The 55,551-nt window shown below is 45.8% G+C and overlaps 1 protein-coding gene across 2 annotated transcripts; it reads left to right on the forward strand.

Moving 5' to 3' along the window:
* Positions 1–14,000: 14,000 nt before the first annotated feature.
* Positions 14,001–53,990, forward strand: SLC6A8 (solute carrier family 6 member 8). 2 transcript variants are annotated; one of them, XM_063119389.1, is made up of 13 exons: positions 14,001–14,620; positions 22,619–22,750; positions 24,302–24,554; positions 24,740–24,872; positions 29,486–29,620; positions 30,653–30,756; positions 33,637–33,761; positions 36,484–36,596; positions 36,748–36,885; positions 41,987–42,089; positions 44,433–44,533; positions 47,465–47,635; positions 48,359–53,990. In XM_063119389.1, exons 1-13 carry the CDS (start codon positions 14,329–14,331, stop codon positions 48,500–48,502), a joined length of 1,944 nt encoding a protein of 647 aa, XP_062975459.1. In that variant the 5' UTR covers positions 14,001–14,328; the 3' UTR covers positions 48,503–53,990. The 2 variants fall into 2 exon arrangements, with proteins under 2 accessions (XP_062975459.1, XP_062975460.1); XM_063119390.1 differs by having other exon boundaries at positions 14,541–14,620; positions 22,699–22,750.
* Positions 53,991–55,551: the final 1,561 nt, after the last annotated feature.

Raw genomic sequence — 55,551 nt, forward strand, 5'->3', positions numbered from 1 at the left:
TCATCCTCGGGAGAACAGAGGGATGACCTTAAGGCCGTTCATTCAACTAACATGAAATTCCATGTGGTTACAGCAGAGGGCCCACATCCATTCCACACAGCACTTAGCTACAATATATGCTGCTGCCTGTGTCCCAACAGGACCCTCCTGAATAGTTAAGAGATCATCCTAAAACAGATCACCCTGCCAAGAAGAGTTGCCACTATATACCCTCACCAGATAGTTTTGGAAATATTTGGAAGGCAGTTTTTGTAGACTCGGGGAAACTGGAGTTAGAATTTTGCACGACCAAATACATCCAGGCGTAATTGGAGAACAATTCGTTATAGCTTCCGAATAACACAGAACTCTCATTTATGTATTTATTCAATGTATTTGTGATACTTATATACTGCTAAATATAATAAAATCCCTAAGCTGTTTCCTAAAATCTTGAACACAGTTCTTCATCTCTGAAAGCAATGATGAACAAGTTCCTTCTGTTCATATACTAAAACACGATGGCAGAATTCCTCTAGTAGCTTCACTTCAGGCTTGCTAAGGAAAGCTGGGAGTTGCATGACTTTTTTCTGTCTAAACATGCATAGGATTGAGTCCTTAATGACACCTGCTCTCCCCACTTTTGTTTCATAGTGCAGTGTTCGCCCAATTCACCCCCAACCCACATATACACATCCCCAAGACACTATCAATGCTGCTTCATTATTGAGAAAAGATCACTTCAGAACTGTTAAATTTTGCCCTCTAAAAATATGGGAAGGGTGAATTGTAAATCTTTCCCGTCCATATAGAGAAGTTTCAATCCTTCTCCAAGGCCTTCCAGATTGCTCTGGTTCTTTAAACTATCAGGTATTGCAGAAAGCTTTGTGTTTAAAACACTATGAGGAGTCAAATGGAAAAAGGAGAGAGTTTGCATTAAATTATGCTGAAGGCTGAAACTTGATCAGGAATGCATTAAGCCAGACAACAGACCTACCGAATTTAAACCCCATGCAGGGTGGCAAAGCCCTGAGTGATCAAGTGACACATCGAAGGTCATGCAAGAAATATATGCCGGAGACAGCCATATTTACCCTTCCTACCTACCTCCATCATCCCTTCCATTTATTCCTTTTCCTAAAAAGCCCTGGAGTATTTTGTCTTGCTCTGTACAGTAATCAGCAGGTCTGTGTGGGTCATTGCCAAATTTCCACGCCAAACCCAGATGGTCTATGGACCAACACCAAACCCCAGGAGGCTTTGTGTGAATTGCAACGGAAATTTCACCTCCTTCTGGGACAGCATGGAAATTACACACACTGCCCCCCCCCCCTGAACCTCTGCAACTGAATTGCTCATCCCATTTGCTTTCCAGTAGAAGGAATGCGACTCACCATCTGGTGACTTTTCCTCCATCTGGGATAGGTGGTAAGTAATGTGTCAGCTGAAAAACTCGTGTCTTCACACACAGACACGCACACATGCATACTATTCCACAGAGGCCATGACATTTCCCTTTATATAAAGGGAAAAGACAAGATAGAAGAGGATCTGAGGTCCTGAAGATGCTGAAGGCAGAAAGAGAGACTCTTGACTGAGATAAAAGTTGGAGGGCAAGAGAGATCTTCTGGCCCTCATGAGGGAAGAAGTGGGAATCTTATTGGGCCTCTCTCTTACAAGGAGCAGCCCTTCTTGACTTATTATGTGATATATTTTATTTATAGGATGCCCTCTATGCGTGTGGAATTTTAAATGGCCACACAAGAGGTCCCTGCCTCATGGAGCTCACAGTCTAATGCTGATAATAGAGGAGAGAACAGAAGAAGGAGATGGAGAAGCAAGAATAAAAAGAGTCCTCAGTGTGTGTGTGTGTGTGTGTGTGTGTGTGTGGAGAGAGAGAGAGAGAGAGAGAGAGAGAGAGAGAGAGAGAGAGAGAGAGAGAGAGATCCTTCCCTGCCCCGCCCCCACACAGATGCATGGACACAGATGATGATGATGATGATGATGATGATGATGATGATGATACAGTATCTACATACATGGCAGTTTACAAAGAAAAGTTTTTATAGCGTTTAAATGTTTATTGGATCTATTATTATTATTATCATCATCATCATCATCATCATCATGGTCATATGTATAGTCTTTTTTCCCCTTTTGCAATTAACCCAAAACAGCTTACATGGTCGTCGGCCTCTCCATTTTATCCTCACAACAGCCCTGTGAGGTAGATTGGGCTGAGCGTCAATGACCGGCCCAATGTTGCCCGGTGAGCTTCATGGCCAAGTGGAGGCTTGAACCTGGATTCCCAGTCCAACATTCTCACACTACTGTATCACATTGGTTCTCAACCAAAAAGGATGAAAAGGCATGCAAGTGTTTGAAATCCCAAATTATAGCACCTGGGTGGGGCAGATTTGTGGATACCACCAGGAGGATGAGCTCTGTGTTTGAGAGGGTCTTGGGTAAAGTATTCTGGTGGACCTCCTTTTATGTTTGATGGACCGCCTAAGGCTTGCCTGGCAGTGGCAGTGGTAGCAGCAGCAGCAGTCTAAGGATGGCTGGGTGCCATTTTAATTTCCCACAATGCCCCAGAGCACTCCTGAGCAGTGGAGAAATTAAAATGGAGGCTCACAGACCCAGGTGCCCAACGTGAAGAGCCCATGGCAGGTGTCAGTGCTAGGGCAAAGGCAGTTGCCCTAAGATGTCAGGTATTGGGCCTGCATAAAACCCTCTAGGTCAGGAGGTGGAGCCCAGAATGGGGCCAGAGAAGCATCTTGGGGAAGAAGCTACAGTTATTTGATGGATTTGGGAACAGAGGGTTGAGGTGCCCAGCCCGGGGATAGAGACCAGGTGGGGGGGTTGGGGTGGGGCTGAGGGCAGAGCCTAACCCAGACTCTGAGCTTCACATCCCACGTACCTGTTTCCCTCGAATTATCCCCTACAGCACTAAGCTGTCGCCATTGTTGTTGCTACCGGGCAGCTAGATCCTTTGCATACTGGGAAATGGGTTTAAGGAGGGAAATGTTAAAAAAATCATAAAAAATCAATGGATGACCCAATCCGATTCAAATTTGGTATGCTTAAAGCTCTCCTTAATATCTATTACTGTGCCAATTTTGATGTCTTTATCTTTAAAGCTTACACAGATGTAAGCATTTGTTTAATTTTTCTCAAATCCTGCTCCTGTGCCCCAGTGGCTGCTCGGAAAACAACAAATTATATCCTCGAAAACTAGTAGCAAAATATTGCACTTCTTTTGGTTAAGAAGCGCAATTAAAGCAGGATGCATGGGAGTACTTCACAATAAAAGCAGATTATAAGCTGGAAAACTTCGGAGTCCCTTGCACGCTATTCGCAGTGATTGCACAGTATAACGCTGGTGTGATAAAGCAGCAAGACTGTTCAACTAAGGTGTACAGTTTTAAACAAATAGGTGAAAGGCAAGGAAGATTTCTCACTGCTTTTTTGGCAATCAAAAGCAAAACAAACAAGCACCCAGGCTATTTCTGTTTCCTGGTCAATTGGCAACCATATATGAAAGGAGCCTATCCTGTTCTCCAGTGGGTGGGAAGTGAGCGGGTGTTCCTCTTTAGGGAAAGACTCACACATACATACATCCCATGAGGGAGAAGATTCCCTAACCTAGGAATAGTGAGGGACAGATCCTGCCTAGTTGGCATCCTTTCCTGGCAACATGTGCCTGAGCTTGGATTCCTTTTTTTAAAGTGATCTCTCCCAGGCAGGGTTAAGAGGCAAATCCTGTTTATTTCAGGAGGTTGGTGGCTTACGCAGCAAGCTGAGGAAGCAAAGTGATTAGAGATGTAAATTATCTCATACTGAAGGCCAAGCAGTGCTGGGCATGGGACCAGAGGAACCAACAAAGCCTGTGTGTCTGCTGTTGTGTTTCTCAGAAAACTCTTGCTTTCGATGGGAGGCAAATGATGAGGCCTGCTAGGTAATCTGCAAAGCTTTTATTAAGTAACATACATCTCTTCTACCTGAAGAGAGTCTAATCTTTTGGAAACTTCCCCCTAGGCAAAACTATGCAAACTAAGCAAGACAATTGTCCGCTCAAGAAGAATAAGAACCCTCTTCCCAAACGCCCCGTAATTTCAGAGAGCCTGGTGTGGAGGCAGGTTCTGGTGCAATCCTAGTTGGACCAACTTTCTCACGCCTTCCTTTCACTCCATGAGTTTTAGCTTCCGGCGGACCCTAGCATCAGCTAGCTTGTCAGGACGCTCTTCTCCAGAAAGCTGACTTCCCACTGAGTGTGTAGGATTTGGCCTTGAGGAAATAAGCTCTGGAGAGGGCTGACTCCCAGCTGGGGTATCGCCCGTGAGAGCTTCCTCCCCCACTGGTACAGGTTGGCTGATGTCTAGCGTCGCCTCCTCTATTTCCGAATCTGATTCTAATTAATTACCTGAAACACCTTCTCCCAAAACAGGGGCAGTAGGGTTAGACATTACATCTCCTTCCCACAACACACAGACAGACACCCCTATAATGGCTCCCACCTTGTGAGCAGACACAATCATACAAATGGACACAAAAGACAGTGCTCAAGATTATTTCATGAGGATTACCTTTCTCTGAATACTAACTAGAATGGCAATGTAGTTCACAACTTTTGAAGGTAGTGTGCAAGACACACACACAAAAAGTATACAAGTAGCCAATAAATGAGTATGTAATAAAATACTATAAAATGCTATAAAAACAGATAGCATTATTTCATTTATTTATTTATTTTATTTCTATACCACCCAATAGCTGAAGCTCTCTGGACAGTTTATTAATTTATTAAAACATTTCTATCCCGCCCGCCCTATATCACAGGGATCTCAGGGTGGCATACAGATAAAATCATACATATTAAATAGAATAAATATACAGTTCTAAAATAAATTATACATTTTCACATTTTCTAACAGACACCCCTTGAAAACAGGTGTGGGTTTTGAGCTGGCCATTGTGTCCAGAACATCAGTACCAAATTTAATCCTGATAAGTCAGCACTCAAAAGTTGTACGTTCCAAAAACACACACAAATGGATCAATGATTGGGCTATTTAAACCAAAGGCCTCACTTCACTCCATATCAAGTAGAGAACAGGGCAACCAGAATGATCAGGGGACGTGGACCAGGGGTGCAGAACCTCTTTCAGCCCAAGGGACAAATTCAATTTAGGATACGCTCTCGTGGGGCCACATTCCAGTGGTGGGCACGGCCAAAAAGGAAAAATGCCAGCATATCATAGGCGTGTGCAACACATTTCATTTGGGTGTGCACCTAGGGAATTCTTTTTTTTAAAGGTGAACATTTATTGAATACTAAGTCATATAGGTCATTATTTTTATTCATTTATTTATTAAACACTGTAGACACGGATGCCCTGACCTCAAGAGGGCCATTGCAGTTGGGAGGAGAAATGAAGAGACACTCCTCAAGCCCCAGCACTGGTGGGGTGTTGTGGTGACACTGGCTGGAGAAGAGGCTTACAAAGTGATATTAGCCTTCGGTGATATTAGCACAACTCCCAGCAGAGCGATTCCTTTTTGCTCCTGCTCTCTTGGAGGCAGCGGTTCTTTGGTGTGGCAGTGGAGCAGCAATAGGGCAGCCTGAGGATCGTTCTTGCCCCCTCTGGATACCTACTCAAAGGCCCCCTCAATTCGGCGCATATTGCTGGAGACATTAGGGTGTGCCTGGGCACACCCTTTATGCATGCCTATGCAGCATATTATAGTTTAAAGCTCTTACTGCCAGTAACTAAGCCTTTGGAGAAGCATTTCAATCTTTTAAAATGAAGGGGAAATGGTCCAAAAGCTGGGACACCACCCAACAGTTGATGGTTGGGGGAAAGGGGATGTGGCCATTGGGGGAACTTTGGAAGGCCGAATTGAGACCACTGGAGGAAAGGATCTACCCCCCAGGCCTATAATTCTGAACCCCTGATCTACACCTACAAGGAAACACTTTAACAGTCTTCCCCAACAGCCTTCCAGATGCGTTGGGCTTCAACTCCCATTGGCCATTGGCTAGCTGGAAATGACCGGAGTTGCAACACTTCTGGGGAGCACCAGGTAGGGGAAAGCTGACCTAAAACATTTGGTGCTTTTTTGTTTGGGAGGAAAACCTATCACTAAATACGACACATGGTAGTTGATTATAAAATTATGAATGATGTGGAGAGAGAGAGAGAGATTTGTCTCCCCCTATCCTCCTAATCCTTGGACACATGTTTACCACATGAAGTTGAATGGCAAGTAGATTCAGAAAAAGTACTCCTTTATGCACATCATGTATTTACGCAATTCACTTCTGTGAAATGCAGTCATGTCCACTAGCTTAGGTAGCACTTTTCACACATGCGCACACACACACACACACGGAAATAGAATCATAGAATAGCAGAGTTGGAAGGGGCCTATAAGGCCATTGAGTCCAACTCACCGCTCAATGCAGGAATCCGCCCTAAAGCATCTTGTGTGTGGGATAAATCTATCAATAATCGTGATTGTGTGTGTGGTGAGGAGCACACACACACATACATAGCATACACAATACCATTGCACTTTTTGCTAGAGAGGGCAGGAAGGAGACTCGGGAATCCTGACTCTCACTTTGACGGCTCTTTCATGGTTGCCAACTTTTGGATTTCAAATATTCAGGTACCTGGAAGGGCTGAGGGAGAAGATGCTGAAGGTAGACCCAGGACTCCAGATCAGGGTCAGAGAGTGAAGCCTGGCAGACTCTAGCGGGAGCAGAGATTATTATTATTATTATTATTATTATTATTATTATTATTATTATATTTTATTTCTTACAACATTAGTACAACAATACAACATAAATCAAATACACAAAATTAATTAAAAGAGCATATAAAACCAATACAACATCAAAATAACAATCAACGCATCTTAAAAATTCTTGATTTAAAATCCGTGTAGGTAGGCCTGCTGGAAAAGGCTAGTCTTTAATAGCCAAAGGATTCAGTTTGTTCCTGTGGCTGGCATTACCAGATACAGTGGGCTGAGCCCATGTTTAGATTCAAGTGTAGAGTGAAGGAGATGTGCAAGGAAATGAATGTGGGAGCTAACCCCAAAGCTGCTGCTCCCCAAAACTGCTGTGGCCACATTGCTATCACCGCTCAGTCTGTCTACTTACTCTGCAGCTACCAAGGAATCACATGTGAAGTCTCTCATGCAGCAGCCTGGGAAAGTCTGTCTCGTGGGTGTGGGTGTGCATGTTACAAAGCCCAAGCATAAACAGCAAGGAGCCTTGTGGCATCATAAAAGCCAAGAGATTTATTGTGGCATCAAAGGTCTCATGGACCAGAGCCTACCTCATCCCATGCAATTCAAGCATGCGCATTGCACTCTACATGGAAATGCTGCTACTGGCACTTGAAAAAAACAGAGATGCAAAATAAATCCAACTTTACGTGCCAAATTTGCGTCACTAGCCCCAAATTCTGTTTTTTACACTACACAAATCAGGCAACTGGTCCAGAGGCCACAAAACTCAACTAAATAAAATGTATTCATTTTTTGCTTGTTCAGTTTGATTTGATTTGGTTGTTTGATGTGTTGGTGATCCTTCTTCTTTCAACCCAATAAAACTTCTCTCCTTTCAGAATTGGAAATAGAACCCAGGAGGCAGGAGAGACCAAGTCCGGCAATCAAGTCATTTTGGAGGAAGGAAGGAAGGACGAGGCAATGAGACAAATTCGGAAAGTGGGTCTTGGTCCCGTCACAGGGCTCACTTTGAGCCAAAGAACCTATTTTCAGTGCCAGAGCTTGCACTTGGAATGTAGAGAAGAGAGCACTTCTGAGCATATGTAGAGTGCCTTTGTTACTTACAAGCAGTCACAGCCCATCTGTGATGAGGAGTAAGAGGTTTCAGGATAGACATTTAAGAAATCTTACGCCCCAAAGTCTTTCATTTCAGGAGTTAACATGGGGTCTCCAACACGGTGCCCATGGGCACCAATGTGCCCACATGTACCTCCTTCATTGCCCACCAGACTCCCTGCACCTCTTAATTTTGTTTTATTTCTCAAGATTGTTTTTTAAATTAGACTTTTTTAACTGGGAGGCTGGCATGCTGGAAAGCAAAGCACTTCCCTCCAGCCCCACCTTTACATGGTTTTTTAAAAATGGCTTTGTGTTTTAGAGCTCAGATCCCACCTCTGCCTTGTACTTAGGTTCTCAAGCAAGTTACTTTTCAATTAATCTCACCAATTTGCCTTATGGGAAATTAATTGTTTTGTGACCATTTTATGAATCTGCAAGCTGACCCATGTCAGCCATTTTGTGAGAGTGCCCTTGACACTTTCTCAAAATTCCAAATGTGTCCATCAATCCAAAAATATTGGGGTCCCTTGAGCTGCTCCCCAAATGTGACTGGGGCAAGAGCCCAGTGTCCTCCACTTGATTGCGGGGGAGTTTGGTACAGGAATGTTATATGGCTTTGGCGTAACTGGGCAGCTTGGGTAACAGCTGATCAGCGATAAGGCATGTAGGACTGGCTGAAGGATATGTGTGAGATCTCATGTGAGAACTAAACCACTGCAGATGCAAGAGGCCGCTGAAGAGCAAGCAGGTGACAAGGGAAGGAGAGGTAGGCTTGTTTTCGGCTAGGACTCCTTCCCGAGAAAGTAACTCATTTCCTTATTCCCTTTTTACTGCAATACAATATAATACAAATCCACACTTCACTAAACCACAGCAAAAAGATCTACGTTAAAGTCTAAATTGTAGTTATTACTCATGAATTCAATAAAAGGGGGGCTGTGCCTTTTGAAAAGTCTCTTGTCAATCAAACTAATTGTGTATGACTAATAGCCATCACAAACGAAATGCCTCTTGTCTTCTCCTTTCCATTTCTCAAAGGCACCAATTCGGTTAACTTCACCACTGCCGCTTCCCTCCACAATATGTGTTATTATACAAAATGTACTATGCCACAATATGTTTCTTACAGCACAGTCCTCTGCATGCTTACGCAGATGTTTCTGTCAGCACACACTAAACACATTTGCTAGGGAGAAAGCCCCATTGAACACAGTGGAACTTAGCTGGGGAATCAACGTGCAGAGCAGGAGTGAGCAACAATTGGCCCTCCAGACATTTTAGCCTACAACTTCCATCAGCCCCAGCCAGCAGAGCCAATAGTGATGGGTGATGGGAGTTGCAGCTCAAAACACCTGGCAGGCCACAGATTACCCACCCATGATGCAGAGGCTAGTGCCACCCATATATTTAAGATGACAGCCAAAATCTTTAAGGTGCCCATGATTGTGATCCTTTTCATGCACAAAAAATATTATTATTATTATTATTATTATTATTATTATTATTATTATTATTTCTTTCTCACTCATAGCATTTTTTCTAGACGACCCTGATGGGCTTTGCCAAGTCATGCTGTCTTTTACAGATTCAGGAATTTCTTGACCATTGAGCATGTTTTAATTATGACTGCTTTCTGGATATTGGTGTGGATGTATTTTGGTAAGCCCAGTTTCTGAAGGTTTTCTGTATAGCTTTTTTATGTGATGCTGTTGACTGATGTGACTAATGGAATAATTGTGACCTTTTCCTCTTGCCATAGTTATTTGACTTCTATGGCCAGTGGTTTTTCTCTCTTTTCGTTTTCCTTTTCAACAACATTTTTTAATTCAGTATTGCTATGTCAATGAGGTATGTGTGTTTTTCTTTTTTGTCTATGACCATTATGTCTGGTCGGTCGCAAGGTATTGTTTTGTCAGTATGAATTGTTCTGTCCTGTCGTGTTCTTGCCTGTTCCCTCTGACATTCACACCTGCTGGCAAGCTTACACAGACACTCATATCAGTGAGACTTCTTTTATTGAGGAAATCACATGGTAGACAAGCTTAATGGTTACAGAGTCTCCAAAACACACTTAAAGCTGAATGATGGTTAGGAAGCATTAGGCCCTTTTTTCTGAAACAATCCTTAAGGCAAACACTCGGAGGGGTGTGTGAATAGGGTACGCTTTGAGTTTCTCCAGACGCCACATACGCTGGCTCCTCAAAGGGACATAGCCAATTTTTTAAATCAAAGTCCCAGGAAAGGTTGCTCTGAGCCACCAGAGCCGGGCAGAGAGATCTGTCACGTATTTGTCAGTCTCAGCCTACCACTACTGAGCTGATCCCGTTACCATGACTCAGGAAAGGTTAAGCCTCAGGCCCAGGAGTCCCATCCTTCTGATAAGGACTGGGAACTCCTTGCCACCTGAGTCTGGGCACAAACACAGAATCCACAGCATATGCAAGTCGAAGTCCATAAAAAGCCTCACTACTTTTCATGGCACAGTTCTTAGATATCCAAAGTCCAAATAGCAAAGCGTCCATGTGCAGAGTGCTTTCAAAGTCCCAAGTGGAGATGGAATCCAAAGCAGGAGGGAGGTCAGGCGTTGCGTCGAGAGATGAAACCTAGCAAAGCTTTTTCAGCTTTGCACCAGCCTTTAAGGCCTATTCAAAGTCACTTGACAGACAGGTCCTCTGACCTGTAAACCATGCCCTTGTGGCCAAGAGGGCGGGATGTTACAACCCACTTCAAAGAGTGTCCCCCACCTTTTCCAAAACACTCTGAAGTTCCCAGAGAACCAGCTACTCCCATGAGAACTGCTTACAGAGATAAGCTTGCAGGGAACATCTGACATTCTCAAAGCATTTCTTAATGAATCTAACTACTAGGTACAAGGCCTATACCTGACATGTCCCAGTATATTTTATGATCTGCATTTTCCAAGATTGTTTCGGGTGAGTATGTATAGTATGGTGTACGTTGTTTGATAAGATTGGATTTGATGGCCAGTTGTTGGTGAATTATTTTTGCAGCTGTATTTTGCCTATCCGTATAGTACATTCCTGCCAGAATTTTACATCCACCTGTTACATGGTTTATTGTTTATTGAAATTGGTGGCATTTCCTGCATAGGTCTGTTGTTACCTTGTTATCTTTTATGATGTATTTTTGGTAGTTCTTAGTTGCTATAACTTGATCCTATTAGGAATCCTTCTTTTTCTGGAAATAGCTCACTCTTTCTGAGCCATTCGTACGATTGTTCTTTGTTCATTTGTGGGTTCTGTATTATATTGTAGCGCTTCCCATGGAGTGCTATTTGTGCCCATTTTCTTTTTTCTCTGCGAGTAAGAGTGGTTGTGTTTGATCTATGTTTTGTAGTGCTAGGTTGAGTGAGGTGTAGTTTTCATCTGCTTTTACTAAGACTTTATGAATGGGGGGTGTTTTTAGTATGATTTTATCTGTTTACATTTATATACCACCCCATGGCCGAAGCTCTCTGGGCAGTTTACAAAGATTAAAATATAGAACATTAAAAACCGATATACAATTTTAAAAAAAACATAAAAAGCATAAAAACAGACAATATCCATTTAAAACAACTGTTCTGGGGTCAGATAAAAATGCCTGGGAGAAGAGAAATGCCCTGAGTTTACCACTGACTGTTTTTAAGCATTGCTGACACATACGATTCTCTAGAGCAGGAATGTGGAATGTGGCACCCTCCAGATGTTGTTCGACTACAACTCCCATCATCCCTCACCATTTGGCTTATGGGAATTGCAGTCCAACCACATCTGGAGGGCCACCCATTCCCTATCAGAGCAGGGGTGGGCAGAAAAGTAGATGCTTTGGACTTCAACTCCCAGCAGCCCCTGCCAGCCTAGCCAATGTTCAGGGATGCTGGGAGTTGAAGTCCATAACATCTGGAGACACATTCTACCCATTCTGGCTCCAGAGCATGGGATATGGGGAGGGAGGGAGAGTTGAGATGAGATGAGGCTGTTTGTGTAGTCTAGAGATTTACAAGTATTTATATTAGTTGACAGTCCTTAGAATAAATCCAACATTTCCTTATTGCCACCCAAGTTATCCCTGTGTGTATGTGTGTGTGGTTTTTTGTGGGAGAAAGTGAGAGCAAGAGAACAATGTTGCAAAGGGTGGATGACTATGTGTTTGAAGTCACGGGGTATGTGGGTAGTGAAATAAGAGAGAAAAGAGGGCCTCTGAATATGGACTAGCTGTAACCAGCATGTACTTCTGGGATTGTGGCTGCAAACCTAAACCTGTTTTCCCTGGGAGTAAACTTCATTGAACTCAATGGGGATTATTTCTCAGTGGCTATGTATAGGATGTACAGATTTATTGTGGCATAAACCATAATAATGTGTCATATGTTTTGGGAGGTGTTTGCTGTAACAGACTAATATGCTGGGGGTGTTAAATCTTATTTAAAGGGAATCAAGTCCAGTTTAATCCAAGGGGGCTAAATAAGTTGGTTGAGCATTAAGCTGCAAGAGACAAAGCTTCTAGATGTATTATTTATTTATTTTGAAAACGTATGTCCCACTTTTCCCCCCCACCAGGTGAACTCAAAGCAACTAACAAAATTAACATCTTGAAAACATGATCAACAATGAGCCAATCTAGTTTTTTAAACCATATAAACGTATAAAAAGCATAACAAAACAGCATGTAAGAGAACCGTATAAGGGAACACATATCAAACAAAATTCATTCAGCTGAAGGCAATGGAGGCTGGTGGCCTGATGTTAGTGGGATGCACCTTGGATAGCTCTATTATTATTATTATTTATTAAATTTATAGAGTTCAGACTGATTTGGATTCACCCACTCATATCAGAGCCACCAGCCTCCACTGGCTGAAGGCCTTCATGATCAGCCATGTTTTAGTCAGGCACCTGAAGGAACACAATGCCTGTGTGTCACTACCAAAAAGGCCCTGTTCCTAGAAGCCACCTGCCTTCCCACCAACAGCTGAGGAATCCAGAGATGTTGACTGGAGCATGTGGGAAGAAAGCGGCTTCCAGATCCCACACCCATGTAGGGCTGTGTAGGCAAAATCACCAACACCACCCCCTGAACTGAGCCTGGAAAAATACTAGCAGCAACCAACACAGCTCAAACAAAATAGAGGTAATATATCCCAAGCGCCTTGCGCCAGTCTGGCTGTGGCATTTGGCACCAGTTGGCTGTTTTTCCAGATACTTTTCAAGGGCAGGCACCATTCACCCTGCCCCCCCCCCTCACCTAAGGTTATCTCCACCTTCCCCAACCTGGTTACCCCTCCCCCAGATGGGAGTTGTAGGGGGAGTCCTGGAAAGGAGGGCGATTTCTTTGGAGATATATTTATTTACAGCTGGACCCCACTCTCTGAGCCTATCCCTGTGCCCCTGGAGCGGAGGGCAAAGTCTCTCACAGACGTAGTCCGCGGAGAAGAAGCGCTCGCTGCTCTGCAGGGCCACGGCTTTGCAGCCGAACGCCTGCTCTGGATTGTGGAGTCGAGCCATGCCCCATACAATCTGTATCTCTACATGGGCATTGCTATCTATCAATCGCCCTACCTAGCTTTCTGCATTCCGGGAGTAGATTAAACTGCAAAGCCTCTCTCTATCGATATATGTCCAAACATACCTTTCCCGGGAGCGAGATAAAAATATTCCCAATCAATCAATGCAAACTGCATAATGTACGGGAGGAGGCAGGGAACAGGTGCAGCGGGGTGGGGAGGGTGGGGGGCAGAGATAGCAGCGTCCCCTCCCGGCTGGGATTGCACCGCCGCCCCCCGTCCCCCCCAGCATCCTTCCCCTCTTTTCCCCCGCCCCTCCTTGCGGCTGGCGGTGCTGGAGCGTGGAGGAGGAAGAGGAGGCGGCGGCGGCAGGAGGCGCAAGCGGCGGATCGGTGCGGCGGCGGCGACGGAGGGAGGGAAAGGGAGGGGCGGAGGGAGGGGCGGCCGGGCGGCTGACGTCACGCGGGCTCTCTCCTCGAAGGGGCGGCGCTGGAGCGGCGACACCAGCAGCGGCCGCGGCGGCAGCAGAAGCGCAAGGGGAGCCGAGCGGGACAGACGCGCCGCAGCCGCGAAGGGATCGCCGTCCGCCCTCCGCCGCGACGCCTCGCTGAGCCTCCGGGCGGGGTCCAGTGGGGGCGCGCCCCCCCCTCGGCTGCCTTCGCCGACCTTCGCCCTCCAGCAGCCCCCTTCCCCGCGCCCAGTGACCACATGAGGTTTTTCAGGTTGACCTTCAAGTGCTTCGTGGATTGTTTCTGAGTCCCCGCGACCCCCCCGCCGCCGCCCGCGACTCGAGCCCCTGCCCCAGCGAGCCCCCCCCCACTCCCGCCCACAGAGCCCCTCGTCCACCTCCTCCCGCTCGCCCCTTGCCAGGGGGGCTCTCCCCGCAGCTAGCGCGCCCCGCTCTTCTTCCTCCTCCTCCTTCCAGCATCGGCCCGATCCGCCTGGAGGGGGGCGGCCGGGACTCGGGGATCCCCCCCGGCGCCATGGCCAAGGGGGCTTCGTCGGAGAGCAGCGCTTGCGGCGGCATTTACAGCGTCTCCGTGGAACAGCAAGACAAAAAGACGGGGCGCCCCGCCGTCGCCATGTGCCAGCAGGGAGCCCCCACCGCGGGCAAAGGGGAGGACGTCGACCCCTCCGGACCTGCCCTGGCCTTGCCAGCCCCCGAGAGGGAGACCTGGACCCGGCAGATGGATTTTATCATGTCCTGCGTGGGCTTCGCCGTGGGGCTCGGGAACGTGTGGCGATTCCCCTACCTGTGCTACAAGAACGGGGGAGGTGAGCAGTCTGCGGGCACGTGGTCGGGGAGGCAGTGGGGAGGGGGCACGAGGGAGAGGGGTCAGGTGAGGATCGGGTGCCTGCCTTATCCATAGAGGTATGGGATGGATTGACTCTCAGGTGTGCCTGAGCAGGCGAGATGTGTAGGGGAATCTGGACAGGGTAACCCTTTGCTAGAGAGAAAGAGAGAGAGATCCGGGTTGGGGAGCATTGCTCTTTCTTGTAGGAGAATTCCAAGGTCCAGCCTGCTCCTGCCCAGCAGGAGGGAGCCCAGCAGGGCATTCAGCCTTGAAACAAGAGATTGCAGCATCTCCTCGAACATCCTAAACCAAAGCCTAGTCAGATTCCATTCAAGGACTCACCCGTGGCAACAGCATGAAAAAGATAACTTCAGGCTCATTGGAAGGAAAAGGATAGGGCTTGTTACCTACAAGGAGGAGGAGACAGAGTGGGATTAGGGCATGTCAACGTTTAGACCCGGCACCTGTTTCAAAAGCCAGGGAACAACCCTGGCAATATGTGTAAAGAGCATGCCTCTGTGCATGTACAGAGTGCCAACCAGGCCCACATGTATTTGGGATCAAGAAGATGCAGACCATGGAGTGCAGCAATATTTGGGCAATATTTGAGCTCCAGGACCTCCCATTTTGAAAATAAAACATGAAAAGTGAGTCCTAACATTGCTCAGGGAATCTTGCCAGATTGAAATCCTGAAGGCAACAGATGGAATCCAGAGGTGGAGTGCCAGGAAGACGTGTTTGTGCATGTGTGCGCGTGCACAGGATATTGTAAAAAGGGTTCTGAGGTAGAGAAGATGTGTAATAAAAATCTCAGCCGCCTCTTTCAGCAAGGGGCTATAAAGAAGTCAACCTGCTCAGTCAGATCCCCAGAAGATGCAAGGAATGGGATCTGTCTATCCAGACTGAAATAATGAATGTGGGCAGGTGGAAGATAGAGCTGTGATCAGATGCAGAAGGAAGAATCCTGCCTCAGCTGGAAAAGCTCAGGGGCAGGGGAGGATACAGCTTGGCACTGTGCTGTCCTGTGCGTGTCACACCACCCTACACATCTCCTGCTAGGCAGCGAGCAAAGTGCAGCCTCCACCTTGCAGAAGGAAGTGCTGGTTGCATGCTGCAGCAGGAACATCCCCCTCCATGCAAAAAGAAGAAAAGGAATTGTGGCTAAGCCATAAGTCTGTCTTCCCCAAACCAGTGGGCTCCAGATGTGTTAGACTACAACTCCCAGCATCCCCAGTCCAACACATCTGGAGCCAGCCAGCCCAGCCCCGTTTTGGGGAAGGCTGCCATAAGTAGTGTAAACAGGTGAGGCCTTTGCCCAGCTGATGATGGGTGAGAATGCCGCAAGAGGGCAGCACCAAGAATTCAGTAGATGCCCCAGCTCAGCCTGGCCATGGGACACTCCCATACAAACAGCTGTAGCAGCCTTCATTGTCTGACACACCCATCTGTGCCACTCAGCACCTCTTCGCCAAGAGAGACTCAGGATTCGTTTGTCTGTCCTTGTACCCTCAACAGTCATACTGGTATTTGGGCCTGTTGCTGGATGGACCTGGGCCAGCCTAAGATATTTTTCTGCCTGAGGAAAAAAGTAGAATCTAGCATGTACACATACACACACTTTCAATGATAAAAATGAGACACAATCCACTGGGATGTTTTGCACTAACCCCATTGACGAGCAGGAGCTGTGCAAGAGCTCAGCCGTCCTCAGTGACAACTGAACTTTCGTGCAGCTTCCATCCATTTCAGTTAGGTTTGTTGTGTGGGAGAACAGCCTTGTAAATTGAGACTCCGGGGTCACACCCTGTCGCCTTTAAGGGCCTACAAAAACTAACATCTCACCTTGCCTCGCAAGGCTGCTTCAGCCTGTGACTTTGTCTGATGCTAGACATCGTGAGGGAAATATTGAGTGGTTCTCTTGTAACACTGATGGGGGGGCAGAATTGGCAAATAGGAGGGGGCCCTTTGCCCTTCTTCTGCCTGCCTTAACCCATTATTACTTAAATTTGTTTTGCCACCCCCTCAAATAATTGAAAGGGAGCCTGGGTGGGGTGAGGGGATGGCCCCTGAGGGGACATTTTTAGCAGAGAATCAGCAGGCACCAGAGTAAGTACTTTCTCCAGTCCTCCCCTGTAAGTGCCCCCTTCTCACACGTTTACTGAGATAATGTTTGTTGTTTTTTGTGAGAGAGAGTATGAGGTGATGGGGAGAAGCTATTATTCATTTATTACACCTGCATTTTCTCCATGGGACTGAAGGTGGTATAAATGGTGTGAGTGTGTGCGTTTCCCCATTTTATCCTCACAACAACCTTGTGAGGTAGGTTAGGCTGAGAGAGAGTGACTGGCTCAAGGTCACTGAGTGGGCCCTGCGGCTAAGTGAGGATTTGAACCTGGGTCTCCCCAGCCCTCATCTCTAAGCGCCACACCCCACTGGTTCTCCAAAATAGAGGCATCAGTTGTTTCTGAGTTTCCCCTGAGGCTTAAATATACCCTTGAGCCCTGAAAATAGCGTTTAGGCACTCTGTGGCTTAATAAGTCATAAAATGTATATATGAAGCAAACGTCCCCTGGCATGAGCCAAGGATGTAGTTGACGCAATGACTGCTGCCAGAATCGACAGAGACCCTGAACAGACAAGAGCGCTCAGGCAGACCTGCTTCCACTCATTACATCCCAACAGAGCGCCTGACTGTCATGCTTGGTACAAATCGTTTTGTGATTGGCCCTTTTCTAACTGACGGAACAGGGGAGGGGACGCAGGGAAGGGAGTCAATGGGAAGTGAGGAATAATTCATTTCCATTCAGGTGTGTTTTTATTATTATTATTTATTACATTTATATACCGCCCCATAGCCGAAGCTCTCTGGGCAGTTTACAAAAGTTAAAAACAGTGAACATTAAAAAGTAATATACAAAATTTAAAAGCATAAAATACAAACATGAACAAACAATATCCATTTAATATTGGCACAACATGGTGCTTGAGCTCATTGCCAAAGTACATGGGGAAGGACAAACCTGCCTGGGAGCGGGGGAAAAGGGAAGCAGCCATCGCCAGGGCTTAAACTGAGCTCCAAGATTTGTCCCCCAAATCAGGCCTTACTGCTGAAACATAGGAAGAAGTAGTGATGACCAGAATATACTCTGCGCGTTCTCAGAGGCACTGCCCACGTGAACCTAAGAATTACCACAAACTATCCCCTCACAGCTTAACTTCCAAACCAGAGGGGATAGTTACTCCAGCTAGCATGAATCCTCTTTGCTTAGTAATGAAGCACCGGGACTCAGCCTACTCTGGAGTCACCTTGTGTGTGGTGGGGGTGCGTGGATCCCACTCTGCTTCGTGCTGTCCCCATTTCTCCATTCTTCATCCAGTGCCAACTGACTGCATAGCATGATGCCAAATTTGCCATCCCTTTCTCCCCTAGGATGAGTAGCTTTCGCCTTACTGCTTTTTGAAGGGGAGGCAAGAACAGTCAGATCTCAGCCTGCTAGGGGAGGGGATTTCTTGATCACAGCTAGGACGATGTGACGCGCATCAAGTCTCGCACACACATACACACACGCTGGCTGGCTGGCTCCCTGGTAAAATGACCGGGCCCAGCTGACACTCCTGCATACATTTACCCTTGCCAAGTGCCCTCTGTGGTATTTATACAGAGTTAATGTAGTACTGGACTTGGACTGGGCAGATCAGGGATCAAATCCCCACTCAAACATGTGAAACTTACTTGATGACCTTCGACTAATCTCTATTTTTAGCCCAATCTACTTCGCAGGGTTGTTGTGAAAATTAAATGAGGTAGGTTGGGATAACCATGTATGCCATCCTGAGCTCTTTGGAGGAAGGGAAAAATATAATAAATGCAGTTGTTTTGGAAACATACAAATGTGTTGGCTTCGCTAGCATTGCATAGGGCACATCCTTGCACTGACAGACTTGGCTACAAACCACATTATCAGTTACTACTCCTTCCAGGGGTGTTGCCCTAGCATTTTTCTCCTGGCATTTATTGAGGACTAGAAACTTAAATAAAGCCTACATTTTTTTTATTAAGAACGTTGTGTATGAAGATGAGGAAGTTACATTTTGACAGACTTCAACAGAAAATCAAAACGTCCGGCTGCATCCCCAGAGCCAGTCTCCACCAGATATTTTTGCATGGGTTGAATGTAGACAGCATCTCCGATCAGAAGAGGTACAAAAACTGGTTAACAAAACTGGAAAACAAAAAGGATACAGCCCCCAGCTATTTTATCTAGGCACCTTCTGAGTGGGATGAATTTTTCCCCCTTTCCATTGGAAAGATCTGGGATCTGTCCTTCCTCGTTGTTTTGACACTGCTTGTATATCTTGTTATGTTAATAAAGTCTCATTGAATGGACTCAGTTTGAGCTAACACTCAAGGGTATTGCCAAAAAACCTTGAATTTGGCAAGCGGCCTAAAGTCCATGTGTGCTTATATGAGAACGGCACATGGCTGATGCCATTAGACGGCAAGATTCTGATCTTATTCGGCTACCGTCCTAGGCTCTGGGAAAAGAATTTAGTTCTCTAGGCCAACAAAGAAGAGGGACATGGCAAAAACAGCTCTTCACATGGCTAACACGTCTCTCTTGAGACTCGCGGCTCTGGCAGAACAAGAGTTTAAACTGCTCTAATAACATTTTTAAGGCTTATAGGAGCTCAAGAGGGTGAGAGAAATGATCTGGGCAATCAAAAGCACTGGATGGCCACAGGGGTTAGGAAGGAAGCTGTAACTGCAGTGAGGGGAACAAAAAGCTTGGCAAAGGAGCCATTTGAACTGAAGGGCATTGTCAGCGTGGGTTGGGGGTAGGTGAGGGTTGAAATAGGACAATGACACTGGCCTGGAATTACTTTTCTCCCAACTTAATGGCACCTTCTAGGGAAAGTGGCTTGTGGGGTGGAAGGTTGGCTTGTGCCAGGCTGGGATAATCCACTGCCACCCCTCGAAGCAAAGAGTGACATAAGGAACCTTCCGTGTTTTAATCTGCAGAAGCTTCATTTGTATAGAAGCTGCTGAACTGCATAGTAGGCCCAGGCAACAGCTTCGGGGGCGTGACTTGAAAAGCCCAAGAACATCACTGACTAGTCTGTCATGGCTTGCAGGTGGATGTGTGAGCTGCCTCCACTGACAAGTATTGTGTCAGAGGTAATGTGATAGGAAAGTTCTGGTTGCGTCTTTGTATCTGTGTTAACTCATTCACATGTGCAAACTATCACTTAATTTCTCAGTCATCAAGCAACAGACTTGCGGGTGTGAGCTGACGCCAAGAGCCAGAATAGGACAGAGCTGCTTTTCTGTCACAGGGTCTGATGACGTCATTAAAGGGAATGGGTGACTCAGTCTCTTTGACTCGGGGAGCCCAAAGACAAATCCCCCCTCCAATCAGACAACTTGGTCCCTAGGTGAAGCTATGCTCAGGGCAGGAAGGCGTAAGATGTCACTGGCTTCCCTGCATAATAGAGTTCTGTTCTGTCTGTGGGGTTTCATTTGTCTAGTCATGGTGCCCTCTCTCGCTCTCTTGCTCTCCCTCCCTCCCTTTGCTGGCCATGAATCCCTTCTCTAATTTACAAAGAGGTCTATGGAATCTTTTCTTCATGTGGCAGCCCAAATTCTCAAGTTGTTTCCATGGAAATTGTCATTGTTCACTGAAAAATCGATGGAATCAGAAGTAAATTTCTATTTCCTTCCTGAATCCCTTCCTTTTAACGACACTGATCTGATATAGCATATGAAGATAACCTGTGAGACATATTTATATTACAAATGTATATATGTTTCATAACTATTTTATTGTTGTGGCTTTCCCCCAATTAATCCTGGGAACTGTAGTCTCGAAAAGATGCTGAAGATTCCATTAGAGAGCCCTAGGTCTCCCACAGAAATACAATTCCCAGAGTTCTTTGCACGGAGGGAATGACTGTTTAAACAATTTGTACTACCATCTCTAGTGTAAATATACCCATACAACACACATGCGTCACAGATTTTATAATCTTAAAAAACAAAGTGCTGAGGATTAAATTGGAGTAGAAGGCATGTTTTCTGTTCTTGAGGCTCTACTCTGTAATCCCAGATATGTAGGATTTAGCCATTGTTATTCTGTGGAGTGAGAAATATACTCTGAATGTTCTCAGAGGCACCCTTGTCTTTTATTATTAATTCACATCTTTCAGGGCTTGCTTCTGGCTTTGAAACCAAACTGGGATTTTACTGCAAGGCAGTGGATTTTAGATACCACTAAAGTCAGCCAAGTGAGAGATTGCTAGATCTGACCTATGAGGCACAATCTTTTTCTTGCACTGCTCTTGTTCATTTTTCTGCCTGAGGATCAAAATGTTGTTTTGGGCCTTTGAAAATAGATTCCGGGGAAGGTTAACCTACTTCTCACAGAGGTGGTAAACCTGCGCCTCAGCTGTACCATTTCAGACTACATGTGAGGGTTCATTTGATTAAATGGATCTTTGTGTTTTTGTGTAGTTTTAGACGAACACCCCCAAAACCCCATCCAGCATGTAAAAAACAAACATCTTAGGATGGAGGATAGGCTAGAACTATCTCCCCTGGCATGCTAGTTTTCTATGGGCAAGGATTTTTTTAAAAAATGAAGTATTCAGTCACGTGAGCCGACACCTGTATTCTGAAAGTGTATAGCTCAGATGCAGCTTTACCTACTTGATGAGCACTGGGCCTTGATTTAAGCCCTGCATGGTCATGCACAGCCCTCCAAGTCATATTCAAACGCATGCTCACTGCCAAGGCTGTAGCCCCATCACCTTATGCACACCTGCATGCACAACGGTGATTGCATCCCCTGAGACATGGATGCTTCCTTCATCGGCCAATGATGAATGGGTTCCCCAACCCCTGGCCTGTTAATCCCCATGGGAAAGAACTTACATCCCCAAGATTATCCTCTTAGCCTGGATTTGCAGGAAGAGGAGCAGGGCTTGGGCCTTCCCTAGCCTGGAGATCTGTGATATAAATAGCATCCCTGGAGGTGATTCACACTGAGACCCACGTGCACTGGGAACACACAGGCCTGTCAATCACTGGCATGGCGCTGGCACAATAGCGCTTGCAGTAGCAGTAAGGAAGATGAGGGCTTTTGGGGGAAGGAGAGGCCAGGAATGAGGGGCAGTGGCCAACGTAGCCAAGATGGGTAACAAGAGATTATGAGGTCCTGGGAGCTGAAAAGAGACTAAAGATTAGATGGAGTTCAGAGAGAGATGGGAGGATAAAAGTTGGGAAGGAAAACAGCAAAACATGATACGGTCCCTATCTCTCTCCCCATTTCCATCTCCCTAGCTGCTGTCTAAGGGGTCTGCCCTTCCTCTGTGTTTTTCAGCTCTTTGTGCATACAGGCTTTTGCCTTCCCAACAAATATATCTCTGAATGGAACTGCAAGGGTGTGTTAAACAGGTGATATGCAGGATGGGGGACAGGCACTGCTTGTGTGTATATTGCAATTCCATGAAATCACAAAAAAGCCACAGGTTTTGGTATCGACTGCAAAAACGAAACAAAAAAACCACCAAGCTTCCTAAGAACCTCAGTTATATATTTTAGTCCTTATAAAAAGTGTAGAATACAATTCAAGATGTACTGTCAATTATATGTCAGAAGCCCAAAGGGTGGCTGAATCAGGTTTCCAGCGGATGGAGTTTCAGTGTCCTGTAGAAAAGCGTCTGCCCCTTTCACCCAATAAACAGCAGAATAAATTATGCAAAGTAAGAAAAGACATGCAAATTTCCATTAAATTATAGAGAGCACAGCTTTCCTAATGACAGAATTTGGGTTACCTTGGCACAGATTTTTTGGGTTGTTGTTGTAATTATTATTTTAGAAGAGAATACATACCTAGCCCATAGCTATGGGGAGAGGCTCAGGGGGCTGGGATTGAAGTGTGATGGGGCTGTTGCTTACTTTGTGCTGCTCACCTGGCCACAGGTGTTTTCCTCATCCCTTACCTTCTTATTGCCCTCATTGGCGGGATTCCCATCTTCTTCCTGGAAATTTCCTTGGGGCAGTTCATGAAGGCCGGGAGCATCAATGTATGGAACATCGCACCACTTTTCAAAGGTAAGAGGCTCCTTTGGCCAGTGACTTCCTTCCTTTCCTGTCCTCCCCACTGCTGCCTGCCCCCCCTCCAACTTGGGACAGGTTCTTGCTATACCACAAGCCTTTTGAAGTTTTTGCTTTTTTCTGAACTCACTGTCCCCCTTCCTCGGATGTGACTTAATTGGTGAAGGCAGAAAGCAATGCTCTGAGTAGCACTACAAGCTGCCATTTTAATTTTTAAAAAATGCCCCAGAGTGATGCTATGTCAGGGGCTTTGTGGGAAATTAGTATGGCAGCTGGGCCCAGCCACCTAGTGCTATTCAGAGCATCGAGCAGGAATTTTTATAGATGGGGGTGCTCAAGGCAGGCAGTAGCAGTGGGTCCTGCTGGATTGTTGGTCTCGGGTCTTTTAGGGGGTCTTCTTGTAAATCTCCCCAAAACCCTCACTCAAGCCATTCCACCATTCCAGATCAAATCATCCATATTTAACTTGAAGTAGCCTTCTTCATGCAGCATAATTTAACCCTTTTAGCACCAGATTAACACCTGGTAGCTGCCCATGGATGCCAGGTGCCAACCCTGGTGAAGACCTTGCATCTCCATTAACCTGAAAGACAGGAATTGACCCATTCATTTCTCCAGCTGCTGTTTGCGGCATTCCAGTTGAGGGTTGGGGGAGGAGAGAGAAAGACACAGATTGTCTTTCAGCAGCAGTAGTTCATTCCCAGGGCCTCATCCGTCATCCCCTACCCCATCTGGGGGTCTGTCTATAATTTGAAAATTTAGACAGTAGTCCTTTCCCAGTTCCTATAACAAAGTCAGTCTGCTAATTTGGATCTGGAACAGAGCAGAGAACTCCACACTATTAATACCATGTAGTATTATTACTACTATTCCACATTTAATTACCGCCACCAATGCAAAGTGCTATACAAAACATAGTTATTGTATATTCCCTACAATCTGCATTAGGCATTAAGTGGTGGAGTCAGGGACTGACTCATTAATATAGCTAGGGAATAGGTAAGTTGAAGCAAGGGCGATTGTGGGGTGGGGTTGCTAAAAACCGTGGAGAATGGAGTGTCCTAATATATAGGGAGGAGAAGGCTTAAGACCAACACCATGATTCATCAAGCACACAGAAAGTTCTGCCTGCAGAATGCATCTTCCTGAGAATGTCAGCTTTCAGGTTTGTTGGTTTGTTTTTTAAATGGTTTCTTGCCCTTTTGGCTGTGGGGCAAGGCCTGATGAAATCTCAGAAACTAGGGAGAGGGCAGAATGAGCTGTCCAGCTGCTGGAGACTGGGCTTCAGTCCTTGCATCACTCTTCATTCCTTCCTGCAAGTAGCAGAAGCAGAGTAAACTATTGTGCCAATTTGCAAAATTTATACAGATAGCAGAAACCAGGTTTTCCTGGTACAGAAATTTAACTTCACATAGAGTACACACAGTCCTAGTTAAAGGTGTTTAACCAAGTGGGATAGCAGGGAGCAGAGGGGCAGCACCTTCACTTTGGGGGCAAGGGGGTCTCATTGGCTCCCAGCTTCTCTCTTCATGTAACTTCTTCAAACAGGACTTGGGTTTGCCTCCATGGTGATTGTCTTCTATTGCAACACCTACTACATCATGGTGCTTGCCTGGGCTTTCTACTATCTGGTGAAGTCTTTCACGGCTACCCTGCCCTGGTCAACCTGTGGGAACCCATGGAATTCCGATGAGTGCGTAGAGATCTTCCGGCACGAAGACTGCGCCAATGGCACTGGCAGCGGCAACCTTACCTGCGATGAACTCTCCGACAAGAGATCCCCCGTCATTGAGTTCTGGGAGTGAGTCCTGGCATGTTATTATCCTATCCTGCTCTGGCTAATTGACCTTCCTGGGAGGGACTGGGTTAGGGGCCAGTCTGAGCAAAACCCATTGATTGATAAAGATTCTCTGTCCATGCTTATGTGCCTGTTGGTAGTATACCTCAATCCCAGCCAGTGGTCACTCTTCCTTTCCCTGATTACAGGAAGAAGGTGCTGAATCTGTCAGGAGGCCTGGAGATCCCTGGCGATATCAACTGGGAGGTAACACTTTGTCTCATGGCCTGCTGGATCCTTGTCTACTTCTGTGTCTGGAAGGGTGTCAAGTCCACAGGAAAGGTAGGAGGCTTTGGGGAGACACCTGACTCTGGGTGGGGGATGGGTTTTTTGGGAGCTGGATGAGAAATTGTGGATGAATTAGGGCAGAAGTCACACATGAAGGTGGATAATTCCTTCTTCTCGAAGTATCCACAGCACCCCTGGCGATGGTCCCCTCCCTGAAAATAGCAGCTGGCAGCTCAGTGGCCTGCTCGGAAGGCTCTCACATCTGTGGGTGTTTTGTGACAGCTGAAAGGCAGGGAGAGATTTATGTGAAGGGTGAATGGAGATAGGTAAGCAGATACACATGTGAGTAGATGGAGACGTGTGAGTCGAGGATGGATGAACCACCCAGAGAGCTTTCTGAACTGTCCAGACAGCTTCAGCTATGGGGCGATATAGAAATGTAATCAATGAAATTAAATGAATGAAGAGATTTTGTGAAGATAAATACATGTATTAGTGTGCATTTAAAAACAGGAGTGTAGGTGAAGAAAAGGTATGTATGGAGGGTAGGTGCCTGGGGCTGGAGGGACTGGCCATGAGAACTGTTTGGATATGAACAATTCTCAGTCAATCTCAGAAGGCAAGGCACTCAGGGCCAAATCAGACATTACTTTAGATTTGTGTCTATCAGTCATGTCTTCTTTTCTCATTTTTACTCAAGGGTAGGAACAGGGGCCCCAGTCAGGATCTTAAATGTTGCCCCTTTCCATACACTAGGGTGCTGATCTGAATCATGGTCTCCGCACCTACTCTAGAATAAAAATGAAATTAAGATGTAACTGCTAGACCCAGTTGTAAACTATTGTCTGTTTGGGCCACCAGCTGATAACCTCAGAGAGTAGGTTGTGGCAGCATGCAGCATCTTCTGGCCAGGTTCAGGTGTGGCATTATAAACAAACATGCTAGCAAGATGCACGGCCTTGGCGTTCTGGTCAGTGCTGTTGCCAGTCAGGAAGGTCTCCTGCATATGGTGGTGCTAGCTTTGCGTGGCCAGGGTTGTTGTGCCGACATTGCACAGGTAGTTGTTGCTGCTCTCCTGCCCCCAGTGACACAGGTTGGGTGAGGGGGCGGCATAATTACAATTTCCCAGCCTGCAGATTTTGCTCTGAAGTGCAGCAGTTATGACGTAAATAGCCAGGACATGAAAGGGTTCAGCTTCCTGCTCCCACCTGCAAATGCTGAACTTTAATTCCCCCCCCCCCATGTCCACAGTTACCAATGGTTAGCCCCTAACCCAGAAAAGATGTTCAGGTTCAATAGTAAGGGTTTGGACCTCTTGCTGATAGATTGAGAAACTAAATTCCTGTCAGCCGCACTAACTCCTCTATTTCTGTCTCAACAAAGACATTCCTCAGCCAAATATTGCCTGAGGCAAATTTGGAAGTTCTTGTTGAAATGAAACATCCAAGGCATTTTGAAAACAGTTTTGATAAGACTAGCAAGAATCTTGGGGCAGGGTGGGGGAAATGCTCCTCACATCCTGCCCTGAGTCCCACAAAAGGAGACTCAGTTTGTTAGTCAAACTGCCCTGTGGGTGTCCACTGCCTCTCACCACCGTTTGATGGCCTGTTGAGAGTCCAGGGCTGTTGAGGCTGCTTCCCACATAGGGGTTAAGACCCTGAATACTACCTCCAAATATCTCTTAACACAGTGGTGGCCTATGACTTCTAGCAGCCCTAACCAGCATAGCCAATGGTGAGGATCCATGAGAGTTGTAGGCCGAAACATCTGAACACCCTTGTCTTGGTGTCACTGAGGCAAATTTAAAGATTCCTACCTGTGAGGAAAGTGAAAAGATATTCAATAAAGCTGGTAAAATTTATCAGTGGGAGTAAATCACACTTCACGGATCTGCACTCAATTTGTGGAGAGTGTCCATATAAGGAGCTATGTTGGACAGTGTTTTATACCATGTCCAACCATTAGAGCATCTCATCTCACCTAGTACTGTTTACTATGAGTAGCAGGGGTTTTCGAAGTTTTGTAGTAAAAAAAATGGCATTGTGGCGACCCAACTATCAGATTTTCCCTTTCTCAGGCCTGCTTCCTGAGGTCTTAAATGGATTGAACTTGGACCTACACATATGTCCCATTCCCTTCAGTATGCAAAAAGACCTTCTTTTGCCACACAGTACGCATATAAAAAAACCTTTCTGCGTCTATATACATATACGCACACACACTTTCCTTTCCCCCTCAGACACCCAGCGCCTGCTTCCCTCTTTCTTGTGCATGGCCAATGCATTTGAAATCCCTCCCGTCAGCAAGTTCCATGCCTGACAGAGCCTGACATTTCTCAGCAGACAGGCAGCTGGAGGTGGGGGGCAGCAGCCTTGGGGCCTCAGCAGACAGGCACTCACGTGGCTTGGCCACCCACAGTTGGCCACGTGGCCTGGCTGAGGAAAGGTTGCCGAGAGCAAGCCACTCGGCTGATAGTCAGTCGCCCATCCAAGCCCATGTTCTCTCTCCGGTAGTCCACACCCAGAAGTTCCAGAACAAGGCCGAGAATGAATGGAAAGCTTTCCGTCACCCAGAGGCCTTTATCCTTTTAAGTGTTTCTTATACTGCGAGTTGGAAGGAAGCAGTTAAAAAGTGATGCCTAAGCACCTTTTCAGGAAAGAAACTATTGATCACCCACACAGGCTTATTAATCCATCAGAAGAAGGTGAGATGAAAGCTAGGTCCTTGAAGTTTTATAGAAATATATTATCCTCATCATCTGGAGCGTTTCTATCTATAAAAAAGGGTGCTTTGTAATCCTGATCTCATTCAGCGTCTCTCTGAGGTCATGAATGTTTAGTTCGGCATCTCGGAGAGAGCTTGCCTGTAGCTTTAAATTCCCTGATGCAGCAGGAGATGAGTCAGCATCTGTTTTTCCCAAGTCCTGTTGTCTGTCACACACACACCCCCGCCTGCTATATGGGGCAGAACTCCAGGTGTGCTATGCAGTTGCCCCACCTGCTGCATAGCACACCTGGAGTTCTGCCCCTGATAGCAGGCAGGGGTGTGTGTGACAGATGTGTGTGGGTCTTTCACCCAGGGCATGATGAAGATATTTTGCTGGAGTAGCAAATGATGCCCCCTCACCTCTTAAGTCATGATGTCTGAGGCTGGTCAAGTTATTTTGGCCAAGACAGAAAATCTCCCCTTCCCTGGCAGTAAAAATACAATTTTTTAAACTGTTTGCTGCCCTTTCCTGACACCCAAAATGAATTGCCTGTCCCTGCCACCTCAGTCAGGCTAATGGTACAGCCGTCCCTACTACCTACACCCATCCATTTTTCTGCCTGATTCCTCCACCCACCCACACTGCTTTAAAAAGGCAAAGGCAGGACTAATCCTGGCTATACTGTGTGCTCCATAAGCATTGCGGTGTTGATGGAGGAGCAAGGCTGCTTGCATTTCCCCAGTTCCTCCTCCTTCTACTTCTCAGGCTTCTCAGTTATCAATATAGGTGTCGGAACAAAGGGAAGAATCTGTACAAGCCCCCACCCACCCCTGTTAGTGACAGAATTGCCTGAGACCAGCAATTTTCAAACTTTCTTCCATTTGGGAACACTTTCCCCATCAACTTTTGTGAGAAGGGTGTGTGCTATAGAAACCTGGAGTGTTGCAAAGGGTTCTGGGATCATAACCTAGGCAGGGGGCACAGTTCGCAGGGGGCACTGTTGCCCGGTTTGAAATGAGAAAGCACCTTATACACACAACACTTCCCTACGGCTGCAGATTGTAGGGGAAGCTCAATTGCAGTGGCTGAGGTGTCATTCAAGGGAGCTTCTTGGAATATCTGACAGGTTTCTGAGGAATCCCAAGGTTTCCCAAAATACGTTTGGAAAACCACTACCTTAGTATGTCCACCCCTGCTTTCTGCCTGTACTGTTGAGAAAGTCCATACGAGTTGAGCAGGTTTCTGACTTGCAGGCACGGTGCAGTTTGTCTCTTGCTGGCCCATGTTTTCTGGGACTACAATTAAGCTTGCCCCCCCCTTTTTTTCCCATAACTGGCCCTGCTCCTGCACTTTTCACAGCAGGAAATTTAGCAGGTAAAGCTTTGCTTGACCGAAAAGCTGGAGAAACTTCATCTGTTGTATATCACACTGCTGCTCAGGGCGCAAGAGTGTGGTCAGTAAAATAAAATAAAAAGTGATTGCTTGAAAATTCCTCCACAGTGAAGTACACATGGCTTCCTCACTGCTGTTTCCCAAGAAAACTCAGAAAATGTCTTTATTCCAGTCTTCATTCACTGGATTGTTATGCTGTGCTTGATGCTTAATTTTTTTGTTGCCGCTGGTTTTAAATTAATGTTTTAAATTGATGGGTTTAGTTGGTGACTGCCATTATTTGTATGTGTTTTAAAATTTTATGTTAACTGCCGTGTGAGCCCAGGGGGCCCTGAAAGGCAGGTTATAAATGTCTGAGTAAATACTGTCACACACACACAAAGTGGGGGAGATTAATTTGTGCACCTTTTCATTGCCATCCCAGGAGGTGTTCAATTGTACACTCTGCCTAGGCATATTTCTGCCCCTGCTTTTTTGTCTCCTCAACCCTGAGCAGAGAGCAAAAAAACAAGGTCCTTATCACAGGATCTCTCACCGCTTCCCTCACTCGTTCTCTCCTTCGATTCAGATTGTCTACTTCACTGCTACATTCCCTTATGTGGTGCTCATCATACTGCTTATTCAAGGAGTGATGCTGCCAGGAGCTCAGGATGGGATAATCTACTATCTCAAACCCGATTGGTCCAAACTGGCCTCCCCTCAGGTAAGAGGAAGCTATGGGAGGGAAGGGAAGGAGAGGCTGAAGTAGGGTTGCTAGGGTGACCCTATGAAAAGGAGGACCGGGCTCCTGTATCTTTAACAGTTGTATTGAAAAGGGAATTTCAGCAGGTGTCATTTGTATATATCGAGAACCTGGTGAAATTCCCTCTTCATCACCACAGTTAAAGCTGCAGGTGCCCTGCCCTCTTTTAAATCTGGTCACTCTAGTATAGCTCCTGCACCTTTAACTGTGGTGATGAAGAAGGGGGCATTTCACCAGGTTCTCCATATATACACATCTGCTGAAATTCCCTTTTCTATGCAACTGTTAAAGATACAGGAGCCCTGTCCTCCTTTTCATATGGTCACCCTAAGGGTTGCCAACTTACTAAGCAGAGTCTATAGCTTTAGCAGTGGTTTGGTATGCAGCAATTAACGGAGCACACTAAACAAGGCAGTACCTTGAGAGAAGAGTGGGGGCGGGGGGAGAGCAAAAGTCCATATGGTGCAGAATATACATTTATAAATTCCAGTTATGTAAATCCCAATGAGGAGGGAGCAAAGAGCTCTATGTCTGTGGAATCTGCTAGCTGACTTGCTCTAGGAGAAGCCACTGACTTTATGAGGAGCCACTTTTTTAATTAATTGGTGTCCTGAGGATTTTCAATCATGTTAATTTTAGATATGCTTGGTGTACATATTTTAAGAACGGCAATATTAAAAATATTTGTACTTTGTCTTGTAATGGCTTTAAGTCCTGAAAGGCAGTTTAGAAACCCTCAAGTGAATAAATTAATTAATTTGAATAAATTAAATTAAATGACCTACTGGTTAGTACAATAGTAGTTGAAGTTTTTCATGATTATAAACCTCATTAATTACTGCCAACAAGCCAATGTTAATAGCATAGCAGCAGGAGCTGGTTGAAAATTTGTCAACCCTGTTCAGAAGACGCTCGGAGCCAGGCCTCCCAGGTTCTCCCCTGTCATACCTCAATCTCTCTCTCTTTCTCTCTCTTTTTCTTTTTCCCTCTCAGGTGTGGATCGATGCCGGGACCCAAATCTTTTTCTCGTATGCCATAGGACTGGGGGCACTCACTGCCCTGGGCAGCTATAACCGGTTCAACAACAATTGCTATAAGTGAGAGCCCATTTCCTGCACAACCATCAGAGGGCAACCAGGCAGGGCATAGGAGGAATATGCTATACCCTGTAGGGTTGCCATTATTTTATTTTTTCCTAACAGGGCTCCTTCTCTCTTAATAGCTGCACGGCAGGTAGAAATGCAACGGGCAACGTGCCCCCCATTATCTCCAAGCAAGGCAGAGCTGAACCTGTTGAATTGTGACTATCTTGCAGCTATGCCTTTAACAGTAGCTTGTTGTTCAGACATTAGCAAGGGTGTGGTGTCTCCGTATTATAAAGCAGAGGTGGGGAACCTCTGGCCATCCAGATGCTGTTGTTCTGCAGCTCATCCCTGTCCTGGCTGAGGCTGATGGGAGTTGGAATCTAAAAACACCTGGAGGCCACAGATTCCCTGGCCATAAAAAAGAAATCACCCGCTGATTTCTACATGTCAAAAGGTTGCTAAATGTGCAAGAGTCAGGTTTGGGTTGTTTGTTTGTTTCTGTCAAGTTGGTTGTCAGCTGTAGTTGACTGACTTGTCCAATGTGCAGAATAACTTTGATCTGGAGCATATAAGACAGGGCAGGGTAGAGAAAGAGAGAGAATCACCCACTCACTGTCTGCGTTCTCACACTTCCCAGCATCCTCAGTGGTGATTTAAAAGATAAGGTGTGTTAACAGAGGCCACATTTTCAGTCATGTAATCTCAATGGGCGTCTCACTATCTAATGATTCATACTTTCAGGACACAATCCTATGGGATTCGCTGGTGATACTCCTCGGCCTCTGAACTCAGAGGCTTACAAGTACCCAATGCAGAGGAGGAGAACTTCAGCTCAGCACTCCTCCACTCTGCATTTAAACTAGATTAGGGTGACCCTATGGAAAGGAGGACAGGGCTCCTGTATCTTTAACAGTTGCATAGAAAAGGGAATTTCAGCAAGTGTCATTTGTATGCATGCAGCACGTGGAGAAATCTCCTCTTCATCACAACAGTTAAAGCTGCAGGAGCCCTGCCCTCTTTTGTATCTGGTCAAGAGTAAGATCATGTCTACAAAGAGATGTCTTACTATAAGGAATTTTTTCTTTTTTTAAAAAAAAAGTATTTATGTTTCCTTTATGTAAACAGGCATATGGGCTCATTGTTATGTACAGTTCCTATCCCAGAAACTTTTCACAAGTCTTGGTACAAAAGGGTGTCTCTGTAATGGTGCTAGAGGAGAATCACTGGCAATCTAGGACTACTGGGAGCGGTTTGAATCCCAAAGACATTGACGCAGAGAGCCATCCTGTGTCTAGGTGATCCTGCCTGGGCCTGGTCAAGGGTTCCCACTGATTCCAGCACTGGGTCCGTAAAGCCAAATAGTACTGGAAATTTACACATTGGCAGATACCCTCCAAAAATCATCCACTGTTGTCAAACATTCCAAATTTAGGCTACAGCCTAAATTACCTGGAAGCAAGTCCTAATGAACTCAGGGAGGGCTTACTCCGAGCACAAGATTCCACTGTTGCGGGAAAAGGAGCAAGGGAAAGCATCTACTTTTTAGATGCCCCCTTCCCTCTCACAACACATCTCTGTTCGGTGGGGCACTCTTTGTGAAGGAAACGATAGCCAAGCAAACTGTTGCATTTTCAAGGTTCCTTCCAAGTCCCCAGTGCTGTGCTAAGCAGTACCACTCAGTGCCCTAGTTGCATGCACATGCTGAACACTCTGAAGTCTTGCTGCCTGTACCTCCTCCTGCTGCTAATCACAACTTCCTCCTGACCGCATGCATTTGCTATGAAATGCTCCAAATCCCCTGTGGGCCTTCCTACTTCCACACCTGCTTCTGCTGGGCTCAGAGGCGCACCCTCCCTACCTGACCTGGCCCAACACCTGATTCCACAAACCACGCTGCAAAATATGCCGTGATCCTTCCTCTTGCCTCCACCTCCATGCTTTTTCCTGCTGCCGGTTCTAACTGGCACAGGCTTCCGCCCAGTACCATGCCAAACAGCAAGTGTGGGGAACCTCAGGCCCAGCGGCCAAATCTTGCCTTTAGGGTTCTCCAGGTAGTGATGCCCCCTTTCCCCAACCAACAACCATTTTGGTGTTTTCCCTGCTTTTGTGCAGCTTCCTCCCATTCTAAAACATTGAAATGCTTCTCCAAAGGCTTAGTTACTGGCAGCAAGAGCTTTTATCCTCAATCCACCACTTGAACACTGCCCCTGAGAGCTCATTGCAATGGAATTCGGCCCGCAGCCTGAAAGACATTTCCCACGTGTGCACGCACAGGAAAGCAACCTGCTTCATTAGCAGCCCGATCCTATGCAAGCTTAGGCTTGCACCAGGTCTAATTAGGCTTTGGGGCTGTAAGCTTTAAGATACATAATCATCTGATCCCTGAAGGTTACCTTGCCAGTGACGAGAGCCAGTATGGTGCAGTGGTTAGCGTGTTGGATTGGGACTCGGGAGCTCCAGCTTCTAGTCTCTACTTGGCCATGAAAATTCACTGGGTGACTTCTAGCGAGTCACTCACTCTCGGCCTAACCTACCTCACAGGGCTGTTGTGAGGATAAAATGGAGAGGGGGACCATATGAGCCACTTTGGGCTCGTTGCAAGGAGAAAATAGGCAGGATATAAATGTAATAATTTTTTTATATGGGCGCTTGCTTGCCACTAGTGAGATGGCAAGTACATTTGGTGATCTCCACTCATTGGGCTTTTCATTGCATTGCTAATGTGATGCCCCTTTCCTGTCCATTTTTGATCAAATTGGAAACTGCCTTCTATTGAATCAGAGCAATGCTCCATGTAGAACAGTATTATGTTGTCTACCTTGATTGACAGTGGCTATCTGGGCTTCAGGCATCTGCAATAAAAATCCCTTCCCTCTTTGCCTCCCTCCCCAGAGATGCCATCATCCTGGCACTGATCAATAGTGGGACCAGCTTCTTTTCTGGCTTTGTGGTCTTCTCCATCCTGGGCTTCATGGCAGCAGAACAGGGAGTCGACATCTCCAAAGTGGCTGAATCTGGTGAGTGCTCAGGCCACTTATCCAAAACTCATCTGAGAGGTGTGAGAAGCTAGGTTGAATCTCCAGTTTTGCCAATGGGACAACGCCGGGGCGGGGCGGGGGTGGTGGATCAGCCTAATGGAAGCCATTTCCAGAACCGTACTCTGTGTCTCTCAACTCTTTTGGCCTCACCTAGAGCCATGGCTTAGCTGCGTGGGAGATACATCTCCCATGATGCAACTGCTGTACATGGCTCAGTGCCAGAAATGTGGGTGGAATTGGTGGTGTTGGTCCTTCAGATCCTTTCTGGGCAATGATCATGTGGGAAGGAGCCACATGATTGATCCTACCCAAGTGGCTCCAATATTCTGATACTTGATGCAACAATCTGGGATCTCACCAGGGGAATGCAATTTATAATTGAGTTTGGAAAAATGTGAATGTGCCATATATGTGTGGTCTGTGAGTTTGAATCAATTGGAGATAATATCAGGGATGCCTTCAAGGGGGGACTCCTTCAGGGGGTCTCCATGGGCTGGATAAGGCCCATGGGTCAGGGTTCTGCACCCCTGAGTTAGACCCATAAGCAGAGGATTCTATCTGGAGTGGACTTCGGCACCAAAATATCTCAGCATTCATTTAAAAGAAAAGCATACCCACACACACACACAACAAGTTTCTAGCCCTCATGGTTCTGAACGGAAGCCTGGAAATGTCTCTCCACTTTTGCTCAAGACAAAAATAAAATTCCACCTGACTTGAAAAGGTGATTCTCAGAAATAAAGCAAATGTAAATCTGGGATACGATTTGAGGGCACACGATGAAGACACCTTGCTGAAAATAAGGTGGGTCTGGTCAGTGCCTGGATGGGAGACTACCTGGGAACACCATCTGTACACACCACTTTGAGTTCCATGATGGAAGAAAGGCAGAATATAAATGTACTACATCATAATAACAATCAATCATTTGTATAACCCTAATCTGATTGCATGGGTTATCTTTCCTATGGAATTGGGCATGTGACTGTTAATCACAGCCCTTTTCCTTCACACAGAAGCAGGAATCTTTCAGCTCTCTTGATAACTCTGTTCTGCTCCTCACATCTTTTAAATCTTTCCCCAACTGAGAACTTGGCCTCCCTTGTCAGCTGGTGAGAGAACAGCCACAGTGTTCTGAGTTACAAGGTGTTTCCAGAGAGCCTGAAAACAAATGGGGCAGGAGAAGCTAACGTTCAACCAAAAAGGCATTAACAGATCATTGCATTACTAGAGCATTGCTAGAGAGCTAGGACTACGCAAACTGTGAACTGGAGTGGGTGGGGAATAACCCTCTGCTTAAAGGTATCCCATATTCTGGGCCACTTGTACATGAATGTTCTTTTTTGTTTCCTTTTATGCACAAAGACTGTAGAAATCTTCACTTTTGTGTCTTGTGTTGAGAAAACATTTGAAACTGAATGTCACTAGATAGGGCTACAGGACACCAGTCTTAAGAAACCATTTGCAACCCTATAGCTGGAGATGGAAATGCACTTAATTATACAAGGAGATTAAGTGAGCCGAGTCTCTTTGTAAGTGGAAGAAATGAAATACAGGATCCTGCCTTGTTACCTCTTTGCTTCTTCTGTGTATGATCGGACATGGAAAGAATATCTAAACCAGCCTTCCTCAACCTAGCACCCTTCAGATGTGTTGGGCTACACCTCCCATCATCCACAGCAATGCTGGCTGGGGGTGATATGAGTTGTATCCCAACACGTCTGGATGGTGCCAGGTTGTAGTAGGCTGGCCTAAAAGGCCTGTTTTGAAAGACCCATAATTGGTGAACTAGATTTGTATTTATAAAAGCTTTGATGGGATTCACATTTTGCCATTGCTTCAGGTGGTATCTTTAAGATCCTGAATAGATGTTTGTTTTCATCATTCTATATACGCAAGTCTGTTTTGTTTTTTAGGGTTGTTGCCTATATTGTTCATGTGCTTTATTTTATCGGTGATGTAATGCCATCCCTTGTTAGCACCTTTTGATTGATTGATATTCTGTGCTAGGAAAAGCAGAGTACTGAGACCTCTGTGGATTAATCAGGTTATATTTGATTATTTTGCACAACTGATTCAGACTCTGGTAGTCGTGGGAAGGGCAAAGAGCTACTGAAGCCCCGCCCTAGTAATAGCACTCACCCCTCTCTAGCTCCTAATATTTGCACAGGGAGTGCAAATTCGTAAGGGCTAGAAACTTCTTCATTTTGAGATGGAGAAAGTGAAAGCTGAGATTCTCTGAATTCTAAATATGAAGGCCAATTCTAATTTCAGCACTTCTGCTTCATGATACAGAAAGCTAAGGACTATGTGAAATTTGCAGTAACAGACTCCAGATTTGATGACAATATAGGCCCAGGTTCTACAACAAATCATGAAATTTAAGCATGCATCAATTTGCTCCACTTCCCCTAAGTAAAAGTAGAAATAAAGAGCTGTGCAGAGCACTGAGCCCCTACCTCTTGACAACTGAAATGGCGGGCTGCAATTCTGAAGCCCTGGGGACTAGAAGCTTGTATTGTTATTGTGAAATCTGAGCATTTATACATACTGAATTCTGCACTAGATGCAAGGTTCTGTGCTTGCTTGGAACATGTGGCTGACACCCCTGCCTATGGCTTAATAGTTCTATCCAAGTTACACTGGGAACCAGGCATCTTGAGGTTCCACTACCTTCGTCTTTTCTCTTCCTCCTCCCCAGGGCCTGGGCTGGCGTTTATTGCATACCCACGAGCTGTCACCCTGATGCCCGTTGCTCCGCTCTGGGCTGCCCTCTTCTTCTTCATGCTGCTGCTCCTGGGCCTGGATAGCCAGGTGAGAGTTGGGGACTGGGAAAGCAAGGAGAGGAGCAAAGACACGGGCTGCTGACATGACGCGGGGAAGGGCTACAGCTTTGTTGCCCTGCATCTCATCATCTCCCTCCCTTCTTTCTCCTATCATCTCACCTCCCCGCTGCCCTCCACAGTTCGTGGGCGTTGAAGGCTTTATCACTGGCATCCTGGATTTCTTCCCGACCGCCTACGCCTTCCGATTCCAGAGAGAGGTCATCGTGGCCATCAGCTGTGTTGTCTGCTTCTTCATTGAGCTGTCCATGGTGACCCAGGTACGAAAGCCGCCCCGAGATGCTGCGAGTGATGGGTGGTGGGGATGCAGGTGAAGAGCACGCCTGCCAATTTCAGAGAACCCCAAAGAAGGAGGTTTTATTTACAAGGCCAAAGGGAGTTTGGTGGTGACTGAAGCAGGGAAGGCACCCCCAGACAGTCACACACTAATATTCGCACAGGGCCCTACCCCACTGGGAGGTTCCCCTGCACAAGCATCATTGAAATTAATGGGGAGGCCTTGCACAGGAGATCTTCCCAGTAGGCTACACTCCACAGGTCAGACTTGTTTTCCCCCCCTATTCTGCTAATGTTAATTGTACCCAAAACCTGCTGCCCACTGTAGCTTTGTATTTAGGTAGATTTAGGTCCTTTCCCAGCTTTTGATGTCTCTACCCCCTCATCCCACGCTTCGATCCACAAAGAAAGTCAAACCAGTTAATTGCAGTCAAGGAGATTCTATTCCTAAACACATATGTTTAGAACATAAAAAGTAATTAAGACACTTTCTATTGATCCTGCTTTCAGGTCCTGAAGATTTCAGTCTCGGTTCTTCTACTCCCTCAAATCTAATCTAGACATGCCCATTTTCACTTGCTGATAAATCAGATGTAATCTACTTGCAAAACTTTCTGAGTTATGTAACAGCTCAGATTTAGTGAAGTTTGTTTTGCGAAATATCTCAGATGTTGCAGGAGTCCACCTGCTGAGGTCAATAATAATAATAATATATTTATTTATTTGTTACCCGCCTCTCCCTCTGGATCGAGGCGGGGTGCAACACAAATGCAAACATCATAAAATACATATAACTAATTAAAACATTTAAAACGAATACATTATTCAAAGCAGCACATTATTAAAAAGAAAGAAAGAAAGAAAGAAAGAAGAGAGTTTTGGCTTGAATGCTCAGCCTGCAATCCCATGCATACTTACCTGGGAGTAAGCTACATTGAAAACAGTGAGATTTACTTCTGAGTAGACATGTCTAGGATAGCATGGTCAGTTTCCCAAAAGACAGATATAGGGATTCTGGCTTGCTTAGAAACCACGGCCCCCAGAGACCTCCCCTTAACTCTAGATGTGTGTAAGCCGGTTGTAAATTACTCATGACCACTTCACGCTTCCCAAAATTAACGGTTATGCCCATTTGTACGTGGCACACACAGTGTATGGGTAACCCAAAGGCAGCAGTTGCCTCTAAAACATTACAGACTATACTGCAGGTACAAGGGGTGTACCTTACTGAGGGCCATTTGATAGAATCAGAAGTTTCAAGTGGCTTTTCCCCGGGCTGACCCACTCCAAGATGTAGGTGGGGGATTGAATGCTTGTACACTCCCCTACTTTTTTGTTTGTTGTAATCCTTGCACATAGAAAAGTGCACATTCGACTTGCACATCAGGTCGAAGTCTAGTTTGAATCCTCCTCCTTGGCATACTATCTTTCTGTATGCAGGGAGTTGCCATCACCAAACACAAAAAGCTTGACCACTTGATTCTTCTGATTGTAGAAACTGGCTCTGGTTTGTAATATGAAGTGGCATACTAATTATTTCACATATTCCGCAGCTGAGCTCTGATGACCCTTGACTGATATCAGCCCCTGGGTATTATTCTTCGAGGCTTTGTTTGATTAGCATACAAAGCAGCTGAGAGAGAGACACCTTACAAATGGCTTGGCTTGGCTTGATCAGGCTCAGCATGGCTTGCATGCCGCCATCCAAAACAGACAATAACATTCCTTAGGAGAGTGATCTATGCCAAGGTAAACGTGGCCTGGATAAAGGGATCCACCCGCCAAGCAAGAAAGAGATTTAAAATCAGGAAGCATAAGCAGAAATGGGAGTGAATGGCTGTCAGTCAAGGTCATGAAAGATCTTACACATTTGGGACACTCTATGTGAAATACTAGTACCTTTCACAAAATTCCACCCAAGATTCAGGCCTCCTCACCCCCTGTCTGTTTCTGTGGCATGACCAAGGGCCTCCTTTACTCCTTTTTCACCACAGCTGCACCAGCCAGCTGTCCTCCTCTCTTTAAGAGTGCATACAGTAGTGGCTGTTGAATATATTTGTTCCCTTCCACAGCCAGGTTTAAGGCAAACTGTTCAAGGAGTTGGAAGCGGGAACTGGCTGTGCTGTGCACAGTGTTGATTGGCCACCAGCTTTGATGTCAGAGTCCCACTTCCATCTCTCCTCCCCAGAACAATTTTGCAACTTTAAGAAACAAGGATTTAAGGTTTGTTTTCCCAATAAATAACGTGTTGTAAGTGCAGAAGCCTACAAGTGTCGCTTAATTAAACAAACAAAAAACAGACAACCCACCTAAAGCTTTGGTATTTGTGGCAACTTGATTAAGTATTTGAAGCAGAGACAACTATGTCTGCTGGGTGTAGTGAGAAGATGGGGGGGGGGTGTCCTATTTTTAGGTATGGGCCCTTACTGTGTGGTTTCTGAACTGTGTGCCAGAGCACGTTAATTGTAACCAGAGCACATGATTGTGGCTGAAGCGTAGCTTGAAAAACTAAGCTGTCAAGCTGGATGCAGCAACCGTGGCTCTACTCCTGGGGGCAGGGAGGCCTTTTACATTAATGACGCTCTTCCCTCTCTGCCAGATAGTATTGGGCCAGTGACATCACCCTGAAGAAGGGAATGAAGACGCTCTGGGATCCCCAGATGCAGCCCACCCTGCAGCAGCTGACAGATGCAGGGAAATCCCTGAATCATCACTGTTGCTGAAAAAAAACACTGTCCCATACCTGAGCCTGTCGCAGACTGACTGACTGGCTGAGCAAAGTGGGACTTGTGAGAGGAAATATTTACTGAGCTGTTACCCTTCCCTTGCTGGAGGATATCTGCCGACTGTTCTGGGAGCTGATTGAGAATATACTGCGGTGTCTCTCCAGTTTCAATCCAGGGGAATTTTTGCTCATATAGCAAAAATGTCTTGCATTTGTGAGCAAGAACCGCTATGAGAACCCTGGCACTATTATTTATTTATTGTATTTATATGCCGCCTTTCCATCAAAAAATAGCACTCAAGATAGCTAACAAAATGCAGATTAAAAACAAAATCCCTGTCATGGCCAATTACCACTTATCCACCTGCTACATACACCTCTCTTTTATCTTTTTCTACCTTCCTTATACTTCATTTTATTCTCGGTTTCCTCCTTTGGGCAGAGCAATTCTGTGTGAGATGGAATCTGTGGCAGGAGAAACACTGCTTCCTAATCCCTCCCAGGCTTGTGCAAGCCACTGCAGAAGATGTTAGGGGTCACCTTTTCCTTCCCTTACTTCCCTTTTTTTGCCATTGGTTTATCTTTATTTTAAAAAGAAAAATTCCCCTCTCATTTGTTGCTATAGGATGGGAAATGAGCGCATAAGCAACATAGTTTCCTCTCTCCCCTTTATTGTGGTGTGTAGAGAACACTTACCCCTGGCATGACCACAGAACGCCTCCTCTTGCCCTTCCTGCCACCGGGTCAGCAGAGCAGTGACAGTGGTACAACGGTAAATGTTGAAATGCAGGCACTCATCGTGACAGTCCCCACAGTCACACCCTCAAAGAAAGGCCAAAAATACAAGCCGCTATGCTGATCCATAACATGGAAGCAGTTCTAGTAGTCTTTGACCCTGTTTAGATGACATGGCAGTTACGCATTTTGAGTTAAACATTGCAGCTTAGCGTGTCGTGTGAACCATTCTTGACCATGGTGGCTACATAACCACGGTTTAAACACACTCTCAAAGCATTTGTTGCAAAAGGGTTAGCGGCCTAACCATGGTTCAGAATGTTATTTGGACAGGCCCTTTATCTCCACTAGGAGCAGGTCTTTTGTAAAGCTAATGGGTCTTCATTGCCCATTCAAAACTAGGCCACCCCCCAAAATGCTTTGTATTACAACAGAGAACAATATATTGTTGCTGAGAACTTCCCATACCCCCTCCCCAGTTACTGTGAATGATTGCAGCTAAACTCAGAGGAAATGGGATTCTGAGGGGGAGACAGGTGACATCAGGGTCCCTGCTATTGAAAAAGTGCCACAGTGTGTCCCTGTGAGCTCCACTACACCACGGATGGTAGAACTTTCCACCACTGGTCAGGGGAAAGCTGCCACAACGAACCTCCTTCTTTGCGGGCAGACCTTTCTCTGCGGAGGGAAAGTCCTCAGTATCCTATGGGTCCTGGAGCACCTTCCATGGCATTGCACCTTTAATATATAAGTTCATTTTCTTCTATTTTTTGTGTTATTGAATCAGCCTTTGTTGTGCGTTGTCTTATACGGAAAGGGGTCTGTACTTCCTTTCATCATGTTACATTGACTAAGTTTTAATAAGAGGTAGTTGAGTCTTCTTTTGACTGTTTATTATAATGATGATAAAAACGTATAAAAGCATTGATTCCATTTTTATTTTAAAGCAACCTATGCCCAAGGAATCTTTAACATTTAGGAAATGCTTCAGTATTTGGCTCACTGACTTCCCTCAGCCTCCTTCAGTGAGCCCTGAGAACTGGAGGCCTGCTGGCACTCACTCACCCCACACTTGCCTCCTGGCTAGATAGCAGAGTCTAATCAATAAATAAAACTACTGGGCTTCATCATCATCATCATCATATATTTATTTATTTAATTCTTACCCGCCTCTCCCTTTGGATCTTCTTGGAATGAAGCGAGAGAGGTAGCAGATTTTGAGCCACCATTAAAGGGTGGTAAATGGTCGGTTACTTGATTTATTCCCATTCTTTTACTAAGGCAGGATGTGTGGGAGGGAGCAGTGAATATACTGACTCTCGTCTGTAACATCAGCCTCCCACCCCTCCGGTTCTCATCTTTCCTTGCTATTCCTGAGCAGAAGAAGTGAGTTCACCAAAGCAGTGCTGGGAAAGGAATGTTGCTCCCACTGGCTGCGGCAGAAAAATGTGCTGCCCTTAGCAGCTGCTTAGGAATAAGACCGACCCTGGCTAGAATAATGTTTCAAGAATGTTGAGGGGGAAGTTGGCTGTGGGATCGTTGGAGGCTCAGCAATGGAAACAAGAAGCCATTTTGAATACGTTGTGTTGCATCATACCTGTCTCACACCCAGGCCCTCCCCTTAGGGGGGCATGTATGTCTTCCAGCTGTTCGATTACTATTCAGCAAGTGGCACAACACTTCTGTGGCAGGCCTTCTGGGAGTGTGTTGTGATCGCCTGGGTTTACGGTAAGAGTCGTCAGAAATGAAGTTGGTAAAACAAGAACCACAAATGTTGACGTTGCACACAGATAAATCGAAATGTCTGCTACTTGGCATGCATGTGTATGGGATGCGCCCTCGGCAAAATAAAGATAATATTTCCAGTCCCCGTGGATGTCATGGAAGAAAAATATTGCATTCAACTAGGTGTCACCTTAAGAGGGTGCATCACTTACAATTATGACTTCTGGCACAAGCATGTGTACATACACACATGGTAGCATAAAGCACACAATCCTCATGCTTATTTTGTAAAGGTATACACCTCCCTAGAAATTATACACTCTGTCCTGTAACTTCAGCTACGTGGGAGCTCATCAGTGATTAACCAGTGGGACAGGAGGAAGGAAAAACATCCTACACATGCTCAGAGGCATTCTCTTTTCAGGCCAACCTGCCTTATCCTATAACGTATAATGCTATTTTTTAATCATCATCATTATCATATAAAAAACCTTTCCAGTCATTGCCATTAGCCACCTTGCTAGAAAGGCAAAAATAGAAAGCGTTTCCCCCTATATCTATCTATCTGTCTGTCTGTCTGTCTGTGTGTGTGTGTGTGTGTGTATTTATTTCTATTTCTATTAATTTATAATTCTATATTATCTATTCTTTCAATTAAGTGGTATTTCATTACTATTTTAATGCATTTTAAATAATGTATAGCTGAAAAAATGTTTTAGTGCTAATTAAAAAATCAAATAAAAAAATTGACAAGTGATGAAAACGGGGCCTGCTGCAAAGGATATGGCAAAACTGTGATAGATTGAGCTGTAGTGTCACTCGTCACATCAAACCACACCCATTGAGAAAGACTGAAGCGTTGTGCTAAAAGCACTGGTGAGGACAGAACATACTAGGATGTATATACAGAAAATGCACAATATCCCCTGTAGTGTGGAAAATTACTTGCAATTCCACCTTCAACATACAGTGCAATGTCTGTCTGGAAGCACCCCAGGGTATGACTCTTTGTCAGTTTACTTCCATAAGGCTCTGTAGCAGTTTTTGCTGTAATTGGTTTCTAAAAAATGTGTCGGACAGAATGCCCATTTGCATTACAAATGCCTCTCCCCTTTCTATTCTGCCTGCACAAAGAGGTGAAAAGGCAATTTAAGTCCCATATGTGAAAGAGGATTGAGGGATCCTTTGGAGGAGATTTGGAGGGCATGGAGTGGGAAGGAGGCAGTTCTGAATGCAGCTTCTAGTCTAGCGCTGATGTATACTGTGTTCCCTGCCATATAAGTGGCTAAAGAATAATAAAAAGGGTGGGTTTTCCCCTCCTCCCTGCCAGTGCCTGTTCCAGGGCGGAGGCAAACATTAACCGGCATTATATAATACAACATCTCATAATGAACTGCTGTGCTCACAATTACTAATACAGATTAGAATCTACGTGTGAACGTACATTGAAAAGGGTGAAGGAGCACTGCCTTTTCCCCACGGTTTAGCCACTTTAATTGGGAGCACAGTGGGACAGTTAAAGGGTGCTGAGTGGTAACCAATTCTCATGAATTGTTCCCATTTAATGATTGTGTGTACAGAGCCGGTGTTAGGGGGTTATTCCAGCTTAATTTGTTGGGAGTGGTGTGATATTGTGCGTGCAGCAAATGCAGTCAAATGCGTTCCATTCTGCACCATCCCCAGTCAAGGGCATCTCTGCTTTCCCTTCCTCTCTGGGCTGCCTAGGCAGTGACGTGTCTTTGAAAGGTACCCGTCTTACCTGCAGCAATTAGGAGAGAAGGAGCAAACTAGCTGGGACAGGAGCTGCCCAGGATGCAGGAGTTTGCGGGTAGCGTCAGTGTCAGGCAGGGGGGCAGAACCTCTTTCGTTCCAAGGGACAGGTTCTATTTTGGAGAACCTTTTGAAGGATGCATTCGAGTGGCGGGCAGGCCAAAGGCAAAGAATCCCCTGGCCTATTTTAGCTTAAAGCTCTTACTAAGCTGAAGGAGAGGCATGTCAACCTTTTAGAATGGGGGAAAACTGTACAAAAGACAGGGAACCACCCACCAATTGGGAAGGAGGCGGGGGGAATCTGGGGAACTCAGGAGGACTGGATTTAGCCCCCTGGCCTGAGGTTCCTCACCCTTGGAGTAAGGGAACAGGGAGGAGAAGGAGACTTCTGCTTAGTCTTGCAAGAGGCAACATGCCTCTGAATACAAGTCACTGTGGAGCCATGGCTATTGCCCTTGTGTCCCACTCGTGGGCTTCCCGTAGGCACCTGCTTGGCCACTGTGGGAAACAGGATGCTGTAAGAACCCAGCTCTGCCCTTACGTTCTCATGACCTCCACCCTCCCACATACCTCCAGGTGCTGACCGTTTCATGGATGACATCGCCTGCATGATTGGTTACCGGCCCTTCCCGTGGATGAAGTGGTGCTGGATGTTCCTGACCCCTCTTGTCTGCCTGGTAATTCCCCAGGGTGGGATTCTAAGGGGTTGAGCAGTGTGGGGCATGGACAGCGAAGCATGCCCACATAAAAGCTTTCTCTGGTGAGATTCGTGGCCTAAAACTTGTGTGTGACAGGCAGACATCCAGCAGGAAAAGCTTCCTGCTGAAGGTGCATTAGCATACATGGACACGTTAGATCTCAGCATGAAGAGTCATGCACATGCAGAGTTTAACATGCTCATGACTCAGGCTGCTATTAATGAGCAGGGTCATCAAAAAGAGGTGGCTGTTCTATTCCTGAACTAAAGTGCTGGATCAATAGGGGTGACATTCAACAGGTGAAGTGTTTTCATTTCAGAATAGGGTGGCTGCCTCTTTTTACTGACCCTGCTCATGCACCTTTAATGGCAGCCACAGGTTTATCAGCTGAAGCTTTTCCTGGCACAGAAATAAATTCTAGGAAAAGCTTCCCTTACTAAGATTTTTGAACATCACGTAGCACCGGGGCCAAAAAAAAAAAAAAGTGGCATCCATAATTCAGAACCAAAAGTGGTCAATTATGGAAAGGTTTGTTTGGATAATAGAATATGAAGGGAGTAGGATAAATGAACAGAGTATAGGGGAGGCAATCTGTGTATTGTAATATAGGACATTGATGACAGATGGTAAATGTATTCCTAAGTTGTCTTACTGTTTATTAATACTTTATATGTTAAGAAAAGCAATAAAAATTAATTGTATATATAAAAAGAACCAGAACTGGTACCTGAGGGGAAAGAAATGATGGGGTGTGGCATACAGAAATGGCACTAGTGGGACACAACGGTGGGCAAAGCTAGAGCAGGCTGAAAACTCTGTATGGAGTCTGAGGTAAAAACCAAACAAACCGAAAATGATGCATTCTCCTTCTCATTACGCACATGGCGTACAATTCCCAGAGGATGTTCACTCGGACAAACTTCAGTGAAATATGCAGGCTATGCTCTTGCATAGCTCCTGTTCAATACCAAGAAGCATGTGTGACACAATGTCCCTGAGGTGTTTGCTCCTTCTTAATTAGTGAGAAGAAGAAGAATGCACCATTTTGGATTTTCTGCCTCAGGTGTGAATAGCTGGCTTCATGATGGATCAGATCTGTCTTGTCTGCCACCCACTCTGCCACCTAAATAGCATCAAAAACCTGATGTTAGAGGTGGCTGCCTCACTTTACCTCACGGTAAGCCCAACTCAAAGCAAAACGTTATCCCTTCTCTTCTCCCGTCTGAAAAATATCACTGGCAGCATGGATGAGCAGCTGAACATAAGAGCTGCAGCTACTTGTGAGCAAAAGAATGTTCTACATTTTTCTTCACAGATTGTATAAGTCCCCCATTTCTTACCTTCCTCCCCACCCACTTCCAAAGGTCCCCACCAGTGCCACCACTTGTGAGTAAGCTTGTTAGGTCCCAGAGGCTGGGAGCTAAAGAATGATGCCACATAGGCCAGGAGTTGGGGCCTGGTAGGGTGGGGTTGAGCCTGGTATGGGTGGTTGATGGTACATGGTGGATTGGGGGCATGAGGCAGTATATGGTTGTGCCCAGTGGATCAGGGATGCCACCTCTTTAATATGGTGACGGAACTAATAGCAAAAGCTCTTTATCAAGTCAAGCCAAAATTAGCTTCTCCCCACTACCACCATCTTGATTTTGGCCTCTCACCCTGAGATTTTACCCCTTTTCCTGAGAAGGAAGATGAAACCTTGTTACTTTGGGTCTAATTCTGATATCTGGGCAACCTTTGCTAGTTGATGTAGTATTTCACATGCCCAAATGGCTTGGCTCATTGTACTCAACAACCTATACACACCCTGCAGATTCTCTGCAACTATTATTTGGACAGACTGGGATTAGCTCTGGTTTGCAGAGCTAGGCAGATACCTTGATTGAGCAGATGGTACCTCACAAGCAACCTCTATAGCAGCCTTCTCCTCCTGGTGCCCTCCAGGGGCTTTAGACTAGAACCCCCAGCACTCTTCCCACTGACTATGCTGGCTGGGGCTGATGGGGATTGGAGTTCAAAATGTCTGGAGGGTGCCAGGTTGGGGAAGTCTGCTCTATAGCAATGCCCTTGCACTTAGCAGAATTCCAGCTCAGCTGTGGCTTTAAACTGGAGGTTCTTGGCCTTCTTTCCTTCATCTCTTTGTAAAAAGAACAACAGTAATCAAGTCTGACCCAAGATCCTTTGCCTCCAAAAAGTGTCGACACAACCAAGTACATTGGCCTCCAAGATGGCAGTGTGGACTCTCTAGGGTGTATTTTGAATGCTCCCCTGAGCCTCCATACTCTGCTGCACGCAGCCATTTTGCAAACAGAAAAGCTGATACATCAGTAGTACTGTAATGGTGGTAGCAGCAGCAAGCATTGTTGCCCACAAAATAAAAACAATGTGAGGGCTATCAATAGAGATTCTTGCTAGACAACCCACCCAATAAGTGCTCCCGTGTTGGATTCCTGTGTATCTGCTTGGGTGTGTAGACCCATGTGATCCAAAATGGCAACATCTGTAGTGTGGACTCTCTGGGGAGGAACTTAAATCCTCCCTAGATTCCAGAGATAGTGCCTTTCATCAGAACGTGATGAAAATGTCCAAGAAGTGGACCAAACAGGGAGACATTCATTACCTAAGCAAAAAAGGAGGTTGAAGAATGTGAGCAAGCAATTTTGGCACACACAAGGGTGTTGTATATGTGAAGCATGCACTAAAGCAATCTTCCCCAACCTAGTGCCCTGCAGATGTATTGGACTACAGCTGAGAAACTCCTCTGAAGGGCACCAGGTTGGGGATGGGTGCACTGAAGTGTGTGGCTTTGGAGTTGGAAAGCTTGACTGCTACAGAGTTGGAAGCTGGGGGCCAATAAGAGTATCTGACAACAGCTTTGCAGTGTCTGACCTCCCCTTAACTTGCTTCCAGGGCATCTTTCTTTTCAACGTTGCCTACTACAAGCCATTGATCTACAACAACACCTACATCTACCCCTGGTGGGGAGAAGCCATCGGCTGGGGCTTTGCACTATCCTCTATGCTATGCGTCCCTCTCACCGCCCTCTACAAACTCATCCGTGCCAAGGGAACGCTGACTGAGGTGAGGCATTCATAACTTCTGCAGCTGTTCACATTGGGCTTGTTCAGAAGACACCTTAAACCCTGCTGGTTAAAGCTTTTGGTTAAGCAGCGGGGTTTAAGGTGTCTTGTGTTATGCATTTTGCTAAACTCTGCTCGCTCACTAACCACAGTCGGACAGTCTGCAACAGGGTTAGCAGCTCTAACCATGGCTTAAAGTGTTGTGTGTGACAGCACGGCTTGTGGTTAGCGCTAACCCCAGAGAACCACAGTTTCGCTAACCACAGAGCCTGAAGTGTCATCTGAACAGGCCCAGTGAGAGCTCTAGTTTAGGTTAATTGAAATGAGTTTTGTCTAGCTCGCTTGCTGATGAGTTACAGAATTTGTAAGAACGTTCCAACTGCTCCAAAATTGTTGTTTTTAAAGTAAGCGTGCTACGTTTAGGGAGAGATGAGGTAGTGTGCTGTTGAGTGAGAAGAATTTATGTAGAGAAAGGTGTAGGAGCACAACTGAAGTGCTGTTCATTGATTTTGTGGGTGTGTGCGTGTGTCAGAATGGTATGGGAACTGCATGCTTGAGCAGTGTGCTCCTGTAAATATTGTGTGTGAGTGTGAGGAACTGTTGTGACAGAGCGAAGGAGGAATGGACACAGAAACAGCATTATATACAAACGTATATTTGTTGACTTAATGCAGGTCTCCATTTGTAAATGTCTCTGTGTGTCTCTCTCTCTCCCTCCCTACAGCGCTGGCACCACCTCACCCAGCCAATCTGGGGCCTGCACCATCTGGAATACAAGGTGCCCGAATTGGAGGATTGTGCTCTGACCACCCTGACCCCCATCTCAGATGGGAGCGCCAAAGTTGTCATCTTGGAAAGTGTCATGTGACCAGCGCTCCCCCACCGTTTCCCAACAAAAAGAGGCACTATTTCTCTGTGCCACTCAACCCCTGGCTGCCAATGGGGGCCCAGGGGATGCAATTCACCTGCCATGTGTTGAGTTGGGGGGCAGTGCTCCCTGCATGTTGGGAAAAGGTATTACTGGTTCTTTATCCACTTTCCACCGTGTCCCCTCAGGGGCCAGAATTAAACCTGGCTGAGGGGAGGGATAACCAGCCCCTCAGATCCCTGAGTGGAAGGTGGGAGTTCTAAAGGCCACGAGGGTGGTGGGAGGGAAGTGGGGTGGGGGAAGAGAGCCTTAGATTTACATTTTTTAAAAAGAAAAGTTATTTTTTAAAGATAAACTATTTTAAATTTCTATGTATACATGATATATATATATATATATATCTCCAAATGCACGGGAGGCAGACTTCCCTAGAGGTTTGGGATCCAGAAGTCCTGGAATTTTATCTCCTGCTTTCTTGGATCTGAACGGGTTAGAGGTGGAGAACCTGGGTTCTGTCTCCAGTTCTGTTGAGGGAAGTAAAGTCCGGCCGTTAGAAGAAGCAGGAAGAGTTCAAAAGGATGCTAGCGGACAAGCCACCTGGGCGCTATCTAGTATAGAGAATGGGGGTCATTTCCAGCAGTTTGCAGCGAGACGCTGGGACTCTGTTCTCGGCTCCTTCCCTGTTGTCTTCAGGTGGTGAGTGTGCTCCCTGCTACCCTGAATACCTTCTGATTAGAGGACTGACACAGTCCATGGAGTAGCCCTACTCTCCCACACCATATCCCACGTAATCAACCAATCACAGTTTTACTGGAAGCCCTCCCTACCCACGGATGGATTTTAGAAAGCAGCTGCACCACAAGACCCTGGCCGAAGTTTATAACAACATGGGAAGGAATTATTTTGTAATGTGTCAAAGCCAGGTACGTAGAGCTGCTCTCAGTAAAAGGAATGCTTTACAGGAAAGTGTTAATATTGGGTGGGGGGACCCTGAGTTTCATAGTATTATGAAGTCACCAGAAATTGTTTCATTTGAGAATAGGAAGGCACTAATATTCACATTGGCCCCATTCAGAAGACACCTTAAACCACGGCTTTTAACCATGGTGGTTAAGCCAGAAAGCCTTATTCACCATGGTTAAAGCCATGGTTTAAGGTGTCTTCTGAACAGGGCCTCTGTGAAATAAGATCAGGGTAGTATAAACCCAAGTGCAGTTTCTTCCAAACAAACAAAACACACACACACATCCCTTTCTCTCAATTTCTTTCATTCTTCAGCCCCTGCACTGCACCTTCCCAAACTCTCTAACACCACCAATTAATTCACCCTCAGGCAAGGCAGATCAACACAGAGAAAAGAGAAGCCCTTAACAGAGCTGGAAAAAGAACCCAGGTATCCTGTTGTCCCTAGCCAAGGTTATACTCCAAACTCCTTACTCGTCTGACAGAATCTTGCCCGTTCCCTGCCTCTGTATCAGGTGGGAAAGCTCTGTCCCCTCAGATGTTGTTGGAGTGCAACTCCCATCATCCCTGACCATTGGCCATGCTGACTAGGGCTGATGGGAATTGCACTCCAATAACATCTGGAGGGCCACATGTTCCCCCACCCCTGCTCTACATCAAGTAGCTGGTATCCCTCCCCAAAAATCTTTGCTACGCTTTTAATTTGCACTTTTTCTAAGAGAGAGAAAGAGAGACTGTGTGCATATCTGAAACAAACAGAACTTTAACTGTGCGGAAAGCAATCTATTTTTAAAGGAAGCACTTAGGAAAGAGATATATCTAATTTTCTTAATATTTCTGTAGATTAGACAAAAAAAGAATGAGAGAGAGAGAGAGAGAAATCAGAATTTTATTTTGTGACAAAAGTTATAAATATTCTGTCTATATTTGTTTCGTAAATCTATCTATATGTGTGTGTGTGCGTGTGCGTGAGATTAAATAACATAACAAGCCAACCTCATGATACAAGGGATTGGGGAGTTTTTAAATAGTAAAGGTTAGTGGGGAGGGGAGTTCATGTCAGTGTAGCAAGTACCAAATGATGGAGGAAAAGTGAACAGGATTGGGAAGAGGATTCAACTGTGTCCGCACTAACCAACAGTTATGTGGGTTTGTTCCATCTTCAGCTGCATGGAGCTTGCTCTCTCTACACCTAATGCTGTCTTCTGGCACGATCTGCTTTCAGGGCTTTTGATGTCTTTTACTGCTACTTTATAAAGTAGCTACCAATCACAGAGCCGCTTCAGGCATGACAAAATTCCTGCACCATAGAGCCTCCACATTTAGGTGTTGTATACCTCTGAATACCAGCTGCTGAGGAACAAACCGGAGAGGACTATAGCTTTCATGCCCTGGTTGTGAGCCCCTCAAAGTCATCTGGGCTGGCTTCTCTTATCAACAGAATACTGGGCTGGATTGGACCCACAGTCTAATCTTGCAAGTCTACAAATGCCATTATCCCCAACCAGCATGGGAGTAGTAGTCCAGCACTTCTGGAGGTCGCCTGGTTGGAGGCTGCTGGTTTAAGCGGGTAACATTTACTTCCAAGTAGGAAATAGTACACAACAGGCCTGTAGTTCATCGCATTTGATCAAACAGCTGAATACACTGCACATGCTACTGTTAAGTAAGATGTTCTACATCCAAGTTGCATGCTGTTTCTTTCCCAAAATACATAGGAGATTTGTCAAGTCTGAACGTTTAATGTAATGTCTTTTAGCAGTTCTTTGGGGCGAAAAGTTTGGAGATCTTCCATCTGACTATGGAATTCTTAGTTGTTTAATCACCTGCCTTTTGACCAATTTAAATATACTTCCATATTACCAAGATCTCAATATTGGTGCCTTTTTGAGATTTTTTTTTTTTACTTTGTAAGCGCAAGACTTGTGACTCGCTATTAGAATGAAAAGCCATCTTTGAAACTTTTTCACTATCTTTTCCCATTACGGTAGTAGAACATCAGAACTAAAATAGCTGCAAAATATGTATGCTCTTTATTTTCAGCCCCAGCAACTAAAATTACATTTTGCAGCCTTATTTCTTATGATCGTGTCTACTCAGGTTCAACAACCTTCACTAACAGAGACCCCGTTTCAGCATTTTGCACAAACTTGACCATTTGTATTCTTACTAAGTCATCTTTTCAGTATTTTTAAAGATTTTACATGTACACACAACCGCTGTTTGAGCAATGTATAAGTGGGGTACAGAAAATAGTATGTATAGATCTGCTGCAAGGTGTATGTATGTGAGTGGGGGAGGTATTTTGTTTTTTTAACTAATCCTATCCAGAAAATTGAAATAACATCTCTCTTCCCACCACCCCTGGGAAGAGGAAGCCCTTGTATATTGTTGACTGGCTACAAAAGTGCAAAACTTTCAAACCATGCTGTATTGGAACAACAAGAAACATTGCATTAAGAAACAAACATTGATTAACAAAGGGACTCCGTTGTGGACATCAGCCTTAGAGGTGGAACTAGGCTTTGGTGCAGAACTGGTCAGATTCCAGATTTGCTTCGGCATTTGCAGAGAATAATTTAGATGTTTTCCCCAAAACCATGCTACGAGCATGCTGGTCAGTTGTTTTCCAGAAGCATCTGTTGCAAGCCTTGCTCTCTCTCTCCCTTGCCATAGGTTGCTTTGGGTGTTAGGATAACCCCATAGAGCCTTGCTCTTTCTGAGCCTTCCCTTTGCTGCCAGTGTTATAGGGCAGGGGTGAACAATTTGTGACCTTTCAGATGTTTTGGCTTATAATTTCCAGCAGTCTAACCAACGTAACCAATGGTGAGGGATGCTAGGAGTTGTACCCAAAACATCTGGGGGGCCACAGATTGCCCACTCCTGACAAAGGCCTTAGCTAGACCTAAGGATTATCCCAGGCAAATGGAGGGGTCATCCCTGCCTGCTCCCGGGATCCCCTGTGTATCATTTGGATGCACAGGGACGATCCCGGGATATAGGCCTGGTCTAGCTATGGCCAAAGGGTTTCTTGTGGAGGAGGAAGAGTGATACCAGTAGAAGAAAGCAATCATTCATCATCAGTTTGGCCTAGGCCTGGCCAAGGGTTACTATACCTCTGTCTACAACAAAGAATTCCTTCTTTGACACCCCCAATCCCATTTCTGTGACATTTTTAGAAAGGAGCTGGGCTAACCTTTTCCCGGCTGGATGAGTAATCAAATTGTAGGTTTGGTTTGTACAATTCAGGCCATTTCCTGGGTTTTGATTAGGGTTGAGTTTTCAGCTGGCCTAGAAGTTACATGTTCTGTACTAAATACCCCCCCTTGCGCGCGCACTTTGTGATTGGCTCGTCCTTCCTCTTCCCCATTTCTGCCCCCCTCCCTCTGTAACCCTGCCTCTCCTGACACAATTCCTGTCCCACCATCCCACCACACCGATCAAACAGATTGATGTCCTAGGACTGAGGCAGAGGTGAAATTCAGCCAGATTTTGCTTCGTTTTTCAAAGGCTGTTAACCTCATTTAGGCAAGCTATGAAAGTGGCTATCAATATCTTGTACTCTCCCAGACCTAAGAGATTATAAATTTAACTGCTTCGCTCATAGAAAAATTGGAGAGGAATTTGCAGGCCTATGCCGATGATCTCATCGGTCTTTCGCTGTTGCTTTCAATTGGAAGATTGCAGCCCATTCTCCATAAATTCTAAACTATTGCACAGGAACATTTTTTACACCTCTTCATGCTCTCCTTACTAATTTGTAGGCCAGCGTCATGGCAACATGTAGCCAAGAAACCAATATTTTCAATTCTTGAATGCCTGGGGAATAAATTGACATGGTGTAGAACAACCTTCTCCCTGGTGCCCTCCAGTTGTGTTGGACTACAGCTATCATTCCCTGGGTAACTGGAGGATTCTGAGTTAGAGTCCAGCACATCTGGGGGGGGGGGGCATCAGGTTGGGGAAGGCTGGTGTAGAAGGTGAAGGTGAAGTTTTGTTAACAAATGTTGATTCCAGGTGTAAAAAAGCGCAGATTTGTTTATAAACCTGAGAATCCTGACCAGTTCCACCAATTCGCATTTCCACAAGAACTGTGAGAGTTCATTTCCACCCGCAATTGGGCCCAAGCTGAGGGATTTTTCAGATACCGTCTTTAAGATGGCCTCAGATCTGTGAAAGGGCCAAGTTTGCCCTCCATCCTGCTGTAAACGGAAGAACAAAATAGCTATCCAATGTCTCATGTGCTCAGGGCCAGGTTTCCACAAGGAGGAGAGTAAATTCATCTCGCACGTACACTCACGCCTGCATCGCCAGAGCCGTGGGAGAATCGAAATGTCGTCTTCCAGGGTTTCAGCTTTAAATCCCCCAGTGTTGTCTTAATGCCGAGTGTTGTGTCAAACCTTCCTGCCTCACATCCCACCCTGCAAATCCTGCCCAGTGCAGGTTCTATACCATCTGTGATTTTTATTTTTTATTTTTGTGCTAACTTATCATGGAACATAGCAATAAAAAGGAGTCACCCTGACCTTCCATTAAGCTGAATGTGTCTTTGTTTATTGGGGGTGGCTCGAGTAGGGGAGGGAGGAAAGTGAAATTCTGCTCATAACCCACCAGATCCTTTGTGAATCATGAACAGATTTATTTATTTATTTGCAAAGCAAGCACATGCAGGAAATGCAAACAATTGCTGAAAATGAAACCTGCAAATTAATACAGTAGCTGCAAATGCATATAACCAGAAGGAGCGAGGGTATGTATCAGATGGATAAGTGTGTGTGTGTGTTGGAGGGATGGTTAGTAAAGGCCTTTGCTTCATTTATATCCCACCTTTCCTCCAAGGAGCCCAAAGTAACATGCATAGCCTCTTACCGTTTTATCCTCACAGTCCTGAGAGGTAGGTTAGGCCCAGAGTCAGTGGCTGGCCTATAGTCACGCAGCAAGCTGTAGCTGAGTGGGGACTCGAACCCGGGACTCTCCAGTACCTGTTCAGCATTCAAACTACTCCACTACACTGGCCCCCAAGGTCTCCAGGGTTGAAAAACCAGAAGGAACAGGATAAGTTAGTTATTTCACTCAGAGGGCATCCTTAGTTATCTCCCCTTTTGAAAGCTTAAACCAGGCTTCCCCACCTCCCAGCACGGTGACCTCCAAATATGTTGGACAACAATTCCCATCCTCACTAGCCAGTCCATCACATTTGGAAGGCATCCACACTTGGGAAGGCTGGTTTAAACCAATTTCACACTTGCCTCGTCTTCTGGTGTTAGGGAGGGATCAAGAATCAGCTGCCAACACAGGCATACGTGGTCTATACCCAGAAAAGGGAGAAATATGCCACACTGGACACAGTGCCACCCAGGTTTTTGTAGCCCCTTGGGCAAAATCTCAACAGGCATCCTCCCTCAAGGGAGTCAACCTCACCGCTATTTTCACCCGGTGCCATTGCTTCTCATTACTACCTCTTGCTTGCTTGACTAGCTGGAAGCCAGTGAGCAAGCAGGCAGTGGCATCTCCTCCTCCTCTGTTGTGTCGGCCAGAGCAAGAAGCAGATAAATAAGCAGGTTGCAAAGGTGAAGAAGAGGAGTAGGTCCAGGAGCTCTTGTCAGTGCCGCTTTGCTGGGTTGTGTGGGCCCTTGGCAAGGGCCCAACCATGCCAACTCTTTACGCTGGCCTGACTGGAGATCCCATTAGTGCAGGCATTCATGAGGGCACCTTTATTCCAGATTATGTAGGACAGTACCTATTCATGGTGCAACATAGACGGGATGGCATGGGATGCACAGCTCAGCAAGATCAACATCAGGACCACATGTGGAGCCATTGCAGGACTTGGCCAAGGCTCAGGAGGGGAGTAGAGCAGTGTACAGGCCAGCAAGAGCAGAGCCCCAAGAGTGCAGTCAATGGCAAACCACCAGTCTTTGTTGGGCCACCTCTCCAAAATTTGCTGGCTTTTTAAAGGCTTATACTATTTGCTTGCCAGAATGCGGTTTTGCTGTCCAGACCCAACAAAATAATAGATGGTTGTTGGACACCCCAGAAAGGGTATGCAAAGGCACAGAAAGCGGCTTATGTAAGACCATTTCTTT

The sequence above is a fragment of the Elgaria multicarinata genome, chromosome 3, assembly GCF_023053635.1.
Source record: "Elgaria multicarinata webbii isolate HBS135686 ecotype San Diego chromosome 3, rElgMul1.1.pri, whole genome shotgun sequence".
NCBI classification, from domain to species: domain Eukaryota; kingdom Metazoa; phylum Chordata; class Lepidosauria; order Squamata; family Anguidae; genus Elgaria; species Elgaria multicarinata.

Coding starts and splice junctions, on each gene's coding strand:
- SLC6A8 (XM_063119389.1), top strand. CDS start 14,329: ATGGCCAAGGGGGCTTCGTCGGAGAGCAGCGCTTGCGGCGGCATTTAC. Junction 24,555..24,739: donor CCCGTCATTGAGTTCTGGGA/GTGAGTCCTGGC, acceptor CCCTGATTACAG/GAAGAAGGTGCTGAATCTGT. Junction 33,762..36,483: donor CTCCAAAGTGGCTGAATCTG/GTGAGTGCTCAG, acceptor CCTCCTCCCCAG/GGCCTGGGCTGGCGTTTATT.